This window comes from Impatiens glandulifera, chromosome 6, assembly GCF_907164915.1.
Source record: "Impatiens glandulifera chromosome 6, dImpGla2.1, whole genome shotgun sequence".
Classification (NCBI taxonomy): Eukaryota; Viridiplantae; Streptophyta; class Magnoliopsida; order Ericales; family Balsaminaceae; genus Impatiens; species Impatiens glandulifera.
In genome coordinates, this window is record NC_061867.1 from 6,685,029 (window position 1) to 6,757,117 (window position 72,089).

Sequence of the window (72,089 nt, forward strand, 5' to 3'; positions counted from 1 at the left end):
CCGAGAGTTGTTGTATATTTTTTTTGTGATCATTATTTATTATTCGGAATTGTTAACACAATTTCACTAGCGTGACACTTTTAGTAGTTATAGGTGTTGATGACATTGAGAAAATTTTTTTTATCGTTTATTAGTTTTTTTAAGAGGTGAAATCGAAATTATGAATATTACTAGTTCTGGGGGTTATATGGATAATGAGTATTTTTTTTTTATTTGTTTATATAATGTTATAATATATGACAAATCTAATTAATACAAAATTTATTTATATGGAAAGACTAATTAACTATAGACAGTATAAAAGTTTCAATAAGAATAGATAATTATATGACCTTTTAATTTCTTAAAATATAACGATAGGTTCGGTCATTTTGTAACGTATGTTAGCCTTGTTTGGTCTAAATTTCGAAAGATATGTTCAATATTTAAAGGTGGATTTCGTAATGTATATTAGCTTTATTTTGTAAGATCGATATTTGTTATTGATTGTGATTCAAAATATTTTGTTAAGATGTTAGAGCACTCGTCGTTCAGTTTGTTTCAATTTAAAATGTCAATAGAATTTTTTTTATAAAAATAATAATTATATAAAATTATTCAGTAGTATTATCATCAAATTTAATAAACAATTTTTTTTTTCATATCTATTTTATACCTAAAAAATCATTTATTTCAAATTTAAATTATATTTTTCTATATTGAATAAAATTAAAATTATTTTCATTTTCAAAATTTTAAAATTAATTATAGTGGTAAGAAAATATTACTTTTCAATATATAGAAATCGAACTACTTTAATTCTCACTTCGAATGTCTTAAATAGAAACGAAGTCACGATCATGTGTTAGATTCCTATATTCTTAAAAAAAAAATGTAAATCAGAACGGTTCACAAACAAAAAATAAAAACATAAAAAAGATAAGAATAATGAGAAAACTACTTATAATTGATACAATCATCTCATAAAATTGATATTGATTTTGAGAATGGACTGTATTTTTCAAGTTAAACTATGTAAAGTTAGAAATTCATTAAATAATGTTAATATATATGGCTTTTGGTGTTACATATTTGTTTATTATTAGAGTCAACTGCATGGCACATGACTTGAGAGTTAATTAAGAATTAAGATGCATGTAATGTAGCAGTAATATCTAATTTTTTTTAATTGTTTTGTGCTATTCAAGATAAAATCACACGTTTATTAAACAGCCGACCATTTTAATTTACGCAACCAATTTCAATTAAATAATTTGTTCACTTCATTCATTATTTTGTTTTATTTGATAAAAATAATGATGTATTAATGTTTTTTAATTATTTATATATTGATCATTGGTTGCGTAAATTAAATTAGGAACAATGCAATTTTAATTGATCAACAAATTAATGCCAACAAGCAAACAAAGACGTCAGAACTAAAAATCATTAAAAAAATATATCAAGCTTAACCATTTGTATCTTATAATTAACATGTTTTTAAGAGGTTGACACAAAAAATTTGCAATAAAAAAATTCAATGAAATGAAAAAAAGCTATTCTCTTACAATTTTTTTATTAATTTAATTACCGCAAATAAGGATGAACATTATAATCATGTACTTTATGATATAAATGGTTCAATTTGGGACGATTTTTTCAATCTGTGATAGGTTGTTGACTAGAGATGATATTTGTATTTCCGCCTCAATTCCACTCTGATTTCGTCTCGATATAAGTAAATAAAATTATATATTTGACATTACCAATATAAAATTTTTTTCATATTTTATAATAATTTTTTTTTCTTAATAATATAAATCTTCAAAATAAATTTGATCATAAAATAATTTATTTTAAAAAAAAATATAATATAATCGGTATCTCGAGGGGATTTTTAAAAATCGAATGGGACGAGAATGATAGTAAAAAAATCTCGAAAATATAAATAGACGTAGATGATAAACAGAGAAAGATCTATATTAGGGTTCAAATGAGTTTCAATTTATCCAAAAAAAAATCCAAAGTAGAAATGTGACCTGACCCTCAAATTTATTTATTTTTTCAATTTAATTTACTATTTGTTTCTCTAATTAAAAAAAAAAGACAGAACTCACCTTAATTCACTCGTTTTATACATATATTTTTATAATCTCACCCAATTATTTTTCAAATTCATTTTAACTCTAATTTCTGAATCCGTAAAAATAGCCTAATCCACAATCACAAGGAACTCATTAATACCTCTCATCTTTTTAAGTCTTTATTTATTTTTGAGAACTTCCAATTATTCAACAACAAATATTTTATCATACATTATTCGTTGTATGCTAAAGTTTTTAACCCTTCCATGTTTTTCTTCTAAGCAAACTGCTCGTGAAGTTACTAGTAAGATCGCTAAACAAATATGTCTCGCTAGAGTCAGTAGACATAAACACTTTGTTAGAAAAAAAAATATTAAATATCTAAAAATGTTGAAGTTTGAATCTCGAATTCAAGTTTAAACTCAAATAATAATTGAGCCATTTGTTACAATATTTACAAAAGGATAACCCTAAGAATTGGTACTGCCTCATTTGATACATGACAAAAAAAAATCAGTCTTGATTGACTAAAAACCAAAAAGTGTCTAAATGTATCTCATATATATCAAACAGGGCTATTTATATTTTTATATACATAATTATAGCAAAAATGGAATATTGTATGAAAAAAGAATGTCTAAATTTCAGGTTGTTGTATGAGGACATTAATAGAGGTTATATTATATACTAAGCAAAAAAAAGTCCTCTAGGTTATACCTTAATTAATTAATTAATATGTATAAATTAGGTCAAATTAATAATGGTATTATTGATAAATAGTCGATCGACATGCAAGAGCATTACAGCAGCTTTGTGTCGCAAATCATATAAAAAATGGTCCTTCAACTTGCAATAATCATTCAAGACAACCAAACCAACTGATATCATTATTTAATTAAAACAATTATCAACACATCTGTTTACGAATCTAAGCTTTCTTAGCTTTCTTCCATAGCAAAATCATACCTTAGATCTAATCTAATCACATATATTATAACAATAATTATTACACCTACACCTAGCTAGCTCCTTTAATACATAGCTAGGATTATAACATATACACGGTTTATCATAATTTTCGAGATTATCCTAGTTTGATAAAAAAAAAATTGACAGTATGGCCAAGGGCGGAGTCACGCTTGGGCTAGGGTGGGCTTCAGCCCCACCTAAATTAAAAAAATATTTGGGTTGTAGCTGAAGGTAAGTTTTAAATATATGTATATTAAATTTAAACATGTAACAATTGTTCGAATGACTTTAGATTTAATCTGACTAAGGGAATGTCAAGTGATCCAACTCTGCCTTCCCACTTAATTTTATAACAAAAATCCAATAAATTATATTTTTATATTTTCTTTATTTATATATTTAATTTTCACTTATTTAAAATCTAATTAGTTTAATTTTTCACGTTTTCTTAACTTAATTTTTCTTTAACATGTATAAATTTGATTTTTAAATCGACTATTCTAATCACTCTTAAAATTTCGTTTATTTATTTTATTTTAAGAAGGGTTGGACGAATAACTATTTAGTAAGAGTATTTGTAGAAAAATCGATTAATATGTTCACGTATTAATACACGTAATAGTATAATATCAAAAATCTTACAGTCCAGTGAAAAACCTAGATTTGCCCTTTGGTTAGGGTGGTTTCGCCCCACCTAAATTTAAAAAAAATGAGGCGAATTAAGTAAATAAATCGGGCAAATGAGTCAGCCCCAGGTAATTTTTCATCCTGACTCCGCCCCTGAGTATGGCCAAATTTATTCAGAAGTCCACCCTAAAAAAAATTAGGGTCAAAAAGTACGTTACCTCATAATTTTATTATTATTATTATTATTATTATTATTATTATTTAATTCACTATTTCCTTCAATAATTTTTAAAATAATGATAAAATTTATATTCATCCACTTGTTTTATCCATAATTTTTCATTTTATTTTTTAAGCTTACCCTATTTTTCAAGCGACCTAACTTTATTTTTTTAATCCGTTCCAAAACATGTTTGTATTTTTTTTTTCTTATATTTATGTTTTCGTCATGTTTTGTTTTTATTTTATTTTTTCATGTCATTTTTTTTCTTGTTGTGCTCTTTAGAAAAGTTTGGTCTTCTAATTAAACGAATTAGGTTATTAAACTTTTTTCTAAGGCCACATAACTTTTTTTTTAAAGTTAGTTAACTAACACTTAAAACACTTTAATAGATTCTTTAACCAATTAGTAACATTCTTTGTATATTAATTAGCTATATATATAAGAGAATAAAAAAAGTTATTCAGTATTGATTTCTAAAAAAAAAATTAAAGGTCATATTTCGATTTCACTCAAAATGCCTTAATAAAAATAAATTTAAAAAAAAGAAAAGAAAAAGGATTAGTTAAATAATTAGTTTTAAAATTACCTATCATGGGTTAGTAATGATGGCCTAAATAGAATCTCAGTGGGGGCACTTTAGTCATATTTTTTGGGAAAGGTTAATTAATAATATAATCATACATATATATAAAAGCAACAAATGTTTAAATACATATAATTGTTATCTACTTGATGATTAATTTATCTCAGATTTTATTTAGAATAATTGTTTTATATACACTGCTAATAAATAATTGTAATATAAAAAATGAAAATCATCATTTTTTTAATTAATAAATTCAACAACAATTATAATAAAATAATTAAGTGGAATATGATGAATAGACGTGGGATGAGATAAGTGATCATTAAATGGGGTTTTTATAATATAATATAATTAATATTATAATTTAATACTAATGGTTTCATATAAATATGCGGGTTTGACAACTAAGCCATGTTCTCCTCCTCTCTGTCTGCCACTTGGATTTTGTCCAATTGTGTTGCAATTTCCCCATGTGAACTCCATGCTGACTCACCTTATGCCACGTCACTTTACCTTCCACATGGACTATTTCTTTGTCTACGTGTAACTGCCAACTAGGATTGTATTTGGCTTGGTTTGATTCCATTACAAATTGTTATCATTTTTTCTTACTTTTTCATCTTTGGTTGATCCAACCATTGTTTGGGATTCAAACTAGGCTTATTTGAATTTTTTATTTTTTTTATTTCATTGGGAAAAAAATGTTAACTAAAGGAGTTCCCTTAGAGGGAACATATCAATCACAAAAAAAGTTTACATTTGAGTGTTCATTAAAAGAATTTTGTATCAACTTTTTAATCCACTTTCTTCTTATCTGTTTGGTTATCAAAAGATGGGTATGACCATATTTGAAATGTTAATTTTAGTTTTTAATTTAATGTAAAACTATTGAAACTCAACTTTAAAGCTTAGCTAAATATTGGGTATATATGAAAACCAAACAATTATTTTAGATTTTGTTTAGCTAGATATTTGTAACATGAATATAAACATAAACATTTTAAATTTGATGTCTTTTACAAAGACAATGATTAAGAGAAACGATTGTGTGAGGAAATTTGGGAGAGAAAATTTGAAAGGGAATTACGTGGTGTCGCAATCTGATTCTGAAAAAATAATAAATTTTCTCTCTCTAATATCTCTCCTCACCATTTATCATTTTTTCAGTCGGTGATAGTCATGTGGTGATATCTCATTCTCGCTTATAAATTCTATCATCTATCACTCCTCAATAATTAATCATTTTACCATTTTAAAGAAAAGGAAATAAAGATTATAACACGTATGGAAATAAGTTGTATTACATTTATATGGTACATTGTTTTGTTCGTTTCTCATCTAGTAAGTCATTTTAACATGAAAAGGAGATCATGACAATAGAAGATTTTATACATTTTATTATTGATAATATCCATTCAAATAATATAATATTGTGTTTTTACAAAATATATAAAATTATTATTTTGAAAATTTTAAGTTGGTTTATTATAAATTAATAATCTTTGTTTTCTTAAAATTAATAGTTAATTCACCGGATAACTCAAGTATCAAACTCTTATATAAGAAATAAAATATTTCATGTTTGATTTTTAATAAAAATATATTCTGATTTAAATTGAACTGTATTAACCACTTCACATAAATAAATGACAATTATAAAATATTAAAAAGGGGCAACATCTAGAAGAAAATAAATATATCTATTTTTTCAATTTAACATTTATATTTATTTATAAATATATTTTATTCTTTCCAAGTACCAACGTACATAACAAGCCCTTAGTGATCTTAAAATCCAATGGGCTTCTTTCTTTGCCAAGAAAATAATCAACGCATCCAGGCCCAAAGTTGATTGATTTCAAAACAACAGATTATCGAATATATTTAAAAATTAGAAAACAATAATACATTTTTAATTTGAATTATCTTTAAAAAACATTTGATACACAATTTTATTACTTATTTATTAAAGTGTCTAAAAATATGTAACCACTTGAATTCCTCTTTTAATATAATATTTATTGATACCTATTTTTTTTTTTATAATTTAAGAATTATAAATAAATTAAATATATAATCTTGAAATAAATTAATTTGATTTTGAGAAATTATAGAGCGAAAAAAATAATAACAAGAAAGTGTAGGAAAATGATGTGTCATCTTTTGAGTGAATTGAAAATTTGAAAATTCTCTTTCATATTAAATTTTCAATCCACTCAAGAGATGTCACATTATTTTCCTACATTTTGTTGTCATTATTTTTCCGCATTATATCTGAAAAAGTGTGAGTCACAAGTTGATGGTCAATTGGGGGTTAGTGGTTAGTTTGACGAGATATAAGAGGTATGTGATCAATCGATATTGGTTGTTGATTTATTAAAGTGGGGATAAAAGTGATCATCTAAGATTGTTCATTATATTGCCGAGGGGATAAAGAGACATATGACGAGATAAATAAGCATATAAAAAAGTGTGAGTCATAAGATGATGGTCAATTGAGGATTAATGGTTAGTTTGACGAATGATAAGAGGTGTGTGATCGATTGAAATTAATTGTTGATTTGTTAAAGTGGTGTAAAAGTGGTCATATAAAATTGGTGGGTATTTTGTCGAGGGGATAAAGAGGCATATGAGGGATAAAGAATTATATGAAAAATTGTGAGTCACAAGATGATGGTCAATTGGAGATTAGTGGTTTGGCGAAGGATAAGAGGTGTGTGATCGATTAAAATTGGTTGTTGATTTATTGAAGTGGGGGTAAAAGATGTCGACTAAGATTGGTGGATGGTTTTCCAAGGGGATAAAGAAGCATATAAAAAGTGTGAGTCACAAGATGTTGACTAAGATTTGATGGGTGATTTGTCGAGTGGATAAAGAATCATATAAAAAAGTGTGGGTCACAAGAAGTTGACTAAGAATGGTAGGTGGTTTGCCAAGGGGTTATGAGGTGTGTAAAAGTGTGTGAGGTCACGAGATGAAATGTCTATTAGGATTTGGTGGTTGGTTTGCCGAAGGGAGGACAAATATAAGAGGTCATCTTAACAAATTAGATATTAGTGGTTAAAAAAATATATGAATGAGATGTTGATTAACCCGAAGTGGTCGATTGGGGATTGATTGTTGATTTGTTGAAATGGGGATAAAAGAAGTCGCGATAAAAATAAATATGATGAGATGTGAGGTGGGGATTTGTGGTTGATTTGTCAGTATAAGAAGTCGAAAAGGAGATATCAACGATTAAAAATATATAAATAAGATGTTGATTGATCATAGCATAAACATGAATGTGAGGTATGAAAAGTGTGAGTCACAAGATAAGAGGTCGATTGGTGAGATTGATGTTTGGTTTGACGAGGGTTAAGAAGTGTGTGAAAGTGTGTGTAATGTCATGAAATAAGATGAGATGTCGATTGAGATTTGGTGGTTGGTTTGCCAGAAGTGAGAAATAATTTAAGAGGTTGGTAACAAATTAGATATTAGTGGTTAAAATTATATTAATGAAATGTTATTTGACCGAAATTTAAAAGTGTGTGAAGTCACGAGAAGTCAATTTTGATTGGTGAGTTATTTGTCGAGAGTACAAAGAGATATATAAAAAAGTATAACTTACAAAAATGAGAGTTCGATTGAGGGATTGGTGTTGGTTTGACGATGATAAGAGGTGTGTGAAAGTGTGTGAGAGCACGAAATGAGATGCCAATTGAGATTTGATGGTTAGTTTACCGAAGTTGGGGTAAAAAAAGATATCGCAGTAATATAAAAGATGATTTTATCAATAAACATATTATTATTCATATATAAAACTAAACATATTATTTATATACAAAACTCTCAAGTTTTTACAATGTCTTTATAATGTTCACAAAAAAATAATCATAATTTGTGTGCTTTGAATGAGGTAGTAGTATGTCTATTTGACCCTACCTGTGATAGTTGAGATGACTGGAGAAACGTCAAACTTTCATTCGAAGGTTGTGGAGCTGATGTTGGGATTGAAGTTGTAAGCTGAAATAATTTTAAAAACTTTTATTAAACATAACATAAATCACATGGAAAATAATTAAGATACAAAATAATGCAGTCAAATAATTTTTTCGGAATCTCGAGGCTGACTTTCTCATAATTTTCTCAATTAAAGATTGTTTCCGTTTAATTGGTGGTGGACCTCGAGCTCTTACTTTTACAAGAGAGTGTATCACGCTCATGTTGATGAAAATACTTCAATGACTTTGTCAGACCTTCCATGATTAAGTTCTGAAGACGTAAATTGTTCTTTCAAGGCTTTTATGTTGTTCAACAAAACGGAACAATTGTCTTCAAATTTTGCTTCAATGTGTTGAACCTTTGCATCAATGGAGTTAAATTTTGTAACATGTTATTTCTTCCATAGTAATATCAGAATCATAAATGTTAGTGACAGTTTGATACCTACGCTTGTTAGAATCATAAATGACTTCCTAATTTGGTAGGAACCTTCTTTATTATATGTCACAAACAAAAACGATGATAAACCCTAGAAAATACTTGCTCAATTGCAATTGTCATGGATCGACATTGTTATGTGATTATGTCATTCGGTGTTTGACCGAGCATACATGTCAACCAAACTTTGAACAACCAATTGAAATACTTTAAATCTTCACTTGACAATAAACCACATCCAAGTAAAATGAATTAATCCTGATGATTGACCACGATAAATGGAGCAAAATGCATGTCATGTCGATTAGTTAAATAAGTTGTATTAAAAGTGATAACATCAAAGAAATACTCATAAACACATTTGCACATTCCATCTGCCGAAAACACGTTCTAACTTCATCGTTTAATTCCAATCTTCTTTTTGTATGTGTGTCCATTACTTTGTAAGACCTAATATGTCGTGTCTTCCCATGGCTTAATGTATGGTTAACCTCAAAACATACGTTTGTTATCACATATTCTCCTTCATTTCGAATAACACCATTAATTTTTAGCTTTAGAGTTTGTCTTTGTTGTAGATCTAGGTTGTAAAATATCTTGGACCTCAATGTTTTCATACCACTTTAAGTATTTATGTTTACCATTTTCATCATTTTTGGTCTCTATTTTGCAAAATGCTGAATCCAGTTGATTGAGAATATGATGGATAAAATTCACGAAGTTCTTATCCAGAGGAAAAGACCGTTCCAATATTGAGAATTTTGCTATGAAAAGATCATTCTAAATTAGTCATTCATTAGATAACTTCTAACGCTGCGAAAAAAACATAACTATGTTCTTTTACAAAAAGAACATGAACTTGTGTGGAAATTTTTTTTATCTAAAAAGTTAAAAAATATAGTTATGTTATTTTAAAAAACAATGAATTTTTTTAAAAGAAACTAAGTTATTTTAACTATAAAAAACGATAAACATGAATTTCATTGACGCTAAACATGTTCAATGACGCTGAACATTAAAGCCAAAAAAGTTAAGACATTATCTATATAAAATAAAAAGTCTTGAGACACTAAGTAAAACTGAAAAACCTACCATTACAACGGAAAAATTATAACCTAAGTTATGAATAGATCTAAGATTTTGGGTTTAAAGACGATTTTTTTTACGGAGAGAGGGTAAAATGATATAAACGTGTGGGAAATGAATTTAAAGATTTTTTCCTTTTTTTTCTCTCCTACCCATGTGACAGATCACATAAGATTCGTGACTAGGGATGGCAACGGGTACCCTACCTGACGGGTAGTGAAGTACCCATCCCCGAACCCGATTTTCATTTCACTACCCGACCCCGACCCCGAACCCGACGGGTATCTCTACTTCTATACCCATCCCCGATTCGTCGGGTAGCCGATCCCCGACGGGTACCCCATTACCCGATTAAATTACTTATAAGATTATAAAGTTTGAAAAAAAAGAAACACAACTTTAATAAATAATTTTAACATTAGTAATATCAAAATAATAAAAATAAAAATAAAACCATTACTTATCTACCTCATAATTTTTGTAAATCTTAAAGAAGATAAACTAGAGTGAAAAAAAAGTAGAATGAACATTGAAAAAAAAACTAGAGATTGAATATGAAGAATTATGAGAGAGAGTAATATTTTGTTATTAAAATAAAATTTGAAGTAATGTAGAGAAATATTGTTTTGAGAATATAAAATAATTAAAGTTGGAGTGTAGTGTATTTATGACTATGGTTGGAGTGAATTGTGGATAAGATCAAATTAAATGATGCATATTTATGATACATTTGCAATGATGAAACATTTTTGAAAAGTCACACATTAAACTTTAATAAAAAAAAATCAATAATATTAATATAACCGGGTATCGGGTTTGGGTTTCGCACACTCCTCATCCCCGACCCCGTACCCGACCGGGTACCTTCTCCCTCTCCCCATGCCCGACCCCGACCCCGAACCCGATTTAAAATACCCGAACCCGACTATCGGGTACCCACGAATATCGGGCATACGGGTACCCATTGCCATCTCTATTCGTGACTTTACTTTCGTTATATTTTTGTTTCCCCTATTATTTCTCATATATATATATATATATATATATATATATATATATATATATATATATAACTTTCCTATTTATTTATACTAATAATAATTAATATGTAGACATGAATAAATACAACAAAATAAATAAATTTAAATACAATTTAACAAGGCACGAATGGACCCGCGAGTCATAATATCTTGAGTATATTAATACACGACATGACACGCATTAAACGGACAACGACCTTTCACGAATAACGCGAAACACAAATTTAAACATGAGTTAGCACGATACGAATAAACCCGTGGACACGATTAACACAAAACGAAAGAGTCCGTGGATCATAATATTTGAGTGGGTCAAGACACAATACGATAAATATAAAATTGAGACACGACACGGTTGAGAGTCTAACACTTGTCTGAGTCGAATACGACCGTTTAAGCTCGATGCTCAACTCTAGATCCATATCCCTCTTTGCTGTTAACTAAAAAATGACCACCCATAAGTTAAACCTGATAACAAACAAAATATTGATACCTTAAATCCATGAAAAGGTAAATAACATTGGTCTTCTTTGAGGAATTGGATTATTTAGGTCAATTACCAAAATACTTTTTATAATATCTTATATTTTAAAATGTTATAAAAAATATTGATGGGTTGATAGGATATTGGATTATGATATAATCCAAATAACCCACATAATACTAGCCCGCATTGACATGTTCAAAGGAAACATCTAAAATTTCCTAGTTTCGCATTTAGACCTGCATGGAAACTCTTTTTTTGATGTCTGATATCTCATCTAGATGTGGATTCAGATTCGATTACCTTTGGAAACATAACTTAGTTAAACATAAATTCAAAATCTTTTATGCAATTTCTCATCTGAATCAGAATTCAAATTTAGAACAAAAAATGGTTTCAAATGGGCCCATTGTTTAGCAAAACAGTTCATAATAATTTAGTTTAGGAGCTAGATAATAGAATGAATTGTAGAACATAATTACCAGTTGCTTGCAGATAGCCAAGCCTAGTCCAGTTCCTCCATACTTGCGAGCTGTATCAGCGCCAACTTGCATGTATTTCTTAAACAGAGTAGGCAGAGCATGTTCTGTGAATACAAAGAGTCAAGTCTTATTCATTCATTTATCAAAATTAAAAAACATAGAAGTCTGTGTAATTTTAAGTTGGGAAGGAATTTGGAAAGCATATCTGGTATTCCGATCCAAACCTTTTCTTGTAGGTGGGAAATGACCTGCAGTAGGCTTTTTGGATCGTCTTCCTTAAGATTATGGGAACTTGTATCCATATTTTGTCCAATTTCTGGATAAGCAGATTGCACTGGAGTTGAATTCTGATTAGAACCTTCTTCCCTTAATGAAGACGGTGGAGTCACCACATATAGCTTTTTCCCCACCTTGCCATCATGGGTAAATTTGTTTGCATTGCTAGAAAGAACAAGGAATAGAGATTCAGTACACTAGAAGGACTTCCAACAGTTAAGAGAATGAATGTAAATCAGAATGCATCTATACTTGGAATTGCAGAAAAATTAACTGTCAAGAAAATACAATTATCAAACCAGAATAAAGCTTCTTTTCATCTTTAGTAATGCCCAACTGGTGTAGCCTCTTTGTGCTCTCAATATATTTTTAGTAAATAATACAATGAACTTTATCAAAAGAGAAAAAAATAGAGTATCTAGTGAAGGAGCATATGTTTATAAGATAACTTCACTAAAAGAAACTATATGTAAATTCCTTCACAACCGTACCTGATCAAATTAGTAAGAATCTGTCGAATCCTTAGGACATCTCCAATAACCTGAAATCGGGATTTCGCTTGTTAAAATGCTGAAAGCTGAATAAGATATTTTAGTTAATATACAGCAGATACATCCTGTTGTGGATGATTATATTGAGTTGGAACTGGAGGTCATCTTCATTCATGAAATAGGAAGCTAATTGAAGTCTTGCTAATAGACTGTCTCTCACACAAGTATCGGATAAATGGAAGATCCTTGTCCGAATTATAATCTATTGCCACTATACCATATTGATGATAAGAACTATACAAAAATGCATATAATTCTAACCTCAACTGGAACATCATCCGATACATTCCCTTCTAAAACTAACGTTTTTTTCAGCGATGTTGCTGCAGTCTCGAGTGCATGTCTTACTACCTCCCTTGGCCTGAACTTCGTAGCTTCCAATTTCATAACTCCTGAGAAACATGAAAAACATCACATTAAAAAATTTTAAAAATAGAATAGGTAAAGAAGGCTAAGTTTATGCCAATATTAAATACCAAACCATTGTCTAATACATGTAGTACTACACTATTAATGATTGGAAGGCGCCCAACCTGACTCGACTTTGGAAAGATCAAGAATATCATTGATCAACTGAAGGACCAAATCTCCAGAAGATAACATGGCATTCAATAATTGTCTTTGCTCCTTGTCAAGGTTTGTGGTAGAAAGAATTTCAGTCATGCTTACAACATCAGATAGAGGAGATCTTATCTCGTGGGACATGGTTGCTAGCATTTGTTTAGCTCGCATTGTTTCCTCTGAAAGGAAAACAAAAAGTTGTTTAGCATCATCTATTTTCTGATAGAGTTCAGTAATGACTAAAACTCAGAAAAAGATGAATCAACCTGTTATATGAATAGTCTTGTTCAGTTCATTCTCCTTGGCTTTCTGTACAGCTATCTCCTCTCTAATCTTAAACATCTTTTCTCTTTTTCTCACCTGTTGTTGCATGGAGAATCTTTTTAAGATCCTTTCTTCAAGCAAAACATATCAAATGAATTCTTTTCAAATTCACAAAACCTAGGTTGGAAAAGGTCTAAAACTGATAGTTACAAACAACCGTTCTCAAACCTAATCCATGAGAATTTCCACAAGATCCTCATTATAACTTTGACAGGTTATTTGACCATAATAGGCAGTCATTCTAGTATATTTATATCATTTTGTTGACATTGATGGCAAGATTATAGCTTCTTAACTATGATTTAAGTAAAAGACTTCACATCATTTAAAAATGCTCAACATTTCTGACCTGGTCAGTTATTTCCATTTCTATGCAATTCACACCGATAGTTTCCCCGGCCTTGCTGAAAACAGGCTCAACATACATTAAAAAAGTCTTTGACCCAAATAACTCTGTTTCAAATGTGATTTCCCTCTTCGCAGGCAAGCCTCTTTCTAACACTTCTCTTTTGAAATCTTGGGATTCTTTAACACCAGTGCCAGTGAAAATCTCCACGTCTGTTTTTCCAATGATATCCTAAAGAAAGCAAAAAGTTAGCACTGTGGTCTAGGATTCTGTTTGGAACATATGATGTCTTACAAATATAATAACTTTAACATCCAATTCAGGAAGGAATGCACCATGTCATACCACAAATTCATTACCTTTTCATCCAAACTTGGGAAATGATTATAGATGAAGCGGTAACGTAATTCTTTATCCTGTAATGAGGGACATTAATGATTAGAATCAGATGATGGAATAGTTTGGAAGAACAAAAGATAAGGGAAAGTAAGAATTAGCAGAGTATGAACAAAAAGATAAGCAGCATCAATCATAATTCAAAAAATGACACCTCAAGGCCTTGTTCAATAATACAATCACTTCATGAATCAAAGCGGCAAACTGAATTGTTAAAAGATGGGATCTGGATTATATTACCTGGTGACCAATTACTAATGGTGCATTCTGGAGAATGAAGTGTAAGAAATTATCTGATCGTTTCAGCATTTGGGACAACTCTTCAACAGGTGAGGACTGCCTTTCCAAGTTTCTTAGGCTTTCCTGCAGCTTCTCTAATAGTATCTGCTCTCTCTGAACACTTGCCTCCAACAACTTCTCTAAATTCATAGCTCGTTGTTTCCAGTACAATACAGTGTCAAATTCTGCATCTATTTCTAGTTTCTTATCCTGAACAACTGCATCTTTTGTCATGGAAGGAACATCTAAGTTGGGAATAGGACGTTTGTCACCATAATAAATTTCTTGCTCAAAACGATGTTCTTCCAGAATCTCCAAGCGCTTGAGTTCAACTTCTTGCCTTTGCTTGCTCAAGTTGTCAATCTCCTCCTCGAGTAATCTCACAGCATTAGCTTGCTTATAATTCCAGTGTTTTAAGAGATTTGCTAACTGAGTCGACCCCTTCTCACTGTAATTGGTCAGCTCTGCCAGACGCTGGAAGTCAACTATTGAAGGATCCTCATTGATTACAACCTCTTTCAACATATCTCTATCACTTTCTGGAATTTCTTTGCTAAATTGATTTCCGTCATTTATATCCTCTGGCCTCATTGAAGAAACAACTTCAATATTAATCTCTTTAAGGAGATCACTCTCCATTTTGTAGCTGAATCAAATCCAACCAAAACCAGCCAAATAATAGAAGAAACCTGAACAATTTCACAATTCAAGAATACTAACAGTTTAAAATAACAATCACCACAAAACAGTGAAATAATATTCTATACAAGGATATAAGCTACTTTAAAATTGAATTGCAATACATTTACAAGCAGGCAGTAAGAGGTTATAGAAACTGGTACATTATTTTTTCAAACAACAAACTGATCAGGATTTATGCATTAGTGATGAAGATCAAACTAAACCATGATTCGAGCAAATATTTGCTCTCATCTTACATGACAAGAATAGCTAACGTAGAGATTCAATCAAAGTGCTAATTGAATTGAATGTAGATTGATTTCCAATTGTTTCTAATGGTCCCGGATTCGAGTCTGAATTGGACAAATGATAGAGAAATTCATATTACTAAGTCTGATTTTGCAGAGGATGAAGATAACCTAGCATTACAGTAATGCAATCGACATAGGAAGCACACAAATAAGTTATCCTTTGATATAGCCATTATCAAACAGACAACAATTAAGAGAAAATTCATCAGCGAGACGGAAACTGAACCTTGAGAAACTAGAGCAATTTTGGATTACAATTCTTCAGCGGAAAACGACTTCAACCGATTCCAGCAATTTCTGGCTCTTCCTTTGTTGTCACTGTAGATCTGAACGGAGGCGACTGAAACGTGAACTGAACGGTCAATGAAGAGAAAATAATAGAAATATAATTTATGAATAATGTATAATACATGTAGAGAGAGAGAGTGAGAAGGGGGAACGAACTTGAGAATAAGCCATGTGCAGTGAGTTAAAGAAATTGTGGAGGTCAGGGATTTTTCAATTCACATTCTCTGTCGTTTTTCATTCGTCGATTCATTAAGCCGTCCATGTCTGCTCCATAAGGTCTTCTTCTTCAGTCTAGAGAGATAGTACAATGGCAAGATGCGAGAGAGAATTTTTAAATGGAGGAGAGAGAAGGAGAGAGGAACTTCCTCGCGCCATTTTCAAGGTGATGTGTAGAACATCGTTAGATGGAGCGTGACTACACGGAATTATTTACGCCTCTTTTTTAATTTAGTCCTGCAATTTCTGACCCGAACTATTCTATCACAAAAAATCATGTAATTTTGGTTTAATTCCAGACAGATTAACCTGATTAATTAACAAGTAAAAATTGAATCAACATAAAATGACTTAAAATAGGTTTGTCAATTAAAATTTGGTGTTTGTCATTAATATTTATTTGAAATTAAATAAATTTGTCTTGGTCTATACCGATTAGTAATAACTTAATTAATTAACAAGTCAAAAGTAGGAAATTGTTCAATGTCTTCCTTAGTGACTCTATCACCCTGTATTTGAATGAGAAAATCGATCATCAATACACATTCCATTTTGTATATAGAAAACATATGCGATTATTGTAACAATGATTTACCATAGATTTAGGGAGGAGGTTGGATTTGAACTTAGCACGAACAACACCATTGTTTCCATGAGGCCTTGAAACCTTTCCACAAATGCAACGATAGTGAGATCCGTTCTTCTTCACCTTCGCCTTGTAAATGTATGTCATACACATTCCCTAGTACCAAGTCACTTCCTCCTTTGTGTTAACACCTTCTATCTGAATTAGCATTGTGCTTGGATAGTGATTAGACTTTGACCTAATTAATGAAACTATGATTATATCTATAAATCATGTCATATTTGATCGAAGAATTGGAAAAGGTATCGATAGACTAACCTTTTTTATCCAAGAATAGTTACTTGGAGCCTACATCATCATAAAAAATACAATCAATTAAGACTAGATTTAGATAAGATTGATTGAAGAAGGTGCAAAATAGATGAGGAGAATGATAGAGACCTGATCGGCTCTCTCCGTCGTCCCTTAACTATTTCATTTGTGTGAGGAAGTTGAAACTGAAAGCAGCGGCAGCTGAAGGAGGGGGCGACTTTGGAAAGGGTTTCAGACGGCAGCGGCAACAAATGAGGGTTTTGGATTGGGGAAAGAAAAAAAGAAGCTCCCGGGTTTATAATTAAATTGGAAGTGTTGATTGATATTATAATCAATCGGTACTAAGACTTTAGTAATGCCGATTGGTATGAAAACCAATTGGTATTATGGCCATTTTCATGGGGTTTTTTAAGGCTATATTGATTGGTTTTAACTCCAATCAGTATTATATATGGGTTTTTATCGATTGGTTGTAACACTAATCGATATTATTAGAATAATATCGATTGGTTTTAATATCAATTGGTATTATTCTAATAATACAGATTGGTGTTACAACTAATCGGTGGAGAAGGTCGCCATATACATTTTTTTATTAGTGACCCTACCCACCAAGTAATAAAGTACCCATCTCCAAATTAGATTTTTATTTTACTACCTGACTCTGAACCCAACGGATATCTCTATTATTTATTTTATTCCCGATTTATCGAGTATCCGATCTCAACAGATACCTCATTACCCGATTAAAAGAATAATGATAAGGAGAACAACGATGGGGGAAGTGACTCCCCAGCGACCCCCACATGGCAGTACGTGGAAAAAATAAGGCACAATAAAATAAAAAATTATTATGTAAAAAGTTAGAAAGAGAAAATTATGTTCGGGACAAAATGGTAAAGGGACCATAAAGACAAATAGAGTTTCGTTAATTATGAAAGAAATTGACACATTTCTTTATTTTTTATTTTAATAATAAATTTAATTAAATAAAATTAATAATTCAAAATTTATTTAAAACAATAATAAAAAATCAACATTGATAGTATAATAATATTTCATTCATATATATAATAAACTTTAGTAAAAAAAATAATAAATTTTAAAAATAAAAATTTAATTTAAATATATTAAAATAATAAGTATTTATTAAATATTTAAAAAAATATATAAGTTTTTTTAATTATTAGTCATATCAATTATATATGTATAAAAAAAAATTATAAATATAAATCAATAATTTTAAGTGGTTTATTAATTGAAGTGTTAATGCTATATAGTAGAGACTATGATTCAAATTCCGTTAGGCACAATTTTTAAACTATTAAAAAACTTTGATGGTGTTAATATGTGAAATAAAAACGTTGGTTTATCGAAGTGAGGAGATGGTTGGATGCGAATGATATTGGTTAAAATTTGCGATGAAATTGGTGGGTGGGTAAATGACATTCACAAAGTTAGAGGTCGATTTAGGATGGATAGTTAAAATATTTCATGGTTTATTGTTTGTTGATTTGGCCGAAGTGAAAGTGTAAGGTCAATTGAGGTGGATAAAAATATGGAATAAGATTGTTGGGTAATTGAAGTGAGTATGCCACACGATGAGAGGTCGATTGGGGATTGGTGTGTCAAAATGAGGGTAAAGAGATTGGTAATATATCAAAATAAAAGTTTAAGGTCACAGTATGAGACGTCCGATTAGGGTGGATAAATATAAAATGAGATGGGTTGGTCAATCGAAGTGAGGATCAGTAAGTTATGTTGTTTATTTTAAAATACGTGAGTAGATGGATTGTTTGACCGAAATGAAAGTAAAGTCTCGAGATGAGAAGTCGATTGAGATTAATGGGATAAAAATGTTGAATGAGATAGTCGGTTAATCAAAGTCAAGTAAGGTCACGTTATGAGAGGTTGATTGGGGGATTGATGGGTCAAAGTGAGGGTAAAAGAGATTGATAACGTTGGAGATGGTTGATTTGACCGAAATGAAATTGTGTAATGTCGCACAATATGAGAGGTTGATTAAGGTGTGAATAAATGTGGAATGTGATGGTTAGTTATCTGAAGTAAGGATAAAAAAGTCATGTTGTATATTGTAAAATATGTAAGGAGATGGGTCACGAGATAAGGGGTCGGTTGAGGATTGGTGACCAAATTAAAGAATAAAAGAGATTGATGATGTTATAAATAGTTGATTTTACTGAAGTAAAAGTGTAAGGTCACATATGAGAGGTTGATTATTGGGTGAATAAATGTGGACTGAGATGGAAGATTAGCCAAATTGAGGAGAAAGAATTTCATTATCTCTGAGAGCTACAAATGATCTCACATATACTCTTTTTTTTTCCACCGACAACTGCATTACCGAGACGCTGCGAGAGCATTTATCGCCCTCGGTGAATAATATCACCGAAGACATTTTCTCTTTCTCCGATGGTTTTTGCTCTCCTTAAAAATAAAATTTTTACTAGTGTCGAGTTGTATATTGTAAAATATATTAAGAGATGAGTTGTTTGACGAAGTGAAAATAAGGTCTCGAGATGAATGGTCGAATGTGAATTGGTGGATAAATGTGGAATGGAATGGTTAATTAGTCAAAGTGAAAGTATAAGGTAACGAGATGAAATGTGGTTGATAAATGTGAAATGAGATGTATGGTTAGCCGAAATGAGGATAAAAATCTTGGGTTGTATATTACAAAACATGTGAGAAGATTTGTTGTTTGATGAAGTAAAAGTAAGATCTTCGAGAGAATAGAGGTCGATTGTGATTGGTGGATAAATGTGAAATGAGATGATTTTTGAACGGTCAAAGTGAAAGTAAGGTAATGAGATAGAGGTCGATTGGGAAAGAAATTGATATTGGTGGTTAAAATATGCAAGAAGATTAATTGTTTGACTGAAGTGAAAGTTAAGGTCACAAAATGAGAAGTCCGATTTAAATTGGTAGATAAATGTAGAATGAGATTGTTGGTCAGTCGACGTGTTTTAAGGTCACGAGGTGAGATGTCGATTGTGTATTGAGGCTAAAGTAAGGGTAAAAAAGAGATTGATAATGTTTGAGATTTTTTATTTGATCAAAGTAAAAGTGTAAGGTTACAAAATGAGAAGTCCATTGAAAAAAATATATGATGAGATATGTGAGAAGATGAGTTATTTTAATTAAATGAATAAAATATATGAGAGTGTATTATTATTTTTTATTTTAATATATTATTTATTATTTATTAAGAATTTTAATAATTGAATACATATTTTAAAATTATTATAATTTTTATTTTTTATTTTTATATGTACACGGAGAATTTTCTTATTATAAATAATATTATTATGCTTTTTTAAAATTTAAAACTCATAAAAATACAGCATTATATAATTGAATAAGTTGTCTTATTATATGAGTGTTACCTTTGTTGTCTTATGAATCATTTTATCACTTAAATTATAGGATAAAATTTTATTTTGTGAAAAATTTGTTTATTAAAATTAATTCTAGTAATTTTGTAATAAAATTTATTTGAATAAATTAATAAGTTTAAAGTATAATTTGATTAAAAAATAATTTAAAGTTAATTCTCATATATTTTTTTTAAATTTTACTAGGTTTAATTAAATATTAAATAAGAATAAAAGTCTTAAAAATATAAATAAATTTTAAATTTGTAATATTTATTCTTATAATTTTATAAATTAATATTTAACAAAATTTTAATATTTTAGTTTAATGAAATTTAAAAATTAATAAATAAACAAAGTCCAAAATAATCTTATATAGAAAAAATAACCTCGAAAAAATACCAATACCTACCTTTATAGTTCTCTTTAGCTTGAGAGTTTCTCAATTCAACAGAGAAGAAATCGAAAATACAGAGAGCGCGAGTTCGTGAAGAAGAAAGATGGATGAAGAAGAGATAGAGAAAGCCGTATTGGCTTACTTGAAGAAGAAGGGTTTTAAGCCAACGGACCTTTCTTTTCATGAAGACCAACAGCACACGGCCGCTGCAAATTCCACCCTTTCAGATTCAGACATTGCTAAACACATCCTCGCCTTCGCCGAGTACGTCTTTCATATTTCCCAGATCTCTGTTCGATGAATTGTGTTAGATTGTTTTGTTTAAGTAAAAAAACTAGAAGGGTTTCTCTCTAGTTCCATTATTATCAGAAAAGATTTGAACTTGTGTGCTGATTTCAAGTTAGAACTGTCTTACAGAAAGTCTCTTACATGACTCACTTTGGAGTACCCTTTAAAAGAACTGATGAAAAATAATGGAGACAGGATTGTAGAACTATGAATTTGAATATAGCTGATGTTTTAAGCTTTGCTACAATGGCTGCTTTTGTTTCCATGAAGGGATCATTGGATTTCTTTACTTGCCATGCCTAAAGTGCAGCTATATCACAATTATATAATATGTTTCATAATGCATATAGATTGACTGTTTTTCTGTAACTACCATTGTTTATCTGATTATAATCAAGTAGACAAATATTAGATATTTAGGTAAGCATTTGGCAATGTAAACTGTATGAAGAAAATTATTCAGAGTGACATTCATATGTATTTTCAGTTAGCACAAGCTACTGAAGTTTCAGTTTTATCATCTGTTAAATTCTAGTTGTTATCTACCTTAAATTATGAGTGTTACAGATAAGTTAAAAATTTTGCTTATTACTGGCCTTCAAAAAACCAAGAACGTTTCAATTATACAGATAAAATTTCAAATAGTTTAATCTGCACATAATTATTTATTGACTTCCACTGTCACAACCTAATTTATCTCTTCCGGCTATTGCAATTGGTGTTCTTTGGGATGGCCGTAATATTGGTATAATGTCGGGATTCTCTTCTCTTCTCCTCTCATCTCATTGACATTTAATTTATGATGGTTTAGTCGAAGATATGAGAAAGGCTATTAAAAGTATACAATATGCAATGATCAAGTTATTGAACTACAACTGTATAAGTTTAAGGAGGTTAAAATAGTCTCATTATCATGTGTTTTTCACCAAACTGCTCTAAGGAATTCACCAAAGCTCACAAGAAGTGAACACATTTCAAGACAGTTTCTTACTTATAATTTTGTATTATATTAAGAAACTGATTTGCATTAATAAATGATGGAATTAGAGTATCTTATTCTTCAATGCATGTTATATTTTATTCACTTAGCTTGACTTTGCAGTTTGTACATCCTTATTCAACGTTCTAATGTTTGATTTATTTAGGCCGGAGAATATTTCATCACAGTATCACGAGGAATATAGAAAATTAAGATCATGGGCATATGGTTCGTTGGATTTGTATAAGGTAAATAGTTCATTGTATCGTAATTTTTGCTTGCTCACACATTTTCTGCGCTATTCCTGTTGATATATTTCAAGTTAATGTAGGTTTCCTTCTATAAGTTTTTGTTAACTTTGATTTAGTGGCTGATGATTTCTCCTGAAATTACTTCTAGTTTCTTTGACTAAATGCTGTGCAAGAATGGAAAAACAATGTTCTTCAACTTTTAGTTTGTTTAGAAGGGTGCACATGTAGTTTCCTTTGTGCATGATATTACACAGATACCTGTGTTAGCACAAACACATGATACTATCCTCAGCTAGTCTTGGGGGGAAAAATTCTTTGCATTTCTGCTATTGGTCTTATTTAATTCTATGGTTGTCTGCTGTATAATATTCACATAGCTATATGTCACATCTTATAAAATATCAACTACATGAGGTAACTATTTGATTACTGTTTTAGAATTAGAATAAATCAACAAGATTTTAGGAACTTTACTTATTAATATTGGCTTGGGATGTTGTAACTGCAAGTTTCATTTATATGTGTGTAGGCTTGTATATTTGTATGCATATGGAAAGTTGGTTTAATGCTTATTAACTTTAAGCAAAAAATTAGGCATGGTATTTGTGTTCTTCTCGTCCATTAATGGGGGAGTTGTCACACCCTAAGGCTCATGCATAACAAAAAACATTCACCATTTAAAATTATTAAGAGATCACTTGTAGAAAAAAAGTGAGCATTCATAAAAGGAGAAATCCACTGTGTTCATCTGAGTCCAAATCTTGATAAGATTTTCACATGAACATGCTAGCTCTGTATAAATCCTATTGCATTGTGCCCAAGGGTTATTTTGCCACCGAAAACAGTAACACTTCGAATGAGCTTCAGATAATAGCTATAAACTATGATGAACTTTAAAGTTCCTAGATAGCTTTACTATGATGCTGACTATTGATGATGAGTTTTTATTTGTTTTCTTGATTACATACTTGTTTGTTGGCTATGAGTGTTTTCATTTCTTTGTGCTGAGAATTCTTAAAGGACACTATGACAGTCACATCTTCATATTAGTCTTAAATATTAGAAAAAGACTGTTGTCTGGCTTAGTAATCTAGAGCAGAGTTGGGCCTTGTTTGATGTGGGTTATTTGGACTAAATCCAAATAATCCAACATCCCATCATCAAACACTTATTTCCATCAAATCATTCAAATTATCAACTAAAATACCAAAGTACTTTGTTCTTATAAGATTTATAATATTAAATATTAAGGATATTTTGGTCATTTGAACCACATAATCCACTTTTTCATCAAACAATATGTTTTTTTAAAAAAAGAACCAGATTATTTTCAAATAACCCACATCAAACAAGCCCTTCATGTTTTTGAACAGTGTGATTGTAAAATTTCCATGGGAACATGTTCACAGATATTAGTTGAATATTACTCTCCAGTGCATTTGTGGCACTTACTGGCTTATTGGTTCTGTGATGTAACTGTTATATATTTTCACCTGCTTTTGGTTCATATTCATTATATCTTTATTTATGCTTGTATAGTACCATTATCAATTTTCATAGTATTATTGTCATTGTCATTTTCATTATTATTACTCTTTATAGTTCTTCAATGAACTTTTGATCTCACTGATTAGATATCTATATAAACTTAATGCAGCACGAGTTGGTCCGCATTCTTTATCCAATATTCGTTCATTCATTCATGAATCTTGTGGCCAAGGGCCATATTGAAGGAGGTTAGTTGTTCATGTGGACACATTTTATATTGTTTTGTGTCTCAAGCTCTGAGATGCTGTACTGGTTCCGTGATATAACACAAGCTCATTCCTGATAACCATCTAATTCAGCTCGAGCCTTTCTCAATAGCTTTCGTGAAGACCAGACAACACATTCACGTGATCTTCAGAAGTTGGAAGGCGTCCTTTCTCCTTCTCATCTAGAGGTGGTGAATCACCTTTGGGTGCTATTTATATAGTCCATTTATGCACTTGGGACTTATATTTTTTTTATCAATGTTTATTGCAGGAAATGGAGTTTGCTCACACTCTTCGACAGAGCAAAGTAAATTTAAAGATGTGTGAGGTGATTTCTTGGTTCTTCACTTGCTTGAAAACTAATTGTTTTATGAATGATTGAGGGCTAATGTTTTCATTCCTTCTTATATCAGTATTCGTATGAGCTTTTGCTGCAATATTTGCAAAAATCTCAATCTATAACAATGCTAGGAGTTATTAATGAGCATATTAACTTCCAAGGTGAGTTCATTTCTTGATATTTAGTGATTTATTACTTCAAAGTGTCATTTCTCTGCTACAATATTTCCTTGATTTTATTTTTAATGCAAATATTTTAAGCTCATGATATGTGTTTGCAGTTTCTCCTGGTCAGCCTAGTTCAATTTCTGATGATGCTGAAGTTTTTACTCTGGTTGGAAGTGGTCAGGATACAACTAATTTGATTAATCAAAAAGAAATACACTGGGGGGTAAGTCTATATTGTGTTTGTGTATGCTCTTGAAACTGAAAATAAACATTATGAACATTAGGTCTGTCATCTTTAATACAAAAACTGGTTCTACTTTGAGTTGGAATACATTTGACTTCTGAAGCTATTTTGACATGTCCCATTACATAACAATACATAGAACATAGCCTGATGGAAATATTTATTGTCTACAAAAATATAGCTATTATGAAACCTAAGTCAAGCAAAATCCTTATTCATCTCATCAAATTGCATATCTTGTGGTTAGTATCTCATATAATATTCTAGCAACATTTATGTAGTGATAAAGTTTATTGACAAACGTAAAAGATTGTTATTTAATGCCAGGACTAGTGCTAGACCAGAAGGACATCACATATTTTAATGCATGATATTTTTTGAATGAGTATGAAACGTAGACTTCTGGAGCTTTGAATGATAATAGAAGATAGTGTTTTAGATGTACATGTTATGTAGATTAACTTCATTGATCTGTTTTAATTTCAAGATGAATTAACCTAAATTTGATACCCTGAGTAACTTTTATCAAATTATTAGTGTAGTAACATGTTAATATCGCAGCATTTAAACAACATTTATATGTTTAGTTTAATTTAGCTGAGAATATATGATCTGTGCAGCCCACTGCTTTGTTTTGTCATTTATTTTGATTTCTATATTCTGACCATGGAATTTTCTATAGTTGCTTGAAGATACTATAGAAGACCGGCTGGAGAAAGCTGGAAGTTTGCTCTCAGACTCAGAGAAGGCTGAAGGAGAAACTAAAGAAGGAGATTTAGATGAGACCAAGGTGGATTACATGTGCTTTAGTATCTATAAATACCTTTCATATTTCATCATTATGCTCCTTTTCTTATCAACACCTTAATCAAGTTTCGATTATAGATGCCTGTGGTTTAATCCTTACCTTGTTGAGGTGGATAGCAATATGATTAAATAATCTCTTAAGTTTTATGTTTTTCTTTTTGGCTTCTTTCCTATACATGTATCTTGTGGACGCATTTTGTTTTCACACATTTTTACTGATAAAAGTTGTAGAAAAAAAACTAGATGATGGCTTTACCTATACATTTTAACTTGTTGATGCTTGTTCAGAAAAGATCAACGGATGGAGGGAAACAAGGTCCACCACTCAAGAAGTCAAAGAAAGAAAAGGTGGTGGGTGCTACTGGGAAAACTGTTCGCAGTGATGGTAATTCTGTTCCAGCAGCACCACGTGTAAAACCAGGACTGAGTTTGCCAATAATGTAATATTTCGATAGCTCTAAATTTTGAGACACATTTGTATCTCTAGTTTAGATTTGGTGCAGGCTCATTTTTTCAGTGCAAATTCAACATTTCTCTGCTATGGAGCTGAAACATTAGGATACACAACATATTACATTTAGTTTTATGATAGACATTAAGAGCTTGTTTGATGTAGGTTTTTTTATCACATAATCTGATTTTTTCTGGAAAAAATTTTGTTTGATGAAAACGTAGATTATTTGGGTTAAATGACTAAAATATCATTTCTATTTAATATTTTAAAAATGTTACAAAAAATAAAGGGTTATTTTTGTTGATGATTTGATTGATGATAGGATAAGGGGTTATTTGATTAAAACCAGTTAACCCTTGGATCAAACATGCCTAAGTCATATCGTAGACAAAAGAAGGCTCTGTGTATTTGACTAGACTACATAAACAAACCTTTCTTTAGCTAGTTCCTGTCTTATAGGCCAAAGCCCACACAACATAATTGATTTGTAGTTCAAGGCTGAATATATTGTGAACCCTTCAATGGGCAAGGAGAAAATGATGAGTATCCATGGTGTTTGTATGGAATTCAAGTCCAACTCTTGTATCATTGTCATGATTCTTCTACTTAGAAAACTTATTATCCGTATTATTTTGACTTGATTTCTCAGACCTGTTGAGGTTGAGCATTCTATCCTTGAAGATTTGCGGAACCGTGTGCAATTAAGTAGCGTGGCTCTTCCTTCAGTGAGCTTCTATACATTTCTCAACACACATAATGGGTATGTATTTGATGTTGTAAGAGTTTGGAGTTTTATCTTCTTTGCGAGTACTTGGTGATGTGGTTTTAATTTTCTCTGGATTGTGCATATGTCTTAGACTAAGCTGTTCTACGATATCCCCCGATGGTTCATTGGTTGCTAGTGGGTTCTCAGACTCATCACTGAAGGTAGCGTTTCTTAATTCAGTCTCGTGTTCTCAATAATTATGTGTAAATTCAATAGATTTCCTTAATGTAGTTTCCATGGGTAATAGTTTGATTTAATTTATTCTACTGGTATTCTACAGGTCTGGGATATGTCAAAATTTGGACAACGGGCTGGAAATTGTAAGTATTATCTAGGAGATATTCATTCACCTGTTTTAGTATTTTGGAGAAAGTAAAGGACTTCATGAACATAGGATTGATTAGATTATTTAGGATTTCATTGGGTTTATCTTGAATTATCATCTCATGTAGTCTACTATTACACATATCAAATTCTTAACATTATCAAGACTTTTTGAAAAATGAGTATCTTTCCAATAACATTATCAACATTTGTAAGAATAAAATATCCTTTTGTATTCTTAAATGGTATGGAAAGTCTAGATTAACATATAATGTTAAAATTTCTTCTCTCTATTTCATTTCCCTTCCCTATGATTTATCATGTTTTTGTGTGATAACAGTATTTTCTTGTCTTATCTTATTTTCTTCACTCATGATTAGTTTTTCTTGTTCTTTCTTGTTTTTATCTCTTTCTCTTATACGACAATCTTCCCAATTGGATCTTCTTATGTCATACAACAGTGATTCAACTCACACAAGCCAAAATATAACGTTTTTTTTCCGTTGTTACAAAGTAGGTTGCCATGATTCTGAATAAAAAGATGAATAGACTTGCATTCTGGCAAACCCAAGTTTTTCTATTGGATATCAATATCCTCATCAGATAATTTGCAAAGGGGGATAAAATCTTATTCCTCAATAAAAACTCCAACTTGATCTTCAATGACCTAAATAACCATGACTTCTTTTTGTTATCAAATCTTGTAATATGATAATCAAGTAGTATCCACATACCAGTAGTGCTTTGGCTACATGATTAATCAATTGATGAGTCTTTAATGCTGTCATCACTTCCTTCACACTTTTCCTCCTCCGCTTCCCAATGGTACTTGTGGAGCACTCCTTGTGTCCTATGAAGGTATCATTTACCCTGTCCAACATTATTTAATGCAGTTCATCTTCTATGTTTTCACTGGCCTTGATTTTTTATCAAACTTCCCATCTTCTCACCTCTATGCTAACAGAGCTCACTAGGAGGCCATCTTTGTCTGATACAACAATATATATGTGTAATATTTTTTAAATGTCCAAGTTTGTAATAATAGAGTTGTTGTAAATGCTGCTACAATGTTTATACCAAGTCTTGAACACGTGACATAAACGTTCATTAAACAACTCGATCATCATTCCTTGGTTAATAGTCTTATAAAATATTTTAATTATCTCAAGCTAGTTTGCAACTTCTTGCTATGTGCAATGTATGTATAAATGTGTGTATTAGGTCACATGCATGAATTATTGTTTGAAATCCCTAATAATAGTTCATTTCAGCAAATTTGCAGGGTGAACAGGATTCCACGCCAAATGATTATATGCAAAGTCTAACTGGAAGGAGACCATATACATTATTCCGTGGTCACTCAGGGCCTATCCACTCTGCATGTTTCAGTCCTTTGGGAGATTTTCTTCTGTCATCTTCATCAGACTCCACGGGTACCTATCTACCTTGTTTTATCTTTATCCCGTTTTATAGCTACTGATTGCATCCTCATTTTGCTTTATAATACCCCTGGTTTAAAACTTCTTATAAAAGACTCTTGGTATCTATTTCAGTTCGATTATGGAGCACAAGAAATATAAACGCAAATCTTGTTTGCTACAAAGGTCATAACTATCCTGTATGGGATGTCAAGGTAGAGTTGATTCATAATATCAGCTTATTCTGTAGAATTTAAGCATGTTCCTTTGCAATTCTCTTGTGAAAGAATATTTCGGCTTGATGAAGATAATCTAATTATCTTTCAATGAATTAATATTATTATGCTACCATTGTAAATCTTTTGACTGTAAGAGTGCGGTTGATAAAATTGAAACTTAAAGTGGGAACTGAATACTGAATTTAAGTTCGAATGAGTTAAGTTTTGTAAAATAAATGCTGAATTAACCAAATGAAATTTCTAAATTTTAAGGTATATAGGTTGATTTGATCAAATATGGAACTAAGACTATTTTACCCTTGTAGTAACATAAGTTGATTAATTTAAATGTGTTCCAGTTGTCTTTTGTACACTCTTACTATATTACTGAGTTAAGTAATTCATAGCTATCAATTAAGCAATATTTCTATAGCTTGTTTTCTTTAGCTTAATTTGATTGGAATCTAAATAATTAAGTGATTTTAGATAATAATTATCAAACTTAATTCAAATAAGCACTTAATAATATAGATTAAATGATAAGTTGTATTATCAAACACTGCCTAAGACTTGCTCAACAGAGTTTTCATGCGTCTAATTTTTCTTTATGACATTTGGTTGTGTTATTTTCTATGTAGATGTTTTGTAAACTGTCATCTATAAGGTAGTAATTTCAGTTGTATACTCCAAACCTCAAATATGTGTAACCATTACCTACATAAATTAGGCAGAGCTGCTTCCAAGTGTGGTTTAGTGCCTATTTAGCCAAAACCATATTTTGTTTGATTTTCTTCTGACTTTGCTTATCATCATTCTTAGTGAGGTTGTATGTTATTTCATGAGCATATGCTTTTGATATATGCTGATCTTTTTTATTCTCTAACATGGAAATTGTGCAGTTTAGTCCAGCAGGGCACTATTTTGCCAGTGCTTCACATGATCGTACAGCACGAATTTGGTCAATGGATAGAATACAACCTCTAAGAATAATGGCTGGGCACCTATCTGATGTGGATGTAAGTGTACTATATTCAAATTTCATTATCTTAATTCCAGAACATCCTGGATGTCTTAGGAAACATTAACAATTTACTGATTTTAGAAAAAATAAAAGTTTATAGAACTAGTCTCTGTTGTGAGGTCTACAAACTGAATAAATTTAGTCAACAAGGAGAGGAAGAAGAACTAAAAACAAAAATCTACATGTTGGCTTTATTCTTTAGATCGAAAATGACGAGTCAACTGCAAAGCAAAGCAATGTGACAGCCTAAAAATTATGAAATATTTGTTTGGTTTAAAGATGAAGATTTTTTTGTTTTTTCAAGATTATTGGATTGATGAAGGTGCAATATCTTATCTTATCTGTCTAGTTTGGAAACTAGTATTTACTCAAAATCTCATTAACATGCCCAAGTTAAAATTGAAATTGATTTTTCTTGTTTGGTATAAAAAATTCTACATGATGATCCAGATTAGATTGAGATTTTTAATATGCTTCATTTGGCATACAAATTATTTTCTAGATGATCCAATTATGGTGTAATTTATCTTGCTTCATTTTCTATATAGATTTTTTTCTTCTCGATCATGATGAGATTGTTTTTCAGATCATTTTTTTTTGCAATCATAACAAACGTTTTCCGAATCATTGCGAAATAATTTGTTCGAAAACAGCCCAATACTTATTTTCTATCTAATTTGAACATTGGAACTGCAAATCCCTATTATGATTATTATTTCTTTTGTCTTCTCATAGACATGGACTAATTTTATGGTTGTATGCTGCCCCAGTGTGTACAGTGGCATCCGAATTGCAACTACATTGCAACAGGTTCAAGTGACAAAACGATAAGGCTTTGGGATGTACAGAGCGGAGAGTGTGCTAGGATTTTCATTGGCCACAGGAATATGATCTTGACACTGACAATCTCCCCTGATGGTCGATACATGGCATCGGGTGATGAAGATGGCGTAATTATGTTGTGGGATCTGTCTACTGGTCGATGTGTAACGCCTTTGATGGGCCACACTAGTTGTGTCTGGTCACTTTCCTTCAGGTATATGCATCTCTTCCTAATTCTCGTAACATTTCTTTAATTGAGCTTTTGCATCAACTTACTGAAACTTCTTGATCATTCGGCAGTGGCGAAGGTTCACTTCTTGCATCTGGTTCCTCTGACTGTACGATAAAACTATGGGATGTGAATGCAAGTGCAAAAGTGACAAAGACAGATGAAAAGTAAGCATCTAAAGCTAATGCAACTTTTATAACACAAGTTATCACATAATCTAATCATTAAATGCTTATTTGAATTAAGTTCATTTCATAACTTCTATTTAAAATCACTTAATTATTTAGATTCAACTCAACTTAAGTTTAAAAAATTAGACTTCATTCCGTAAATAGCGTGCAAAAGACAACTTTAACCTTAGAAATTAATCAAATTGCGTCGCTGTAAGGGTAAAATAGTATTTTAAGTACTTTCTGGACATTAGTTTCACATTTTATCGAATCAGCTTACATATCAGCCACATCAAATTCAGATATTTTTTTTGGTTTATTCAACCTTTATTTTTTAGATACTTGACTTGTTCGACACTTAAACATAAAGACTGCACTACCCATTTACATTGTTCATGGACATACATTACATATTAACGAAAAAGAAAAGTAATAACAAAAGAGCAACCAAACCAAAGAAGATTGTTGATCTTCACCAGTTTTAAATTTTTAATTCACAGAAAATAAATATTAGCATAACCTTGAAGCATGTAGGATACAAGCTGTAGCATTTAGTTGATTTGATACATAAGAAATATTTTTTACTGAGTTGTGAAATATTTTTTACTGAGTTGTTTCGTGTAATATGGACAGCAAAATTGGAAATCCAAACAGGTTGAGAGCATTGAAGACTTTGTTTACCAAAAGTACTCCTGTCTACAATCTGAGGGTAAGAGGATAAATAGCTCCTTGAACTAGTAGACAAAGATTAATTTAATACCCTAAAATTTTCCTTTTAAAATCTTTAACCCCTTAATTTGTACATATTAAGTTAAATATCCTATTAGAGCTTGTTTGATCTTGGGTTACTTAAAAAAATTATAAAATACCAAATACCCTTAATTTATTTTTTATCAAATTTAAATTTTAAATACATAACATTTTAGTAATTTAACCCAAAATAATCTACTTTTTCATCAAACAAGAGTTTGAATTAATAACCTAGATTTTTTTCAAATAACCCAAGATCAAACAAGTTCTTAGAAACTCTAGATTGCAAAAAAAAAAAAGATACATAAGGGTCATATAACAAAGTGTTTATTTGATCTTTGTCTATGAGAGTTCAAGGGACATTAGGATTTACTTTTCCTTTCAAAATAGATGTTTCAAATAATCTAGATATATTTTGACTTCTTTTAACCTCTGCTGATAACAGTTCTCTAGGAGGAATCTTCTTTTTGCTACTGGCGCTCTATCACAAACTGGTTAGTAGACAGTTGTTTTATTAACTTTATAGAATGACTGGTCAAGTGGAGTATTAGTATTTACTTTCCTCAACTTTCCCTTGTTTTATGTATATTGTTTGAACTCAAAGTTCTAGACTTTGTTAAATTGTTCCATATAAAATATCTGTTTGAGATTATTATGATTTGTTTGGATAGATTTGACTATTGTGGGTGCAAGAAATAGATAAAAAGAACATCACAAAAGATATTTTCAAACGCGCCCATTAAGAATCAACCTTCATTGATTAGCTATACTGCGGGCAATGTTGTCGGCTAAAGTGGCAATGAAATTGGAATCCTTTGCTAAGGAATCAACATAGTTAATGTAACGATCTTCAGTAGTACTATACTTATTGTCACTGCAATTTTTGGGTTTTGTTGTTGTTGTTGTAACCTCTTGACTACTAGGAGATGAAAGGCTGAGATCTAGACCGTCCATTGATTCAAAAGCATGATGAGTCTTCTTCTTCCATAGGATATTAGAATCATTGATTGATGAACTTCCATTGATTGTGTTGTTGCCATCATCCTCCATAGGCTCATGATTGTGTTCTCCTTCATAAGTTACCATTACAATTGACTTGTCCTTGATGCTCCTTTGTACCTATAATTGATCCATTTTGTACTGTAAGAAGATATTTCTTCTTTTATCCATTTATAATGAATGGAATTGGAGTTGGGTTTGAAGTTTCAAAATTCGGATGTTACTTTAGATGAAATAATGTTCAAAAGTTGATATTTTTACGTTCAAACCTAGACCTAAATTGAGCTCTAGAAAGTGTTTCTATATGTGGATATTTAGATACGTTTTTGGATTAGATTTATTGGGAGAGATGGTTACCTTCTTCTTGACGGGGCAACGAGGAGACATGGAGCATCGATAATAAGCTCTAGGAGAGTCGTTATCTTTAGTGTTCTTCTGACCATATTTTCTCCATTGGAATCCATCGTTTACTTTCTGACCAATACAACACCACATAAATATCAATCTCTTATTTATTTTTATCAATAAATAACTATTTTTCAAATATTATTATTTCTTTACCGGACTATTCATGCTCACTAGTAGTTGTGAAGGCTTAGACAAGATTGTCGATTGAGACCCTATCTTGATTCCTGAATCCTGAATTTGTTGTTCATTCTTGTTGATGAGAGCTTCGAGAATCTTACATTGGTTACTCATAGTCTCCAAAACTTGTCCTAGAATCCCATTTTCGGCACCCAACCGCTCAATTTGTGCTTTAATGTCGTGTTCCTAATGTAATAAGTTAACAATTCCCGAAGCAACAATTAGTTACATGCTTTTACGGCCAAATATAGTAAAATCAGTTACCTTTTGAGTTCGAGGATCCATATGCTTATGGTTGCTTATGGAGAAGATTGATCTTATATGAGAGTAGTGTCTTGCTTCTTATATAGTTTATTTTTGTATGTGAAATTAAATTTCCATATGGATGGAGACATTAAAGGATAGTATAGAATCAGACTAAAGACTAAAGGAGATGACTATTTTTTTGTACTAGTCTTGGTCTTCTCATTTTTCTAGCTACTTTTTTTTTGGGAAGTGCTTACTAGTTTCATATTTAAATATTAAATAGAATAAAATACTTATGTTATTAATTTTATAATCATTGGATAATTGTTTTTAATGAAATAATCATAATGCAAACAACCATAGTTAATATTATGTTTTTTTCTTTAATTTGGTTAGCACAATTCCTTTGTCACGACTCTATTTTAACCATTATGAAAATCTTACGATTCTTTTGAGTCAATCTAACATTATTTTATCTTCAACAATAATAACAATTATTTTGCTAAGCCAGATTTTAAATGTAAGTAAATCGAATGCATACTAAATTTTGAATGGTATATTCTGGAGATAATTAATTTGGTGATATACTAATCAATATACACATTTCCATTATTACACCTTGGGAAATTTTGTTCTACAAATGTTTATACTGCTTCATCACTTTGTAAAAAATCATTCTTGTTTAATCAGTAGTTTTCCGGGATGGAACGAAAATAATGTTTGTGTTTCCCGTTTCGTTATCACATTATGTCTCTAACACGGATACAATTAAATATATAACATTACTAATATATTTATTTATTATATATATTTTATAAGTGTTTTAAATTTATTTATTTAAAATAATATAAATTTTCAATATTATAAAATTCATTTATATAATTTTATAAAATATTTATTTTTTAAAGAAAAAATATAATATAATGATGTATCGCAAGAATTCTCTAAAACTAAACGGTGCGAGGATGATAAATGTATTTATCGTCTCAATTCGCTCTCGTTACCGTCCCTAAGAAAAACTATACAAAATTTAAAATTTATTTTATGTTTCCACAATAAACTCTAAACTTCTAAACTGGGGTCAACCAAATAAATGAAACCCTTAATTTAGCATGTGTTTGGTAAAGATTATAAGAAAACAATTGCATATACCTGAAAGATATTAAAAAGGAGACTAGTACAACAGTTGAAATGTTGAGGTCAATAAATTAAAAAGGATGACATAATATTTATTTAAAAATAATTATTTTTCTATCTTGAAAACACTATTATTATTTGTTTAAAATAACTTGTTTAATTAAGTTGGACGGAATGTTACGACTGTCAAGATAATATCAATTTTTTACATTAACAAAAATAATTTCATACAAATGAGTTAAACAAATTTAATAGTAATTAAATTAATAAATAAATAAATATGTGTATCTTGGTTATATTAAAAGTAAATAAAATAATTAATATAGAATTGACTAATAGAAAAATAGAAGGAAGAGTTTTAATAATTTAATAAAGAGACCGCCTAGGGCTCCCCTCCCACACATTAACAAAAAAATCCATAATGTTTTTATTTGCTTATTATGTAAAAAAAATTTCAAGTTTCTTTTTTATCTTTGTAAACTTATAATGAATTTGTCCTTTTTTTTTTTAAAAATGTTAAAAATATATTATATTATTAAAGAATAATGATAATAAGTTTAAAAAATTTTTGAGAAGAATATGTAGAAAATGATATATCACAATTTAAGTAAATAAATATCAAAATAATGTTAGTTCTCGATATAAAATAATTATGAATTTAAAATTAAGTAAATAAAGATCAATCAACGATAAGTTAATGTTTAAAAAAAAAATTAATTAATAATAACAATACAAATATAATTTTGTTTAATAATATGATTCAAAAGTGGTACAAAAAATACGATAATTAATTTATGAATATATAAATAACTAAAATATATTTCCTAATATTATCTTATCTAAATTAATATTTAATCAATAATTAAAAAATTAGTTCAAAGATAGAGTCTAAACATTCAAATTAATACATTATTTTCAAATAAGCTCAATTATATATACCTTAGGACGGTCATTGTACTAAGTGATAAATAGAAAAGGAAATAAAGAATTGTTACACACGACACAGAATGAATAGATAAAATATTCTTAACACCTAACCGACTTAAACTGAGAACTTCTTAAGAAAGCTTGAGATATCTCGTCTCGTCTCTATTGCCCGTACTAGGAGAGGGGATAAGCACTCTAAATCTAAATATAGTAGATCTAAATTGTAATGTAGTAATCTATATTAAAAAATATAAAAGTATGTTTAATTATGGTCATCATTTATTAATAAATAGGGTTGTTGAAGAAAGAAAACTAAGTCATTTAAGGTTACGTTTGTTTAGTGACGACAATAAGATGATGCTATTTTTCTACATCATCTTATTTAAACTTTGCATATTGACCCTAAGTCTTCTTCCAAATAATTAATATTTTAAGGGCATGTTTGGAATGCAGATTATTATTTCTCTAGATTTTTTTAATAATAATATTTATGACTCAATTCTTACTTGTATTTCTTCTGATCAATGAAGTAATTATTTTATTTTATTTTTGTGCTAGAAAAAGGACAAAATTAAAAATTAGAGTAATGAGTATATAATAATATGTATACATTTAATTAAATTTTAAATTGTTTCTTATATATTTATATTTATTTTTATTTAAAATTATTTTTATAAGCTCTTTCAAGCCAGGAAAATAAACAACATAATTCAAAATATTCAAAATATGAACAACTTTTATTTAATTGTCAAAATTTGAATCCTCTAGATAATTAATTTAAAATTATCAATTACCTAATATTCTAATTATGTTATTTATAAGATTTGAGTTAGAATTTATTATGACTATTGTCTTCAAATAAAATTATATTTATTCTCAATCTAATTTCATTTTCACTAAGGGTTGTGTAAATCGTCGACCGATTCAAGACATGAATTTTGTATTACAATATCATATTTCATATTTCGTAAATACTATCGGATATATTATTCACATTTAACTTCAATGTTTTTTTTATTGCTTAAAGATAATTTTGGGCACAATACTAACACAATATCTAAATATGGAAGAGACGAATGTGCAACAAATCCGTCGTCGTTTTAGTCTGCAATATCGTTGTTTGAGAATAGAGTTGAAAAAATCATCTAAACACGAATGCAAAATATTTGTCTATGTTAGACTTAGAAAAATAATAAAAAATAAATATATTATAAAAAGAATTTGTGTATATTTTAATACAAATTAACAATGTTATAAGATGTAAAATTCAAACAAAATTAAATAAAAATAAATGTACAAAAGAGCAATTTCAAAATAATAATAAAATATATAAAGAACAATTATAAACAAGAAAATGTATAAAAAAAAAATATATCAAAATTAGTTAGATATATAGAGACCATTATATATTACATCATAAAAAAAATTATTATAAAAGAAAGTGTTAAAAAACATTATAAAGTTGTGAAAGAAAAAAAATTAAATATAACAAGAAATTACTGTTCAATAATAAAAATAACAATTTAATTAAATTTTAATTTTTTTTGTATGGGGGTTTATGACTTTTGGTGTATGTTAAATTATATTATTTTTTCTTTTTTAAGATGGCTAGCTCAACCTCCACCGATGTGACCTCCTTTAATCAGAGTATTAATATTATATTTAGAATTTATATATTAGAGTTTTACTCTTATTAATAAAAAAAATAAAGTATAATTTTAAATTTAATTTGTATATTTTTTGAAATTGTGTGATCAATTTTGCAACCAAAATATATAATGTGTTAAAACCTAAATATTTCCTACAATTAAAAAACTCAGTTTCAACATAAAAATAATTTTTCTTTTGAAGAGTATATGCCCTTAGACTATTTAATAGAATATTGAAACTTCAAATATATTTTCAATTTGAAGTAGGTGCCTTGTATATATATATATATATATATATATATATATATATATATATATATATATATATATATATATATATATATATATATATATATATATATATATATATATATATATATAAAAGGTGACTTAATTTATTTGAAAATTATAACTAATAATAATTTGTATTTCTTATGTTCACTTTTAATTTTTTATTAAAAAAAAAAACAAAAGAGTCAGTGTCCTATTAGGGCCAATCTTTTGACTTATGTAATTCATAGCCCTCATATATATTCAATGTGAACAAATAAAAATGTTTTTCATTAAACAACTACTTGTGTGTGAACAAAGTATGAATGCATGGAAAGAATCAAAACATAAGATCAAGAAAGAACTTGGATGATTTTGAAAATAAAAAACCAACTTCACTTAAACAAAGTCGAAAGAATTGATGAAGTTCTTGTACTTTAAAGTATTGAAGAAAGACTCTTTCTCGAAGATTCAAAATAAGTGGATGCAAAAGCTTATGAATGATTTTAGAAAATGATATAACAAATAAAAGGTAAAAAGAAAATGGAAGTGGATGATCTAGTAAAACCAAGTGTAAATGGAAAGAACAATAATCAATTTTAAAGGAGTAAAGAAGATGATAAAATAAAAAAGGAATTTAAGTCTTTATTTTTTCTTCAACTTTGTATGCCTATTTGTTATCATGCTCCACAAAAATCTACATATTTTACAATGACTAGAAAAACATAATCATTCTATATTAAAAATAAATAAATAAAAGAAAATACTTCAAATATAATTGGAAAAACACTTGTACTAAAAAACAATAAAAAGTGGCTTTCAAATGGATAAAGTAATTACTCACTTTAAAGTGGGGAGGGATAAAATGAACAAATATATGGTTGGATCATGGATGTATTATTGCTTTTCATAGCAATGTTTATTTATGATAGGTCTATTTTGAATTTTGTTTTGATCTTTTAGTCTTATATGTGTAAGGTTAAGTAAGAAAACCTATTTAGTATTTGTAGGGGTTAAAATTTAAAGTTATATACTAATAAAATAGTCTTCAATTGTGAATTTGTGACTCCTAACTCTGCACAAAATATCTTCCTTTACCATATGTTAAGAGGCAATGATCTATGTACTTATATAGGGGCATTTATTGGGCTTAGGTCCAGTCTATTTTTTGTTTTTATTATCTATTGAACTTTTATATATCTATTTTTTAAACTTATAATAAACTAATAGTTTTTAAGATAAATAATATATATTTGTCTTAAATTTAATTATTTCAAAGTGAATTCTTTTTTTTAGAATTATTTTTATACTAAGTTCAAGACTCCCTTAATTTTATTTTCTATATTATGTTCAAACACACTATTTATGATTGTATGTGGTTTGATTATCTCAATTATTTTTATCATGAAGTCAACTCTAGTTCTCATTCAATTCTATCACTATGTATTAGATTGGTTTTGTATCTGAAGATGGGTATCTCTTAGATACCCATGGGTCGGGTCAGGAATGAGAAGAAGGTTACCAATCGAATTTGAAGTCGGTCACAGTAGAGTGTGCGAAACTTAATCTCAAAACCCGACTATATTAATATTAAAAATATATATGTTTTTTAATGTTTAAAGTAACTTTCATATTCAATATCATTCCAAATATTACCATAAATATATTAATTATTGTATACTCATATTTCATAATAACATCATTTTTTAAATATTTCTTTTCATGACTCTTTCATATTCAAATCTTTTAATCACAAAATGTTGATTGTTTCATCTTCAAGATCACTTTTAACTTGTAAGTCATGTTTCAATTTTATTTTAATGATAACGTTCGTTTTAAAGTTATTTATGATTTAATAAATTATATTTTTTTCTTTTTCAATATATACAATCTTATACATATTTAATCGAATAATAAGATACCCGTAAAAAATTGGGTACCCAACGAATTAAAAATATAATACAAATAGCCAGATTCGGGATCAGAAATATGTACTTTACCACCCGGAGGATCGGTAAAATACCCGTTGTCATCTCAAATAAGGTTGATTGGGTGTGATACATTATATAGTGAAACGTTTCTAAGAGGTTGGATTATTACAAAGAGATGTCAATAAAAAGAAGTGGTTTCATGGAGAAATATTTAGAATCAGACTAACAATTAATATCTACTAAATTATTGTTTATCAGCCTAACAATATCTACTAAATTTTGATAATCAATGTATATTTTGGCCTAGGTTTGATTTTTCCAAATGCATTTTTTTTTATAAATTTACACCAAGTTCAACTCCTAATTTTTTTTTATTAATCATTGACTCTAATTTCTGACTCCGTTCCTAACTATAACTATAGGATTTCTAAAAACAAATCTATCAATGAGTTCATCTTGATGACTGTGTCGAAGAATGTAGTGAAGATCGTGGATTTGAATAACGATAAATCCACTACTTTAGAAACATCTATTATTTTTTCCTAAACCCCACCTCAACTTAATACATTCTTAGGTCTCTTAAGTAAGACTTGCACTATTTTTTATTAACCTATCTAACTTAAAGTCATTCAAGGAATCTAATGGCATGTTAGTGGTAATTCAAAAAATATATAGAGAAAAAGAAAAAGCTCAAATAAACAATTAAAAGTCAGATTACAAGAACCAATGATGCAGTTAAAAAAAAGCACAATTCTATATAACACACCCATGTTCTACCCTGTAATTTGCAGGCATAATAAATTAGATCAAAAAGTCCAAAGATTCCAGTTATACACATGTCCCAAGAGAGAAAAATGAACCCACACACAAGGGACATATACCCAGATGAAAATTAAAATAAATAAAATCATATAAATGAGTAAACAAAAAGTACTACAATTGTCCCTACGCATGTTATTGCATATGAAAAATATGACCCCACCACACCACCACTATCACAATAATAAACTTCATTATCATTAGGGTCCACATTCTAGACAAATTACTGTTACATCTCCTACAAATTCATCCAAATCAAATGTATAAACCCCATATAAATCATCATGCAATTTGTTTTCTTCATTTATCAAAATCAATTACATAAACCATTAAAACATAAGCTATTATTATTTTGTACAAACACTACTAACATCAAATCAAAATTCAAATCAACCAAAATGCATGCATTTATATAGTGGGAAAACAAAAACCCTACATTTAATATATAATAGAACTTACCCGGATTTATTCTTTTTTCGCGGTTGATTTTGTTGTTGTTGTTGTTAAAATGGTAAGCTTTTCGAAGTTGAGGAAGATGTTAATGTCTTGAAATGATCAGAAGGTGCAAAATCATGATGTAGATTTGCCCTCTTCACTATCCTTTTCATATTGTTCTGTAAACTCTGTTGAACAAGATTCTTAACAGCTTTTCTTTCTTCACTCATCATATTACTCGACCCTTCTTCTTCTTCCCCTTCTTCTAATCGATACTGTTTCAATTGTAATGACTGATCAGAAGATCCATACATTGGAGCTGATACAGAAGCACCTGATCCACAACTGTCCATAACCACTACTTTCCCTTTGTCAATACTGAAACATTCGAGTATCCTCGAGGCTCTCTTCTGCGCTAGAGTGCTGCCCAGAAGGGTTAATTCGAGTAGAGACGATATGATTCCTGCTTCAATCATTGATTTCCTGTCTCCATACGATTTGTGTGCCATGATCATAAGTATGTAAGATGATTTCTCTTGACATGAAGGGGAATCAGTCCAATTCAATATATCTACCAGCACTGGGAATGATTCAGGTTCACTGCTGATTGATTTTCGCCCTTCTGGAATCGATACAATGTTGCTTAGTATCGAGAGAATCCTCTCGCTAATATCCATATCACCCAATTTGCTGAAGAAATACGGGACTAAATCAGATTCTAGTAAGATTGGTACATTCATGGGCGAGATTGATAGGTTGTAGATTGCTCTTAAGGAATCCTGTTGAGCTTGAGAACTACTTGTATCATTTATGTTCTTGAGTGTTTTCACTAGATGAGGGATTGCACCTGAAGAACCAATAATTGGTTTGTTTGCATCTAAAGCACTCAAGCCAAGGAAATTAGCAATGACAGCTTCTGATATATCTGAATCATTTGATGATTCAAGAAGGTTTAGCATCTTATGAATAGCTCCTGCTTTGACAATCGCTGCTTTATTTCTGCAAAAGCGTTCACGAAAACAACAGAGTATCACTGTTTGTTCATCTCAGAAGATTCATTATCATATTATATTATGAAGAACATTGCGTGAAAAGAAAGCAGATCAAAATTATATAACAATAGAATAAGGATACTTCATATATCGAGAAAAGCATATAGACAAAATAATGAATACGCAAAAATACAAAGAAGAAGGTGCAACGCAGATCACTGCTTTATTTCTGCAAAATCGTTCACAAAAACAACAGATTATCAATGTTTGTTCATTGATTATCAAATTATATTATGAAGAACAATGCGTGAAAAGAAAGCAGATCAAGTTACATAACAATACAGTACGGATACTTCATATCATCGAGACAAAACAATGAATACGCAAAATATGAAGAAGATCTAGAAAGAAGGAAGAACAAAATACGTACGCGTCATTTCCGATTCCGAGATTAAGAAGAGCATAAAGAGAAGCGATCTGCAAATCAACTTGTTCCGAATCAATCAATGCAATCAATGGCGGAATCGCACCAAGCATTGCAAGCGTAGTTCTCGCATCCGAGTTCTCTTTAGCAAGTCTTCTTACACCAATAGCTCCATCTAAACCACTATCATACTGCAAATTCTTAACTACTCTCTTCATCTCATCCAACGCTTCAACCTTCCTCTTCACTTCCTCCGCCGCTTCTCTTTCCGATGAATCCGGCAACCTCAGAAGCTCCGACAACATATCGGATCCACATTTAGATCTCTCTATTATCTTCTCAGACGAATGCGATGATTCTCCTTCAACGTTGATATCATCTGGAACGTAACGCGATCGACCTCCACAACGAACAGCATCAATGATCTTCCGACGAATCGATGAGCCGGAAAACGACGTCCAGAGACTGAACTTCTCGCCGCGTGAACGATCGAGAACTACGGAGCCGAGATTACTGTTACTTTGACACTTTATCGACATTGTTCAAGTTTTTTCCGATCTATTGAAGGATATATCTACATTGTATTCGGCGGTAATACATCATGTTTCTTCAGTATGAACAGTAAGGTTTGCTTCCATTAACCATTAACGATTCCTCGTAGACTGCGTAAGGAAGAGAGAGAGTATGGAAGTAATAATAATAATAATACAGCTGCTCTCTTCAAAGAGAGTGAGAGACTGAGAGAGTAGTTAAAGAAGTAACACCTTAGTTAATGGAGGTTTTTAACTTGTACCCATTATCTTTTTAATTATGAAGTACAAAATAATCATTATACTTTTTTATACCATCAATTAAATAAATATCAAAAAAAATTAATTAAATTTTTATTAAAAATAATGCAAAATGTGTTCAAACGATATAAAAATAAAGAAAAAAAACGAAACAATAAATAAGAAAATAACTTAAGAATTTTAAATGTTAATAAAATCGAAAAAATTTCATCTCGTACAAGCTCCTCTTTTTCAGGTTAAAGCGAACGCGTGTAACATAAATTGTTTAAAACGCTCGTCTCCATAACTTATATTTGAAAACTCTTATATTTCTTTCTTTTCAGATTATTCACCATATGATGAGGGGAATTGGTTTACAATCGTCCGTGATTTTGTTGCTGGAATTTAATTCAATCCATTTGACCTAGAGGCTAGAAGTCAATGACTTTTGTTGGTGTATCCTATTGAAAATGAAGAAGGTTCTGTAGAAGAGGTCATGTGCTCTTGGCAAGGTCACACTGAAGAAGAATATGATCAATGAATTCTTCACTTTTCAAACAAATGTTGCATTTGCTAGCGATATGAAATCATTTCTATTTCAGTTTGTTAGATGTGAAGACTCTTACATTGATAACTTCCCAACCAAAAAATAAGATTTTTGATAGAACCACACCTTTTCAAGGAAATTGGGATGGAGTTATTTGGAGAGATGCGTGATAAATATAGATAGTTGTAAAATGAAAGAGTCGGACAGAGAAAATTTGTCGTCAGTCTCTAGGTCAATCGAAACGTTGGTAAAAATATCTATGAGGAGTTATTGTCTCTCCTCCCCTTCGATGGAAATACGTCTATTTACAGGAATTCTTCAAACAATTTGATTAGATCTGGGACAAAAACAGTCTGTCACTGTAGCATATTTTTACTAGAGATCTCAAAAAGATCTTGATAAATGTCTGATTATTTTTCGTTTGGGTGCTACGAATCATTATAGAAATCGATTTTCTTATTATTACCGACCTTAAAAATGAGAAGGGATATTACAATTTACTTGAGAATTAATTTATCTAAAATTTAAATCACAATTTTAAAAACTTTAAATATATAATTTTTAATATGTTGAATTGTCAAATTAGGGATCCTTATTACGTTGTACAAAACAAGTTTTGTCTTAAACGTGTTAAACATTGTCAATTTATTATCTACGTGTCATTTATAAATAAATAGATAAAAGAAATTAATATAACTAATTTAACTACCAATTTTTTAAAATACAGTAAAAAAATCATAAATTAGCATAAATTCGATAGTTAAATTAGTGTAATGAATATTTTATATATTAATTTATTTATAAATATCGCATAAATAATAAATTAACAATGTTTTAAACTGTTAAAATAAAAAATTTATAACTTTAACAATAAAATGCTCCCCATATGTTTAACTCACAGAGATTAGTCGCATTATAAAAGAGAGAAACTTAACCTTTAAAAAAAATAAAAATAAAAAGTGTATGATTTAAAGAAAGAAGGTTTAAAATTGCAATTTACACAGCTGAGTAAGTTTTTACAATTTGGCCAATTTAATTAAGGATGAATTCTTTGATTGGTAAAGATATAGAATTTTAATATAAAAAATAATCACACTAAAATCTTGCCGCTATCAAAACTTATAAAAGTTATATATAGAAATAAACATTTATCCATCATCAACATTTGACTCTCCTAGAAGTGGTTGTTTTATATATCATTCTAGGCAAAATAATTGAAAGAAGTAAAATAGGTGAAAACAAATAGAAATGATTATTTATGATGTCACTAAAAGTTGCACTATTAATATCTGTAATACAGATCAGATCTTCTGCTACCGATTGCCGTGTTCCCCTGTGGCGGACCAATCAGATTGCAGCATTAATAATTTAATAATAAATCAATCTGGGCAGGAGACGGAGGGAGGGAGAATCCGGAATCCGGGTTTAGGCCCGGGTTCACACAAGACGCCGTTAACGGAAGCGCCCGTTAACGCCAGGAAATAATATAATATTCAGATAATACCCAGATAAGATATCTTCGCTCTGATCTACACGCCCGTTGCCATGACCCTCATGTAAACCCCGCATACCCACCCATGAGAAGAACGCCTGCCGTTCATGAAAATACACTTACACGTCCATGTAAAGACCGAATTGACAGTCATATTATATTTACGTTTATTAAATATTAATTTAATTTATTAAATAACACAGGCAGCGATATAATATTCGCTTCAAGTAATTCAATCTTTTATTTTCTTGGATTTTTTATTTACTTTTTTTATTTAATTTTTTTTTGCCTCGAGACTCGCTGGAGCGAAGATATATTTGCTTCAATTAATTTTAATAAAAACCCCATGTAAAACCCCCCTACCCACCCATGTAAAGACCGCTTGCCTACCATGTAAAGACACTTACCCGTTTATGTGAACACCAAAATGACATGGATTTTATATTTCCGTTTATTAAATATGAATTCAATTAATTGAGGATGACATGCAGAAACCGAACAAATCTTCGCCTTAATTACCGGATTTTTTTTTTTTTTTGTATTTAATTTTTTTTTGCCGGAGACATTCATGAGCGAAGATATATTTGCTTGAATTAATTCTAATAAAAACATCATGTAAAACCCCCATACCCACCCGTGAGAAGACCGCTTGCCTACCATGTAAACACATTTACCCGTCTATGTAAAGACCAAACTGACATGGAATTTATATTTCCATGTATTAAATATTAATTCAATTAATTGAAGATGACATGCAGCAACCGAACAAATCTTCGCCTCAATTACCAGGCTATTTTTAATTTTTTATTTTTTTCCGTTTATTAATAAATGTTAATGTAATTAAATTAAATTGACAATCAGTAAACGACCAAATATTCGCTTGAATTTTGTTTTTCGAGTAGATGATTGAAAGCGAAGATTTCTTATTTTCAAATAATTTTATCCTCACGTTCATGTAAAACCACCTCCCCTCCAATGAGAAGCCAACTTGCCTGTAATGTAAATTCACTTACCCGTGCATTTACATTCCGCGAATAAATCTTCGCTTCGATGAATAGTTTTTACTTTGCATTTATTTTTATTATTTTTTTAAGAAGTTACGATATCGAACGAATATTTATTCGCTTCCATGACTAGTTGATATAATTTCAATTTCCCGCTACAAGCCGACTCTCCCTCAATTTCATTTTCATAAGCAACTGTTCATATTCTTCTCTCTCTATCTCCCGGCGATAATCCAAACACTGAACGTCGAACCCTAGATATTTCGTTTATACTACAAGGATATCTTCTGAACATGTCGGGTAACCAAGGCAAGAACATGGAAGTGGATCATCCCATCGACTCCCGAGAGGTCGTCTTGCAAGTTTGTAGGAGCATAAACGAAAACGAAACTGCACCCACTCCGGCATCCAACGTCAATCCCAGCACTAAACCAGAGAGGTATGTTGATCTTATTGTGTTTATACTAATTTTACACATGTTTATTCAATTTATTTCGTTGAATACTGATTTATGCTATCCCACCCAAAATAATGACTTCGAGGTTTAATAACTTTACATATGAAAGGAAGAGGAAGAGAAATCCGAAGACGAATACTAAGTCTTCATCGACTGCTGAATCAGTTTCCACAGTTGCTGTCGAAGCTACTGATGTTGCTGCAGGTACTGATGATATTTTACCACCACCTTTTCCCCCTAAAAAAAAACCAAATGTTATTCCTACCTCCAATCCAACAGTCGATGAAGAGTTACCAGAACCACCCCCAGAAACCACTAATATTTCTCCGTCTACTACCCCATTCGATGAAGAGTTTCCCCCCTCTCCCCAAAAAACCAAAACCCGCAAGAAACGTCCAGTGACATTTCTAACCAGATCATCACCTCATGGCCTCGCTCAACTCATTCCTCAATTGAGCGTAGAACAGAGGGAAGCCGTTAAGGAAATCGGGTTTGGTTCTCTTCTTACAATGGGCGTCTCCAAGTGCCTTGCTCATTTTTCCAAACATGTAATCCAATCTTTTGACCCGGATAAGAGTTCTCTGGTATTGGCCAACGGTGATGAGATCCGTATCGATGAAGATCTCGTACAGCTCGTGATGAACCTCCCTAGAGGCTCAATGAACGTAGTCGAGTCCGTTGGGTTGGACAAGACTAAGGACCCTGCTTATTTTAATTTCTTGAGGGATTGGAAGACCAGATGGACCGGGGAAGACTCCAAAGCTCCCGAAACACTTTCTATGATCCCCAAGATATTAAGTAACACAAGTGCAGACAACGATTTCAAAATAGACTTCGTTGTCTTTGTTGTCTCTAGTTTTTTATGTCCTGTTCAAAATTCACGAGCCAGGTAAACATGTATTCAAACCTCTTATATATCTAATTGTATTTTTGAATACTGACAAATGTATTTTTTTCATTTCAGGTTCAAAATTCTCAAATCCTTAATGGAGGTTGATAACATAAAGGAACTGAACTGGTGCCACTTTACACTTCAACGATTGATTGACAGTGTAAGAAGTTGGAAAGAAAAAGCAAGTAAAAATAAAAATCCATATTTCGATGGACCTATAACCCTTTTATCGGTAAGTATTGTTGCCTCTCTTATATATGATTTATAGATATGTAATATTTTCTAACATGTCTCCCACTCCTTTACTCCAGATTTGCTACCTAGATGGTGTTTTTGTGGAAGGTGAACGTATCCCCTACGAAAGAAAATTTCCAATCATCTCCTGTTGGGATGACGTCAGCGTGTTGGAGTTTACCAACTTAGAAGGTCGTGCTGGTGGTTTTGGGCTTGGCAGGGCAAGGGCGCGCCTAGCAGTTAGACAACCCGAGAATCCAGTTGACTCGGTTGAAGTAAAAGAAGACGATAATGAGGTATGTGGAAACAATAAATTGACTCCCATTGTTCTTTATTATCCTGTTTTCAAGATTAATGAAGTATGTTTTTCATAATGTACAGTTGTTGACATCCAAAATCCTGCAAACTTTTAAAGATACAGCCCAACAGCTGAATTACCTATCAGGGGAGTTGGAGAAACGCAACATCGATCCGAAGCCCTTTTTTGAGGCCGGTTTCCTGAACCTCAGAGAGTCTGAAGGCTTCATGAAACACTTGAAGGTGGTGATCGATGGTCCGGTTCATGTAGGTGTGGAAGATCCTACAAGGGAGGCACTTGTGGACACTTTACCGTGTGCGGGCTTGAAAGTCATTAGTCCCCGGGTTGATTACACATGTGAGACTGCATTGGAGGACCATGCAGACAATCAAACAACACGGGTTGAACAGAATGATTTAGAGGATGCAGTTATGCCCCATCAAGAAAATCGTTCAGATCAGGTGGAACCGAATGATCTCGATGATGCAGTTCTGCACAATGAAGATCAGTCACTCCCTCTTGAAACGAAAGATGTTGAGGATGTAGGTCATGACATTGACGATGAATCACTCCTTGTTGAACAGGAAGTTGTACAGGCTGCATTTCAGCCCATTCAAGCCAAGTCACCCCCTTTTCAACCGGACGAACCTGAGGATGCAGTTATGCCCCATCAAGAAAATTGTTCGGATCACGTGGAACCGAATGATCTCGATGATGCAGTTCTGCACAATGAAGATCAGTCACTCCCTGTTCAACCGAAAGATGTTGAGGATGTAGGTCATGACATTGACGAAGAATCACTCCTTGTTGAACTAGAAGATGTACAGGCTGCATTTCAGCCCATTCAAAGAAAGTCACCCCCTTTTCAACCGGACGAACCTGAGGATGCAGTTCTTCCCAACAAAGATGCCTCACCCCGTGTTGAACCAACTGATCATGATGGCGAATTCAAGGAACCGGATGAGGTACCCCCAGTGCAGACACCCACTCTTGAAGACGATGATCAGGGTGAAGGGAAGGAACCGGTTGAGGAACCCAAAGCGCAGCATGTTGAACCAAATGCTCAGGGTGAAGGGAATGAACATGTTGCGGAACCCAAATCTGTTGCACCAAATGATCAGGTTAAAGGCAAGGAAAAGGTTGAGGCTTCTGATGCCGTTGAATCTTCTGAAGATGAAGATGAAGGTGATGGGGGGGGATGCATCAACATTAGAGAATATCCTAAGAGGAAGATCACGAAAATTCCTGTGCACCTTCGATCCCCCTACATGCAACAAGTTGCAGATATGTTGGACCACAACATAACCATCAAGGAACAGAGATTAGCCGATTTTGTGTTCGATGAAGACCTGCCTGAAATGTAAGTTACCTCTCATGCTTTTCGGAATTTCAAATATGAAATTAGTTAGTTATGGTCTTGTAAATGAATGTATTTTGCAGGGACGTTCTGTACGTAGGTGCACCGGGTAATATCACCCGTAAGCTCTTTCAAACGGTGAAAATGGGTCGTGAAATTGCGAGCGAAGTTGTGGACGCTTGGTCCATAATTGTGCACTTCAAATGCCGTAGGTTGCCAAGGCATGAGCCACGAATAATATGTTTTTCAACAATTTCACATGTAAGTGCTTCTCTTGTTTTGTTCTATGTATCCTTCAATGTTCATGACTTTGAGTCTCCCCCCTTATTTTGCAGGTTAATCTGCAGTATGATAGGACCTTATTTTGTCAATCCCTTGAAGAAGACATGAGAAACTACCATGTCACAAAAGAAGACATCATCTTCGCTGACCTGGTATGTACATATCCCTCAATTCCAAGTAACGAGACTGCCATAAAATAACAAATGTTATGTTCTTTTTGCAGATATTCCTACCTGTCGTCACTTCTGGACATTTCTTTCTTGTATGTGTGAATATTAAAGACTCCCAAATAAATGTCCTAGACAACTCCGGTCGTCCGCATAGAATGAAAATTTTGGAGAAGTATGTCCAGTTGAGGAATCAAATCGATAGTTTTTCGACTTTCTTGGAAAGGCAAGGCATACAAAGATTTGCAGAAAAGGTTAAGATGTACAGGATAACGGCCCCAAAGCTGCCTTGGCAAGACCAAACAAACAAGACCGACTGCGGTGTATATTTAATGAGACATATGGAAACATATAGAGGAAAGATGAAGGGTTGGTCATGTGACATCAACGAAAAAAATGTGAGTGTTTTTTATATGTTATTCTATGACATTTATCAATTTTAAATGTTCTTATACTTTCTCTTGTTCTTTTGAAGGCCGACGAAGCTTTGAGTACATTGAGGATAAAATATTTATACAGAATTCTTATGTCTGACCACAATGTCAATAGGTTCAAGTTAAAGACTGCAATTAGATCAAGATATTAGGGTTTTGTATGTGTTATACGGAATTATACTTGTACAGTAAATCTTATGTTCACACAGGTCAATTGACCTATTTTTAATGTATGGATGTTTGATATTGATTTATAACTTATAATGCAATTCAGATCTTAATGTATGGAAGGCAGTTCAGATCTTAATGTATGGAGTTATAATGAATTGCTTATAATGTATTGATGTTTGATATGTATTCTTGTACCCATATTTGTGAAATCCTAGACGATGTTATTTTCTTAACTGTATCTTTGAATATTCTTAAACGAAGATATATTCTTAACATGATCAAACTGATAAACTTGCAACCGTAATATTGACATGATGACCACCTCTTGAAACAGAATTATGTTGTTATGTCTTCTTGTGGCCCTCTTCTTAACTATTCATTTTCAAATTTCTAAACGAATATCTTCTTATGTTCCTTTTCGGTGCAATCCTTAATTTGATAATCAGAGACGAAGATATCTTCTTCAATATATGTTCGCAAATTACTAAACGAAGATATCTTCTTCACTATATATTTAGAAATTCCTAAACGAATATATCTTCTTAATTTATTTTGGGGTACAATCGATATTTCGAAACTACGAGACGAAGATATCTTCTTCAATATATGTTTTCAAATTCCTAGACGAATATATCTTCTTAATTTATTTTGGGGTACAGTCGATATTTCGAAACTACGAGACGAAGATATCTTCTTCACTATATGTTTTTAAATTCATGAACGAAGATATCCTCGCAACTAAACATTTTCAAAATCCTAAACGAAGATATCTTCTTATGTTATTTGTTGGTTCAATCCATATTTTTAATATCCGAGCCGAAGATATCTTCTTCACTGAAAATTTAGAAATTCGTAAACGAAGATATCTTCTTATTTTCATTTTTTGGCTCAATCCATATTTGTAATATCCGAAACGATGATATCTTCTTATGTTAAATTTTGGGGCAATCCATATTTTTAATATCCGAGACGAAGATATCTTCTTCGCTATATGTTTGCCAATTCATAAACGAAGATATCCTCGCAACATGTAATGCACCTACCTGTGGTATGTATTGATGTCAATTCAAGAATGAAAACTCATTTATTAACTTCAACTACTGCTGTATCAAGATCATCACTCTCATACCCTCACTCTCACTCTCACTCTCACATTACACTCTCACTCCTTCCCGAATCTCAATCTACCGTTGTCTTTCATTCAGTCATTAAGCGTAAAACTCATAAGATGGATGTAGAGATGGACCCAGACATGCTGGTTTTATCGCAGCAACAGCTGGAGCGATACTTAAGTCTGATCAACGATGACCCTGTCCCTTTTAGTGTCTATCATGTAGATGAGATTCTTCCTCTATTACGAATAAACGTTAACGACGGACTGATGGCCCACATGCAAAGCAGATGGGATACGGACTCTCGTTCTTTTGTTATTGGGGAAATGCACATATGCCCGACGCTAGAGGACTTTGCTTCAATCCTTAGGTGTGGTACAAATGCACTCATGATCTTGCCTGTCCATCAAGATCCTCATATGGCCGTCCACATTTGCGACAGCTTCTATGGATGTACAATGTTTGATGCTCTCTTGTTTACCCTCCAACATGGATTTCTGAATATGACAAACATAGACGAGTACATTTGGCGTGTCCAGGGAGCTGAGAGGACCATCAACCACACACAAAGCAAACTGATCATGCTTGTGGTTCTGGCTCATTTTTTTTTATGTCCGGCTGCAGGACGCCGGCCTTCGGAAAGGCTCCTGCGGGTAGTTCCTGCACTGATGGGAAACGCCCCAAACCTGGCTAGCCTGGTACTTGCTGAGACATTACTTGGTCTTAACGAATTTGTTCCCGAGGAAAACAACTATTCTCGCCGTGGATCACCTTTGGTTCTATACCTCTGGTTGTTAGACAAGTTGCATTGGTTGCCCCGTCCTTCAGTTCCCTACACTTCCTTTGCCAATCTACAAGTGCAAAGGGTCAATGCACACGTGCCTCCGAATTTTATTTCGGATATTCACCCAATTAGGTTCATTGTTCCGTGGTATCTGTTTACTGAAATGATGTACGAGATGAGGGGTTCTCCATTCATCATTTTGTTGGGCCTTCAGGGAACTACCTCCTACTGCACAAGTGTCATATACAGACAATTTGGCCTACGGAATCCCCTACCTTCAAATGGAGACAATCCTCCGGAGGACTTCATGTTTACTCCTCAACATCTTTACTTAGAGTACGCATCAATAATTGAAAATTCTTTGACTGTTTTCATCCCCAACCGATGGATCAATGCTGTGAACGAAGCCATTCAGCTATACATTCCACCCGTCATCGAACATGAGGTCGTGTCGCTGACAGGGCCGATAGACGAGTCATCATCTCATGAATCAGACTAGAGCTTCCTTTGTATTGTTGAACAGCTATATTTTTGGTTAATCTGTGCAGTACTTATGTAAACGGATTATGGAATGTTTTTGTGTATTCAACAATATTATCAATTTATGTTTGATTATAGTCTGAAGTTATATTTTACATTATGTAGTGAGTTTATTGTGGAGTGATATAAATCGACTCATTGTTGTTATGTTTGATTCTATGATTGCAATTTGGATGTCATGACTCATGATCAATTCAAAGTATAATGTAAAACAACTGATCTCTTCATGTAAACCCCTTAGATTGATCCATCGATTGGTTGCTCGCTTCCTTACACAGTATCTAATCAGTAAAACGGACATTTCTTCGCATGTAAAACCCTTGAAAACGAAGATGATGGCGCATCCAATCTTTGAATTTACATATTATTGTTGACACTTTCATTGTCACGAAACGAAATACTATTCGCTTGATCTTCATATTTGAGGTCGACCACAGTGAACGGAATTGTATTGAAATTATATTTCATCATTGAAAAAAGAAGTGTGTTTTCGAATAAAACCCTATAACGAAATCATTTCATATCTATGGATTACTGTATTAAGCCTGTAATGACATATCAAATCGGAACAGTGTGCAGTATTGTTGTCACATCACAAAAAATAAAAATGCGTATATTTTAATGAAGTTGCAAATTATGGGTATTTTCCAAATTTTAAACACATGAAATCATCTCATTACATATGAAAATAAGCGAACATATATTCGTGTACAGTGAAAATTGCAAAATTTGAGGAAATAATTTGCAGCGAATAAATCTTCGCTTGAATGAATTCTAAGAGGACGTTCATGTGAAACACACAACCCTTACATGAGAAGACCCTTTAAACCTGATGTAAGTACACCGACGCTTGTATGTGAAGACCAAAATGATGAATGAATGTGGGTGGAAAATACACGCCGCGAATTAATCTTCGCTACAAACAATTTTTCTATTTCTATCCCGTGGATCACATTTCATTTTTATTTATAATCATTACAAATCGAATCGGACCAAAACTTCATTTTTTTTAATGTTTAATGACATGTGCATGAAAATATAAATAACAAATAATTATTATCATTCGACGTACAAATTTTCATTACAAGTTTCATAAACATTTCCCCGTTTCATAAACATTTGTACATTTTAACAATATTCATCTGCATCTCCAGCTTCAAGGCATCTCCATTGAAGCAACCACGGCGGATCTCTAACGCATAACTGGGGTCATACACCTGTTGAGTTATCTCTTGAGATGTTTTCCATCCCAGGGAATCTCCCAAATGGTACATCCCAGGGAAGCAACCACAGCAGTGTACACGAATGATCTTCATTTGATCGGTAGTTTCTACTTGAGTTACCAAGCATTCGTGTACACTGAAGATGTTTTCCACCAGTTGATCTTCATTGTACAAGTTTTCCATCACAGAGAATCTCCCAAATGATACATCCCAATAGTTTATATGAAAAAAACACACACTCTCAACAACAACGCTCAATAGATATTTCATGCTGCCGACGAAGATTGTTCATGTAATCACTACATTTATAGGAAACAGAATTTCTGTTTTGTTCATAAATTATTAGTTCTATTGATTCAGAAAAAGTAAATGTCCCGTGATGAAATATCAAATCGGTACAGTGTGTAGTCTCTCTGTTACATCATTAAAAAGTAATTTCATTCACGAAAAAGTAATAACACTTCATAATATTAAATAAAAGAAATAATTCAATATTGTCATTCAACACATTATATTAGTTAATAAATTATTTCAATATTAATAAAAATATTTTCATGAATAATTATAAAATTATATTCAATATAATACTATAATAGTATTGCTATATGAACAGGGAAAAGATCTGAGCTTCATTAACTCCCTAAGCGAAGAAATATTCGCCACAATTGTGTTCGACCTGTCCCCCGTGTACATCCCCCATACACAACAATGAGAAGCCAGCTTGTCTGTCATGGGAAGACACTAAACCGTGTATGTGTAGACCAAAATTAAATGTATTATAAATTTCCCCTTATTTCATATAATATGAAAGTATTATAACTGACATTAAGCGAACAAATATTCGCTCAAATGACTTGTTACATCATGCAGAAATTATATGTCATCATTGAAAAAGAAGCCCTCTTTATAGAAATCATTTCATATCTACGGATTCAGTAAAGTATTAAGCCTGTCATGACATGTCAAATCGGAACAGTGTGGATTAGTGTTGTTACATCTCAAAAAGTAAGAAATTGTATATTTCAATAAAGTTGCACATTATATTTTTTATCAATTTTTACACACATGAATTCATCTACTTATAGATGAAAAGAGGCGAACATATATCCTTGTTCAGTGAAAATTGCAAATTATTAGGAACTAATTTGAAGCGAATAAATCTTCGCTTGAATCAATTCTCATTTGACTTACATGTGAAACACACAACCCCCACATGAGAAGACCCTTTACACCTGATGTAAGTACACCAACGCTTGTATGTGTAGACCACTTGTCTGTCATGGAAAGACACTAAACCGTGTATGTGTAGACCAACGTGAAATGTATTTTAAATTTCCCCTTATTTCATATAATATGATATTATTATAACTGACATTAAGCGAACAAATATTCGCTCTAATGACCTGGCGGATCAGTAGGCAGTCCTTTTGTTTTGTCACATCATGCAGAAATTATATGTCATCATCGAAAAAGAAGTGTGTTTTTGTATAAAACCCTATAAAGAAATCATTTCATATCTATGGATTCAGTAAAAGTATTAAGCCTGTCATGACATGTCAAATCGGAACAGTGTGCATTATTGTTGTCACATCACAAAATGTTAAAAATATTATATCTGAATAAAGTTGCAAATTATTTTATTTTTCTATTTTTACACACATGAATTCAAGTAATTATATATGAAAAGAGGCGAACATATATCCGTGTTCAGCGAAAATTGCAAGTTATGAGGCACTAATTTGAAGCGAATAAATCTTCGCTTGAATGAATTCTCATTTGACGTACATGTGGCACACACAACCCTTACATGAGAAGACTCTGTACACCTGATGTAAGTGCACCAACGCTTGTATGTGAATACCAAAATTAATGAATGAATGTGGGTGGAAAACACACGCCGCGAATTAATCTTCGCTTCAAGACATATTTTTATCCCCTGGATCACATTTCATTTTTATTTATAATTCATTACACACATATTTTTTTACTTGACATCATATCTTAAAGTAATCATTATACATCGAATCGGACCAGTCTTCATTATTTTAGATAGGGAACATCAATCATAATTTATATATTGTTAATTCAAAAGTTTAGGTGATGTTTGATCTACACTTACTATAATTAAAAAATTGTTGTAAAAAATTAAAAAATTAAAAAATTATTCAAAAAATTATTCATACATAACAAAATTATTCATACATACATCATATCTGAATACGACGGTCATAAATTAAAAAATTACATTTCCTCTAAAAAACATTATATGAAATATTAAATTATTCATACATAACAAACCTTTTATTTATTACATGAGTGTGAAAGTTAAATTTATATATTGTCATATATATTTGAAAAAAAAAATTAATTAAATTTAATTCACAGCTCAATTAAAAATGAAATTAATACACTGAACCGCCAAAAAATTTTCCACATGTCAGGTCAACTGTCACAAAGTCTCAGGCTTTGTGACGACGGCCAGTCAGTCAATCGCTACCATCGAATCAAATGTCATTCGTTTAGATTGGATACGATCTGTAAGATTGGCAGAGCGAAGATTTGTTCGCTTATTCAGGATCGAGAAGCAAATAGTTGTTCATTTCGTTGGAATTTTTTTTCAAGTCATGTGAAACAAGAATGACATGTACTAAGCGAAGATATATTCGTACATGGCGGAGTTCTGCACGAATACATCCTCGTCTATTGTAGTATGTTACTTTTCATAATGAATAATTACCTTTCACACTACAAAAGCGAATATCGCTTCGACTCGTACGAAGTTAATGAGAAACTCCTTATTCATGTTTGTGAAACCCGATACGGCCTAATGAAAATACATTCACACTAACAGTGCACTGTGCCAAGTAAAACTGTAAAACATCTGAAACCCGAATCCGGCCGTCGTACGTTATTCGACCATCTGACCTAGCGCTGTCGTCTCCTGCATTTCGACTACGAATCCATTTGTCTTCCGGTTAGTATCTTCGGCTCCAGCGAAAATGGTAAGAAGTGTTTACGGTTGCATGCTTGTGTGTATTTCTTTTTCTTAGTTTACGTCATTCGAATCTAAATGTGACTTTAACATCTCAGAATCAGGATTCCGATATGCAAATAGTTCCATATACTGAATCCACGACTGAAGTGAACACACTAAGGTAATTACGCGAATGTTACAATTGTTAAAATTTGACTATATTTGGATTAGGTAAATAAGCCAATTTGCTAATGATAATGTAGTGTTGAACAAAGGAAACGAAAACCCGATTCATCAGGCACGCCAACGACACCACTGGATATTCTGGCCAACGCGGCGAATGAAGCACTTAGTGAGAACCAGGTTCGGAAGAAAAGAAGAAGGACTCGTGACCCTGAGGTCGATTTCAAGAGCAGAACCTCTCCATCGGGCCTTCATCACCTGATTAACAGGTTATCTGAAGAACAGAAGCAGGCTGTGAGGGACATAGGATTTGGTTCCCTTCTGTCACTTGGGATATCAAAATGCCCAATTCAATTCTCACGCTGCATTGTGAGTCTATTCAATCCCAGAAGGAGGAGCATCGTCCTACACAGTGGAGAGGAGATGCAGATTGATGAAGAGGATGTTCAATGTGTATTGAACATACCCAGAGGTGAATTAGTTGTGGCAGAGTGTTTGGGAATTCACACGGACGACCAGGTGTACAAGGACCATCTCACGGCGTGGAGAAGGAGATGGGGATTCGAGAACAGTGGAGGTCCTTCAACCTACCAAATGCCGGACAAAATTCTACAGAACACAGAAGGAGACAGTAACTTCAAGATGGACTTCGTGGTGTTTGTTGTATCCAGTTTTTTGTGGACATCCCAAAATCCACAGTGCAGGTATACCCAAAGAACCTAGCATTAATTCTGTGATCTCATTTAGAACTTCAATATAATTTTAAATGGCTTGAGTCAATACTTTTTTATTTTCAGATTCAAAGTACTGAAATCCCTCCAGGATGTATCTAAAATCAAAGACTACAACTGGTGCAAGTTCACGTTAGACGGGCTAGTCGACAGTGTTTATAAGTGGAAAGCAAAAAAGACATCCTATTTCCATGGACCATTAACCTTTCTTTTGGTGAGTGTAGAAATCTATTGGCTGGAGGTTTTCCTTTCATAATTTTTTGATGACTTTGAACTTAACATATATTTGTTCATGCTAATGTATCAGTTGTGCTACTTGGACCGTGTGGTTGAGTTCAAGGTAAACAGTAAGATCTCAAGGAGTTTTCCTATTCTAGGATGCTGGGACGAGAAGAAGATGTACGAAAGGGTTGAGTATGAGGCTGCACAGGGGGGGTTTGGACATGGTAGGGTGGTTGCTCGCATAGCCATTCCGAATGAGCAACCACCGATGCAACAAAATGTGCAGCCAACACCACCACAAACTGGAGATGACCATCCAACTGAGCATGCTCCAATTACAGAAAACCTAGCGTCATGTTTGAGGAAGGTTGCGGCCGCTGCCGAACAATTGGCACAAGGGGCTAAATATCTGAATGAGATGCACCAGATAAACGCCATGGAACTTGTGCAGTCTGCATTTGAGCCATTGGCCACGGTGCTAAACTCCAATGCAATCTTGAGGGAAGGCTTACAGCGGAGTATGGACCAAAACAAAAAGCAGCAGCCCAGAGGAAGTGGCATTAACCCCAACACGGAAGCCACCACCCAAGCGAAAGGCAACATCCTTCCTACCAACAACCAAGCCAAATCCAACACCCATCCTCTAAACACCCCAGACCACACACAACCCACCCTCACACCAACACCCCCATCCCACAAGAACCCCCTTCCACTCAAAACAGTTACCCAAACCCCAGCCCCACACCCTCCAATGGCACAAGCCAAAGCCAACCCCCTTCCTCCAATCACAACCACACCCCCTCTAGTGGCACAAGCCAAAGCCAACCCCATTCCTCCACTCAAAACCACACCCCCTCCAATGGCACAAGCCAAAGCCAACCCCCTTCCTCCAATCACAACCACACCCCCTCCAGTGGCACAAGCCAAAGCCAACCCCCTTCCTCCACTCAAAACCACACACCCTCTAGTGGCACAAGCCAACACAAACCCCATTCCTCCACTCAAAACCACACCCCCTCCAATGGCACAAGCCAAAGCCAACCCCCTTCCTCCACTCAAAACCACACCCCCTCCAATGGCACAAGCCAAAACAAACCCCATTCCTCCACTCAAAACCACACCCCCTCCAATGGCACAAGCCAAGCCCCAAACAAACCCCATTCCTCCACTCAAAACCACACCCCCTACAATGGCACAAGCCAAACCCAAAGCCAACCCAATTACTCCCAAAACAGAAACCAACACGAACACCAGCACTCCCACCACCCCAGCCTTGCCTCCTACCCTAATTATCCAAAAAAAAGAGGAAGCAGGACCTTCAAAGGCCTTAAATGTCCATAGAAAACCCCCACGAAATTTGAAGACTGATTGGTTAACCGATGTCATCAAAACAGAAACCAACAAAAACTCCCCTTCTTTGGCGATAGTTAAAAAGGAACCTGAAGAATGCATCTCCAGTCTACCACAGCCACTTCAAACCGCCTCTTCATTGGAGACAGTAAAGAATGAACCTGAAGAAGGCATCTCCAGTCTACTGACGCCATTTCACGCCGCCTCTTCTTTGGAGATAGTAAATAATGAGCCGGAAGAAGGCATCTCAAGTGTACTACCGCCACTTCAAACTGGCTCTTCTCGTCCAAACATGCAAACGAAAGAATGGCTTAAAGCATTGCACTTGCCTACAGCTTTGAAAACACCACAATTCAATAAAATGTTTAGGGATGACAAGAAACTAACAAACTTTCAGAAGATTTTTGTGGGTTTCGTATTTGCTGGAGGACTTGATCCAAGGTAATGTTTGCTGCAAATGCTTAATTATTCATAAAAAATAGGAATTGCACACCATCTTGAAAAATGTTTTGCTGTTTTCATGCAGTGAAATGTTATTTATTGCGGAACACCTATGTCTACACGTGACGCGCGGGGACATGCTTACAATGGCTGATCAAACCTGGGTAGACAGTATGATTATTGATGTTTGGTCATACATTTTGCACAACCTTTATAGGAAAAATGTCAAACCTCGTTACAAGAAGATTTTCTACACAACCGTGCTCACCGTAAGTTGTACTAGCACTGTTATTTATCAATTATGTTATTCTTGTGAGACTAAAGACTGCTGTAAACAGATTTTTCGTGAAGGTGGGATAACTACCCGAGACAAATTCAATGACAGGTTCTGTCTAGAAGGTCGGGCTTTCCAAATTTCAAAAATGGACCTCTGGGAAGTGGACCTCGTAAGTACATCTCTGGCTGTCATACCTTATAATATCATTTACCACTCAGTTCAAATCTAATCTTTTTTTAATTCAATCCACAGTTGTTTTTCCCAATCATTGATGACAGACATTTCTACCTTGTTTGCTATAACTTCATACAACGGCAATTTCAAGTAATTGATAACCGGGAGTCACCTATGCAATCGCCCTTCGAAAGAAGATATAAGAATGCCCAAATCTTGGTATGACACTACAATTAAAATTTAAAACAGTTCAATTTAGGAATTCTAGTAGCACTAAAATACATTACATAATGTTGTTTGTAATGATGTATCAGGATGACTACATTCAACAATATATGAACGACGTAGACCCCGTTCTTGCTAAAAAGTATGGCGGTTTGGAAAAGATATGTCTGAAATTGCCATGGCAGGATGCAAAGAATTACACTGACTGCGGCATTTTTTGCATGAGACACATGGAGACGTATGACGGTGAGGTGAAGGGGTGGAAAACTGGCTTTGGAGTGAAAAGAAATGTAAGGAACCAAATAAAGACATTGAGGATGGAATACTGTTGGCGTGTCATTGGCTCGGAGCTAAACAAGGCCAGGAGCGAGGTCTACAATTCCTGCCGTAAATGGATAAGTCAATGAATTAGGAACTGTATACATATTGTGTAATTAAATTTTACGAACAATTTTAGTTGACATGAGTACAATAATGTCCTCATAGACAGATGGGGTAATTAAACTATTCCTATAATTGTAATGATTTATTGTTACAATAAAGAATATGTTGTGTAATTTCAATTCTCAAAAATTGTTACTTCACATCCTCACTCTAATGAACGTGTATACATGAAGTGTGTTTTGTTATGAAAGTTGATTTTCAAATACTTGTTCAATTATGTGTGAAATGAATAAATTAAGTGAAATAAACATGAGCCGCATAAATATTCGCTTCAAAGACCTTCTCTTCATAAAATATATATGTGAAGCCTCGAATTTCATGAAAGAAATATGAAGAGAATAAATATTCGCCTCTAAGAAATATTATCGAATAAGCGAATACATATTCGCCTAAAATTATTGGTAATGTAAAACCACCATCTCATCCATGAGAAGCGAGATGACTTGTCATGTCACTGCAATTACCCCGACATGTACATACCAGTTTCAACATAAAGATCAATTTCATCAGACAAATATGAGGAGAATAAATATTCGACCGAGATACATGGTCAGGTTCAAGAGAACACATATTCGCCTCAGTACTATGTTTCATTTTCTCGATTTGCATCTAAAAGGATACTTAATATTAGTTGACTTGGGGCGAATAAATATTCGATTGATTTAGGTGTATGTAATATTTTAGAAATGAATTAGTGTGGTCATTCATTTGGTATTTCATAAAACTTCGCATGCATACATTCGACCTTATTCTTTGTTTCATATCCAACGTACATACAATACTATATACATATCAGATTTCACATGAAACTGGAATTCGATAGTTGAGATGACAAAAGAACAGTGAACGGAGTATTGGCGTCCATGCTGAAACTTCCGTCCCATTGTTGAGGAGTTGAGAACTGAGGAGTTGTCGTTGGCATTGCACTTGATGGCTGGAAAGGAATATCAAATTTATTTAAAACTATGTTATTATATGAATATTAATAACACAATTATTAGTAAAGAAGGGTAAGTCAGCAATTTCATACCGGAATATGTGATTCACTGGTTATTCTTGTTGATTTTCGTTTTCTTGAGTTCTTCTCCAGTCCACCTTTCCTTCTCTTACCCGACTTTGTTGGCTTCTTAGTTTTCATTCCTTTTGCTTGAACAGGGGCAGCCTCGGCAGAACGTGATAAACCGGTTGGTGGAGTTTGCATATTTATACTCTCCTGCAATTTTTTATCCACAAACGTGCACTGGCTCAGCATGATTTCTTTGACATGATTGTAAGTGTCATCTCTTTCGGCTGCCTTGTTAAATAAATGCATGGACAACCCACACAAATCTCTGTATCTTATGTTATGAAGCTCACTCGGATCAACACTGGTACTGTCCACGATTGGATCAGTTCCAAATATTCCATCTTTGGCTGTTCTTGTCCACCTCTTCAATATCAACGCCGGAGGAATCTTCAACACGTCAATCGTTGTGAAAATCTTTAGGATGTGAGCACACAAAATCCCTCCAAATTCAAATTTACAGCAGCTACACTCGATATTCTTATCGTCATTCTTATGAACTGTAACTGTATGAGAGCATCTCCTAGTGTGGGGTGTTACCTTGTATTTTCTGTGTGTGTCGGCATCCTCTAACATTTCAACACCACAATCATGCGACATAAACCATTGTTGTTCAAAGCACTTAAAGACCTCTGGGGTGTAAACTTTGCAGGCATCCTTTAAGATCAAAACTGGATAGTTAAGACTAGGTTGGCTGGTAATTGATTTGAAATCAGCCTTCAACACATCATATCTTCTTTCATCGAGTAGTCTTTCAAAGTGTTTGAAAAATTCTAAAAACTTGTGTTTGTAGGAGCAGTACATTTTCAACATACTGTTCATACTCTCACTTCTCTGTGTTGTCGTCATATCAGCACAAAACATTTGTCGTCCATACACTAATGCCCACTTTCGCCTGATGCTAAACATGCGTTTCAACCAATCGTTGTTTTCAAGCCCGTAGTTTGTCAACATTTGATTCCAAGCTTCAACAAACTCTATCTCTTCTTCAAAATCATATATACACGAAGAAAAATCCTTAGAAAAATCTCTGAAATTATGGAACACCGAGCTAAGATGTATGGCTGCATTTTGAAATATGTGCCAAATACAGAGACGATGATTTGTTTCGGGCCATTGAGATGCCAAGGCCTTAGCCATGGCCGCGTCTTGATCTGTAAGAATGGTTTTTGGTTTTTTCCCATGCATAGCTTTGGTGAAAGTCTCAAACAACCAATCAAAAGTCATCGCAGTTTCATCGTATAAGAGAGCTGCTCCAAAAAGAATTGATTGTTTGTGATGATTGACACCTACAAAAAGCGCAACTGGACGACCTTCATTATTCTTCTTGTATGTGGTGTCAAAACTGACCACGTCTCCGAAGTATGAATAATCGGACCGCATGTTGGAATCACACCAAAAAATATTCGTTATCAAATCGTCCGCATCAAGTTGAAAAGCATTATAAAAACCAGGATCATTGGATTGTTTGTTCTGCAAATACTCTAATACACCCCCTGTTTCCCCAAAATTACACTCTCTGGTTCTTTTCGTGCGCAGGTAATTTTTGTAATCCTCAGGAAGAAAACCTAGATTCTCCCTTCCACCGATTTGTTTAGACATTAGAGCATGTGATGACTTAGGAGGAATTCCCACGTTAGTGGCCATCTCGATATGTAAGCCTGCAACTGCAGAAATATTCCTATGGCATCTATACAGGTGAGTTTTCTTTGGACTTGCAAGAGGATGACTATGATCACTAATAAAATTTACCACTTCGAACTTTCCATTGTCTGCACGCTTTATCCTCAATTTCGCTTCACAACAGAACCGAGTCACAGAACGTCTACGTTTCACATAGACATCACGTTTGTCCTTTCCCCGTTCACCCTGTGCACTACAACAAAAAACTCTATCCAGTATTTTACCCTCCTTGTCTACATGTTTTGAACTGCGCCTTATACCAAATCCTATTAGTTTAGCGTATGCTAAGTAGAATACGTAGCCTTCTTCTTCACTCTCAAATTCTCTACCTAAAAGTGGAATTAAGTTGGATTCGATGTCCTCCAAAGGTTGGCCGTTTCCATCGAAATTCAATTGACGACGACAAGTAGCAGATTCGCTGTTCAGTTTGAACAAGTGGAAAATAAAGGTTTGTAGATTATTGGAAAATGAAAACAATATAAGCGAAGAAAGCTTCACTTCAACAGTATGAAGGTTGTATTATTAGGCGAATATAGTTTCGCTTCATAACATATTATCTCATAATATAGTAGTGAAGAGATCTTCGCTTACATGTGCACTACAAAAATTGGAGAAGTTAAACAATGTTACCTTAAATCAATAATATCATTCTCGTCCATATCATTCTCGCTGATACGTATTCCTTCCTGATAATCAAAAAGAACAGGACATTTCATGTCGAGTATTAAAAAAACATAGAAAAGGTTGGGAAGAAAAGTAAAGGAGGTATAGATGACATTCAAAAACATACCATTTTAGAATTTAGGAAGATGGATTGATATTATAATGAAGTCTCCGGCGAAGGAGAGGTCGATGGTAGACAATGTAGTATAACTCCGGCGAAGAAATGGTCGTACGGTATAGAGAGAGAAGAGTACAAAGTTGTCTAGCTTAGCAACATGGCTTGCTGCATGCAGCATTTAATGAAAAGGTGGCAGGTGTTAGGTGGCGGTGAGGTGACTTGTTAAAAAAATTATTTCATTTTAATAATTAAATGACAAAAATTATTATGAAATTAAATTAATAAATCAATCAATCAATCAGTAAGCGAAGATTTCTTCACATTATTATTTTGACAATTGTTTTACAAATGTTATTTTGACAGTAGTTTTAAGAAATATTAATTATTTATCAAATTTATACTTCAAGTTATACAGTATTTCTTAATGTTTCAAGACTTAGTTAAATATAAGGCTCATGTTTAAAAAAAAAACAATTCGAAGAACAAAAACATAATTCTGAAATCAAATATGACATTGAATTTTCAAGAATGCAAAATATTCAAATATTAAGTAACAAATTAAACCAACACATGTCTATTACAAAAACAAAGGCTGCAAATCACAAGCAGCAATGGATTCTAGCAAGCTTGTGTGAGGAACACCAAACACATCCAAATATGTCTTCAGAGGATTCTCTGCCTCAAATACCCAAACAAGTTCATTAACATCGTGCCGAGACTTGTCGTATACAACTATAGTTTTGTCGTCCTCGGGCTCGACAAATGGATTCTCCATTTCTTTAGTTGTACCTCCTCCAGCAATTACAAATCCCATAAGATCAAGTTTGTAAGCCGGGATGAATTCCCCTGCAAATATGAAGTTGTAACTGTCGAAGAGTTTGGGCAGCTGAAAGAAAATACAATACATTATTAGTAATCATGGACAATTGAATATCATATGGAGGAGTAGGAATAAGACAAAACTTACATTGTTCAAATAACGCATTCTGCCAGCTCTTGGACCGCCCACAGTCCCATGATTATCTCGCTGCACCTCGTATGGTTCCTCGTCCACGTAACAGTTAAATCTAATTGATGATTTTATCCCTGTATAAAAGCAATAGGTGTTTTTAGTTTCATATATGTGAAAATGAATATTGAGTTAACAGTAAAGGGTTAAGAATGACAGAGTCTCACAATCAATGGTAAGGACCCAACTCCCGTTCAATATGCCCTTCAATACTTTGATGGTGCGACCGCATCCACCATTAAAATCGGTGGATGCTATGACGTGGGTAACATCGTCTCGCCACCTCATTGACACCATGGCACCACATGTGTTAGCATATTGTTGCATCAAGTGCTGTTTAAGAACAATCATAAATTTTTCAGTTAAACAGGATGAAAACTTAAACAATATAGAAAAAAAAGGGAGAAATGTAACGAAGAGTACTATCTCTTCACTTGTTAATTGATTTGGGCATAAAATCCAGTCTTTGCCAAAGTTTTGGACGGATGCTGAGGCAGTTGCCTGCACGTGGATGAAAAAAATACGGTCTTTGTGAGTATGTACTAGGGTTTCAGGGAAATAATATCACAAAACACAACACTAGGTAAGTTTTCATAAATAACATTGATTTACAGTCAAGGTGACATTTTGAGAGTAGGGTTTCCTAAAGATTAAAGAGACAACAACATCACATAACAGAATCTAGTCAGGAATACGTACCATTGTGGAGTCGTGAAGATGTGGATTCAGGTTCGGTCGACGGGGAGCCGGTTACGAATCGCCGTGAAAAGGAGGCAGGAAGAGAGAGAGATGAATCGGGCGGCAATGATAATAAAATAATCATATTAGGGGGTATATATATTCATGTAACCGGGGCGAACATGTCTTCTTTCGAAAAGCGACTATTCATTCCATCTAACATGACACAGGGACCAAGGGCGAATACGTGTTCTCTCGAGAAGCGACTATTCAATCCATTTCACATGGAACATGGTCTAGGCGAACAAATGTTCTTTTCCAGCGAAAAAATTAAAATAAATAAAAAAAAGTAATGAATTAATTGAAGCAAATATATCTTCGCTCATGAAGGACTCCAGCCAAAAAAAATGAAATAAAAAAAAAATTGGGAAAAAAAACTGGCCGGTAATTGAGGCGAAGATTTGTTCGGTTGCTGCATGTCATCTTCAATTAATTGAATTAATATTTAATAAACGGAAATATAAAATCCATGTCATTTTGGTCTTCACATAAACGGGTAAGTGTCTTTACATGGTAGGCAAGCGGTCTTTACATGGGTGCCTAGGGGGGTTTCACATGAGGCTTTTATTAGAATGAATTGAGGCAAATATATCTTCGCTCCAGAGAGTCTAGAGGAAAAAAAATGAAATAAAAAAAATTAAATAAATAATATAGCCAAGGAATGGAAGCGAAGATTTGTTCGGTCGCTGCATGTCATCTTCAATTAATTGAATTAATATTTAATAAACGGAAATATAAAATCCATGTCATTTTGGTCTTCACATAAACGGGTAAGTGTCTTTACATGGTAGGCAAGCGGTCTTTACATGGGTGGGTAGGGGGGTTTTACATGAGGTTTTTATTAAAATTAATTGAAGCAAATATATCTTCGCTCCAGAGAGTCTCGAGGTAAAAAAAAAATTTAAAAAAAAAAAAATATAAAATCCTAGAAAATAAAAGATTGAATTACTTGAAGCGAATATTATATCGCTGCCTGTGTTATTTAATAAATTAAATTAATATTTAAAAAACGTAAATATAATATGACTGTCAATTCGGTCTTTACATGGACGTGTAAGTGTATTTTCATGAACGGCAGGCGTTCTTCTCATGGGTGGGTATGCGGGGTTTACATGAGGGTCATGGCAACGGGCGTGTAGATCAGAGCGAAGATATCTTATCTGGGTATTATCTGAATATTATATTATTTCCTGGCGTTAACGGGCGCTTCCGTTAACGGCGTCTTGTGTGAACCCGGGCCTAAACCCGGATTCCGGATTCTCCCTCCCTCCGTCTCCTGCCCAGATTGATTTATTATTAAATTATTAATGCTGCAATCTGATTGGTCCGCCACAGGGGAACACGGCAATCGGTAGCAGAAGATCTGATCTGCTATTAATAACTTTCACTTACTTAAGAGCAAAGCACTAAATACATGATAATTAATTAAAGTCTTTGAAAACTTTTTACTCAAAGAATGTTCTTTTCTTTTTATTGATTCTTTTCTTTCAATTAAATATGAGTTTTTTTTAAAAAAAAATTATCCATGTATATTAAAAGTAATTGAGAAGGGTTTAAACACCCCCAACAACAACATTATATTGAAAAAAAAAATCATAAAACATGCAAATAATAAAAGAATACAAAAATAAAAAATAAAAGGTTACCTAACCGATTATACCGAGTTCCGTACCCACTCAGAAAAAAATAATTTTTTTATTGAGTAAAAATGCGACATTACACATCATTTTTAAAAATTTTTTAATATAATTCACGGTTTGTTTATTTAATTATTAAAAAAAATGATAAAACTTACCTTTATTCACTTGTTTTATCTAAAATTTTCTTGTTATTTTTTTTAAACATACTCTAATTTTATTTTCAAGCCCAACCCTAAATTCTATGTCCGTCTTATGCTAACTACAACAATTTTGAAAACGGTTTCATAAATCCTAAATAGCATCGATACTCCAATCAATTTTGTTGTAGAATCCGATTCATATACGATATGGAAGAGGGGTATTGAATACGAAAAATAGGTATAGTTAACTTTTTTTTTGTGGGTGTATAGTTGACAAATTCGGTACAGTTTGAATACACCTTTCACATGTTTTTGTATGAAAATTTTTATAAATAAAAAAGTTTAATATAAAAGAAGAAAATTAAGGAACTTACTAAAATAAAATAAATTATTTCAGAACTTAATATTTCCTCCTACCTGATGCTCAAACCTCAACTTTTTTTTATAATAAATATTAATTTCTATCATAGTATCATATTTGATATATCTCTAACACGAAATTATAAACACAATAAAAAAATGGATAGAGAATTTAATATTTCTTATGTGTAATATCTAAGGTTAGATAGTTAATACAAAGTTATCTTAGCTAGCAATTATGATCAAACCATTGCAAGTGTAACACTAGTTAAATGGAATATCATTTAAAGTTCAAAAGAACTATATATATGATATATATATATAGTCCTCTAAAACATATAAAAATACTGCTAACTAACTAACTAAACCAACCCCCTTCTCCTTGATATCATATTCCATATTTCCAAAGGATCATCTTCCTCTTCTATTATAAACCCTTTTCCTGAAAATGAATGATAATATGATAAATACAGTTAAAATCAAATCTAAAGAAACAAAAAGACATAAGTTTTTGTATTGAAATGTACCTGATTCATCACCGGACCGATTAGATCTTCCAAGGATCCAACGTTATTGTTAACATAAGAAATCCCATTATGTGTCTTTCTTTGTTTGTCCACGAGGAATCTCTGCTTACCCGACAAGGAATAATTGAAGAAACTTGAATTAGTACCAAATTCATTATTATTATTATTACTACTATAAAATGCTAAACCATTTGTTGTTGTTGTTGATTCAATTCTCTGGTTGAAAGGCGCCATCATTGTCATCCCTTGAATCATACCCGAGTCATTCGAATGTCGAGAAGTATTTATTATTCCATTTCCATCCCATCCTTGCATAACCGAACCATTCAAACTAGGTCCATTAGTCATCGCCATTGAAGACATGGTGTCTCCAAGTTCATTAACCATGTTAAACGAGTAACCAATTGGTTCTGTTTGACCTTGAAAATTCTCATAACATCCAGAAAAATCATGGAAATCATTAGATGGTGTGCCCGAGTTTGAAATTCCCAATATACCCTTCTGAATATCCAAAGGTTGTCCTATAGGCAGTCTAACCATAGAATTTTTATCAGAAAAAGTACTCGAACTGGGATTAACAAGGTCCCCAATTTGGACATGGTTCGGATTATTCATGTTTAGTTCATGACCAAATTGGACTAGTCCAAGTGCAGTTGGAGTATTCAACCGGCCTAGCATTCCACTAACCGGAGACCTAAAATGAGCATTCTGAAATCCTCCCCCGAAAGAACCCATTCTTAAAAACGCAGAATCAACACCACCTAAAGCTGCTACCATGTTAGCTTGATGGCTTGCCACACAACTAATCCTCTTCAAATAAAGCCTATATTTCTGCATCAAGAAGATAAAGAATATTGACAATCATGACCCAAACATAATAAAGAAAGCTTCGAGAATTATCAAAACAACACTTTTGAATGTCTTTATAGTAAAATGCATGTGTTTGGGGTAGGTTTTAAAGATTTCAGCACCTTCAAGATCTCGATGTGGAGCTTTGATGTTATAACTTGTATTAACAATGTTTGGATGATGATTATGCGAATTTCAGGTTATTGTAGAGCAGTAGATTTATGGTTTCATCCTTTAAAAGAAAATAAAAGAGCTAATAATGAATCTTACCTGCAGATGGCTGGCAACGTTTTCTCTAGTCAGCTTATCCACATTCATCAGATCCAATATCTTCTTGGGCACTGCCTCTGTAATGTAAATCAGAAGATAAAAATGGTGAAATTCTGCTTAAGATTTGAAAAGAAAAGGAGAAATGAAGATGTAGAAGATGAACTTACTATCAATACCCATATGATTAACAGCAGAAACAAATTTACGATGCAATTCGACTGTCCAAACAACCCGAGGCTTCTTCTGGTTGGATCCATCGTCGTTATTGTTACTTTCATCATCGTCTTCACCTTCCTGATCTTTTCTTTTCCTGTTTTGCTTAACATTCTGGTCAAAGAATCCATTTGGATCAATAACCTCAAGTTGATTCTTATCATTATTATTATTATTATTATTATTATTAACCAGTTGATCTTTTGGATCATTCTTCTTCCTCCTGATAACATGTTGCCATATGTTCTTCAGTTCTTCAATCCTAACTGGTTTAAGCAAATAATCACAAGCTCCATGTGTAATTCCTTTCATCACCAGTTTTGTATCACCATTTGCAGATAACACTGAAAACCAGTTTCCCAATATCAAATCCATGAATCTAATCTAATCTATCTATCTATTCTTTAGTCATTATCAGATTAAGATTTGAAGCTAATTAAGGCTTACTTATGACTGGTAGATCCATCTCAAGTCCAACTAGCTCAAGAAGCTTAAAACCATCCATATCCGGCATGTGAACATCACTGATAACTAAATCAAATTGGTTCTTATTATCTCTCAATAAGTTCAGTGCTGTTATAGCTTCATTAGTTGTCGTCACTGCAAATTTTCATCAAGGAAAACAAGTAGGGCGAATCAAAAAGACAGTCATACACAAATATAATAGATGGGTTTGGACTGGAATCATACAAAATTGACTAAAATTGATGAAAATTGAAAGATTGAAAAGAGAAAATGAAACAAAGAGGTGGGTAGTAGAAGAAGACAAACCATGATACTGGCACATGCGAAGAAGGGAATCGAGTAGCCGGAGACAAACTGGGTTGTCGTCGACGGCCAAAACTCGCATTCCGATCGGGAATTGATCGGTGGTGTCATCAAATCGTTGGTCAAGAATCATTTTTTTTCTGGGTAAGTTGAAAGAATTGTGGATTTTTTCTTTCAATTTGAGAAAACAGAGAAAACCCAGGTGTAGAAAAGATACCAATCAGTTTAGAGATATAGAAAAGATAGAGAGAGAAGGGTTAAGTTCAACGGATTAGAGCATAAATGGAGATAGGTAGAGAGAGAAAGAGAGAGGAATCTATGCTTATTTAAAACCGAAATTTATGCCAATTTAGATTTTCAATTATAACGCTTTTCTCTTTAATGCTTACATTTTGAAATTACTTTTTGTTAATTATTATTAATATTTTTTTATTCTCACTTTTTTAATAAAATAAATTTCTCAGAATCAAGAATCTTTAAACTTTAGCTATTATATTTTTACTTTTATTTTCTCATTATTTATACTAATTAACTATCCTTCTATACTCGATAGAATTTGTGGTTTTTTGGTTGTGCTTCTAATTAAGGAATATTATAAATATATATATATATATATTTCTAACTCATACTTAAATTCTAGTTAAAAATAAGAATCTAAAGTATAAATAAATATAACCCACAAATTATTGTACTCAATTTATAAGTCATTTTAATGAAAATCCAACATACAATAAGATAATAGGTAGAATTTTAAATAAGATTTTTATCAATTTATTTAATTTATTTAGTTATTCTAATAATGTTTTGAGAATTTAACGAAGGAATTACTTGTCAAGTTGGAAAAAATATAAAATGGAGAAAAGAGAGAAAATTTGTGATTTTTGTAAATTGTTTGACGTCATTCTCTTTCAAATTATCTTCCAAATTCACTCAATCATTTATTTAT

The 72,089-nt window shown here is 32.4% G+C and overlaps 5 protein-coding genes across 5 annotated transcripts; 1 reads left to right on the forward strand and 4 right to left on the reverse strand.

The window, feature by feature from the left end:
- Positions 1–11,478: 11,478 nt before the first annotated feature.
- Positions 11,479–15,354, reverse strand: LOC124943031 (histidine kinase 5-like). Its single transcript, XM_047483598.1, has 11 exons — positions 14,677–15,354; positions 14,400–14,456; positions 14,044–14,271; positions 13,637–13,730; positions 13,343–13,549; positions 13,071–13,201; positions 12,750–12,799; positions 12,275–12,423; positions 12,185–12,211; positions 11,983–12,083; positions 11,479–11,484 (listed from the first exon to the last, which is right to left on the reverse strand). Exons 1-11 carry the CDS (start codon positions 15,352–15,354, stop codon positions 11,479–11,481), a joined length of 1,728 nt encoding a protein of 575 aa, XP_047339554.1.
- Positions 15,355–20,929: 5,575 nt separating this feature from the next.
- Positions 20,930–32,573, forward strand: LOC124941824 (transcription initiation factor TFIID subunit 5). Its single transcript, XM_047482177.1, has 19 exons — positions 20,930–21,165; positions 22,335–22,416; positions 24,077–24,155; positions 24,267–24,361; positions 24,445–24,501; positions 24,587–24,674; positions 24,794–24,903; positions 25,607–25,714; positions 26,020–26,171; positions 26,835–26,945; positions 27,043–27,112; positions 27,232–27,271; positions 28,547–28,708; positions 28,829–28,908; positions 29,811–29,927; positions 30,703–30,968; positions 31,055–31,150; positions 31,787–31,862; positions 32,349–32,573. Exons 1-19 carry the CDS (start codon positions 21,005–21,007, stop codon positions 32,400–32,402), a joined length of 2,004 nt encoding a protein of 667 aa, XP_047338133.1. The 5' UTR covers positions 20,930–21,004; the 3' UTR covers positions 32,403–32,573.
- On the reverse strand, positions 32,451–33,696 carry LOC124941825 (probable WRKY transcription factor 40). The gene is made up of 3 exons (XM_047482178.1): positions 33,464–33,696; positions 33,260–33,376; positions 32,451–33,022 (listed from the first exon to the last, which is right to left on the reverse strand). Exons 1-3 carry the CDS (start codon positions 33,599–33,601, stop codon positions 32,657–32,659), a joined length of 621 nt encoding a protein of 206 aa, XP_047338134.1. The 5' UTR covers positions 33,602–33,696; the 3' UTR covers positions 32,451–32,656.
- A 6,629-nt stretch (positions 33,697–40,325) lies between these two features.
- LOC124944013 (U-box domain-containing protein 12-like) lies at positions 40,326–43,020 on the reverse strand. The gene is made up of 2 exons (XM_047484473.1): positions 42,324–43,020; positions 40,326–41,900 (listed from the first exon to the last, which is right to left on the reverse strand). The coding sequence occupies exons 1-2, from the start codon at positions 42,854–42,856 to the stop codon at positions 40,970–40,972; spliced, it is 1,464 nt and encodes a 487-aa protein (XP_047340429.1). The 5' UTR covers positions 42,857–43,020; the 3' UTR covers positions 40,326–40,969.
- A 25,644-nt stretch (positions 43,021–68,664) lies between these two features.
- On the reverse strand, positions 68,665–71,392 carry LOC124941812 (two-component response regulator ORR24-like). The gene is made up of 6 exons (XM_047482165.1): positions 71,147–71,392; positions 70,823–70,975; positions 70,330–70,719; positions 70,163–70,239; positions 69,044–69,874; positions 68,665–68,958 (listed from the first exon to the last, which is right to left on the reverse strand). The coding sequence occupies exons 1-6, from the start codon at positions 71,274–71,276 to the stop codon at positions 68,944–68,946; spliced, it is 1,596 nt and encodes a 531-aa protein (XP_047338121.1). The 5' UTR covers positions 71,277–71,392; the 3' UTR covers positions 68,665–68,943.
- Positions 71,393–72,089: the final 697 nt, after the last annotated feature.

Excerpts from the sequence above, each read along its gene's own strand:
- LOC124944013 (XM_047484473.1), bottom strand. The coding sequence starts at position 42,856 with ATGTCGATAAAGTGTCAAAGTAACAGTAATCTCGGCTCCGTAGTTCTC. Across the intron at positions 41,901-42,323 it reads CTCGGAATCGGAAATGACGC|AAATAAAGCAGCGATTGTCA; the intron begins GTACGTATTTTG and ends ACGCTTTTGCAG.
- LOC124943031 (XM_047483598.1), bottom strand. The coding sequence starts at position 15,354 with ATGGAGAGTGATCTCCTTAAAGAGATTAATATTGAAGTTGTTTCTTCA. Across the intron at positions 14,272-14,399 it reads TCCCAAGTTTGGATGAAAAG|GATATCATTGGAAAAACAGA; the intron begins GTAATGAATTTG and ends TGCTTTCTTTAG. Across the intron at positions 13,550-13,636 it reads CAAGACTATTCATATAACAG|AGGAAACAATGCGAGCTAAA; the intron begins GTTGATTCATCT and ends TTTTCCTTTCAG.
- LOC124941824 (XM_047482177.1), top strand. The coding sequence starts at position 21,005 with ATGGATGAAGAAGAGATAGAGAAAGCCGTATTGGCTTACTTGAAGAAG. Across the intron at positions 24,675-24,793 it reads TGAGCATATTAACTTCCAAG|TTTCTCCTGGTCAGCCTAGT; the intron begins GTGAGTTCATTT and ends ATGTGTTTGCAG. Across the intron at positions 26,946-27,042 it reads TTTCTCAACACACATAATGG|ACTAAGCTGTTCTACGATAT; the intron begins GTATGTATTTGA and ends CATATGTCTTAG.
- LOC124941825 (XM_047482178.1), bottom strand. The coding sequence starts at position 33,601 with ATGAGTAACCAATGTAAGATTCTCGAAGCTCTCATCAACAAGAATGAA. Across the intron at positions 33,377-33,463 it reads TAGTGAGCATGAATAGTCCG|AAAGTAAACGATGGATTCCA; the intron begins GTAAAGAAATAA and ends TGTATTGGTCAG. Across the intron at positions 33,023-33,259 it reads GTTGCCCCGTCAAGAAGAAG|GTACAAAGGAGCATCAAGGA; the intron begins GTAACCATCTCT and ends GATCAATTATAG.
- LOC124941812 (XM_047482165.1), bottom strand. The coding sequence starts at position 71,276 with ATGATTCTTGACCAACGATTTGATGACACCACCGATCAATTCCCGATC. Across the intron at positions 70,240-70,329 it reads TAATCATATGGGTATTGATA|AGGCAGTGCCCAAGAAGATA; the intron begins GTAAGTTCATCT and ends TTTACATTACAG. Across the intron at positions 69,875-70,162 it reads ACGTTGCCAGCCATCTGCAG|AAATATAGGCTTTATTTGAA; the intron begins GTAAGATTCATT and ends TTCTTGATGCAG.